The following is a 60,948-nucleotide window of genomic DNA, read 5'->3' as shown; positions in this document are numbered from 1 at the left end:
GGCTCAGTCAGTAGAGCATGGGACTCTTGATCTCAGGGTCATGAGTTTGAGCCCCACATCGAGCACGGACCCGATTTAAAATTAAAAAAAAATTTTTTTAATATAAAAATTTTTTTTTAATATTAAAAAAAAAAGATAGCATCAGCATTGCTGAGCTTCAGGGCTATTCATGGCATGGTCCCGTGTTGTTAGAAAGTAATGAAAATAACAACTGATATTTATTGCATTGTGCTAAAATGTTTATGTGCATAATCTCATTTCCTCCCCATGATAGCCCGATAAAGAAGGCACCATTATTTTCTTGCTTTTGCAGATGAGGAGATTGAAGTACAGAGAATCAGAATAACTTGTCCAAGGTCTGGAAAATACCTGTACTAGAAGTCAAACCCAGAGAATCTGGCTCCAAAACACACCTGTATATGGCCCATGCTACACTCTTTCTACAGAAACAGAGGCCAGCAGCTTTTAGGCACTAGCTTCAACAGCCCCAAAGCCCCGTCCGGGAGGAGGGACACGGCCATCCAGACAATTAAGACAGGAGCTTTGGAGTCAGGCAGTGCTGAATCCACATCTAGCTGGCGATCTCACCTTGGGGGTGCCCCTTAGCTCGGCTTCGAGACTCCACTTCTCCACCCCTCCCGATACCCTCGACTGTTATCTCCTTTCTGCCATTTCCCAAGATTGTGATGTGAACACGCAGTGAAACAAAAGTGCCGCGGCCCCAGCCGGGACTTTCCTACCTTTGTGTCCAACACCGTTATTGTTTACCACCCAAAACAGTCATCCCCCTCTCGGCCTTTTCCCCACACATTCCCCTTGCCCTCTGGGGTGGCAGATCGTAGCTCTGTCTTTTCTTCTCACTTTCCCCACTGACCCCCCGGACACACACACACACACACACACACACACACATTCTTCTTGGAGCCTTGTTTGGGTTGGCCACTATCTTTATTTATTATTTATTTGTTTGTTTGTTTGTTTGTTTTATTAAGCTCTGCACCCAGTGCGGGGCTCGAACTCAGGACCCCAAGATCAAAAGTCACATGCTCTACCAGACCGAGCCAGACAGGGGCCTCAACCACTATCTTTTCTCATACAGTACCTCCTTTGGGTCCTCCCTCCAGCCCCTGTGGTTTGTGAAAGTATTTGTTCCAAGTAAGTGTTGTTCTCTCCCTGCTTGGAATCCTGGTTAGTCCATGAGGTCCCCCTACAGCCCCCTGCCCTCGCTGAAGCACTTTAGAAAAAGAAGGACAAGGGCAGTCTAGCCTGAGCTGCTGTGCCTGTGTTGGGAGGGGGGGGAGGGGGGGCTCGTCCGCCTTTGCCTGCACTGGCCTCTTCCCCACTTCCTTCCTTTTGAAAGGTCACTGGTTTCAAAGGTCTCGGCAAGTTTGTCCTGAGCGCCTGTTTTTCCATCTGTGGGTTTCCAGCTCCCCCTAACAGCAAGAGGGATTTGTCTCTGGTGAAGGCTGCCAAAGGTGGTGGCAGGAATCTCTCAGAGAGCAATTACCTTGAAGAGCCTTCCCTGGAGAACAGGCCCTTTCTCTTTCAAATTGGAAAATTCTCACGTCGTGCCAATTAGTCCAGAGGGCACTTGGAACTTTACCAGCTGAAATGCTAACAACTCTTAAAGGGAAAGTGAGCAAGGAACAAAGGCAACCTTTCTGGTGCTGTGGCAACAGGCAGGTGGCTTTTAAAAAGCACAAGGTGGGAGGGGGGATGGGCTAAATGGGTAAGGGGCACTGAGGACTCTACTCCTGAAACCACTGTTGCACTATATGCTAACTAATTTGGATGTAAATTTAAAAAAATTAAAAATAAAACAAATTTTAAAAAAACACAAAACAACACTCTTGCCCTTCACCTCCAACTCTCCAAAACCACAATCTGTATCTGCAGAGACTGTAAGGGAAGATGTACTAAGGTTTAGTGAAAACAAGAATGTCAAGTTCCACTCAGAGATGAAGGTTGAGGATAGAGGGATTTTTGCTGGTGATAGTCTGTAAATTCCATCAGGGAGTAGAGGAAGATTCAGGCGGGCAGAGAGAGAGAACGGAATGGTTCAAGTTAAAGGCTGTACTGGTCCACTGAAATGGCTCGAGGTCTTCATAGACCCTAACCAAATGCAGCGGCTTCCTTCCAAGGCTCACACTCTCTTGGGTACTTCAGCCCCTAAAACTGATGGCATTGATTTCCTTACATCCTCTATGGCTGACTCTTTTCTTCTTTCACTCATTCCTCGAAATCCTAGGCCAGTTTTCCTTTTTGAAGCCCCAGTTTTTGTTCCATATTATCTCGCTCAAAACATAATACCACTTCTACAATGTCAAATGAAACCTCCAAGCCAATGACCCCCAAATTTACATATATCACTCAGTGGTCCCCAAAGTTTTTGGTCTCAGGATCCTTTACATTCTGAAAAGTTACTGATTAACCTGTAAAGCTTTTGTTTTGGAGGGGTTACATTTATAGCTATATATTATTTTAAAACAAAAACTAGTAACTATTTAAAAATTTTATTCAGTCCAGCTAAAAAATAACTACAACAAACTTATTACATTAGAATAGATGACTTGCTTTGTGAAAAACAACTATATTTTCCAAAACAAATAGTGTGAAGATTGGCATGATTTTACATTATTGTAAATTTTATTAATATCTGGCTTAATCAAAGGCAGCTAGACTTTCATACCTGTTTCTGGATTTAATTTATTACAATATGTTGTCTCAGTCAAGGCACACAGGAAAAAAAAAACCAATCCAGCCTTCCAAAGATATGCCGTTGGCAATAGAAGGTATATTTAAACATCTTTTCATATAATATTCTCCTTTGCTATTACACCAAAACTTGACAAGTAATTTTTCTTCATTGTCAGTTGCAAAGCCCCATTGGTTTATATTTCACTAGGAATGGTTCTATTACCCATACATGATTTTGTAACTCACATTAACATTTGAAAAATGTTGGTTCGCACATTATGCACATTTCCTCAATGCTGACACAGTTCGTCTTTTCTGTATGTATTAGGAACTTTTCAAGTTTATGGTGATCTCTGTAAGTTTCCTAAAATTCCAATTTTCTCTTGAAATCTAAAATGTTATCCCTGGCAACAAACACTGGAAGTTGTGTTTCTTGAGCAGCAGGCTCATTTTGGTTCACTTTAAGAAAATGTCTACCGAGTACCCAAGTCTGAATCATCATAATTTGTCAATCATTTTTTTTCCACTACAATAAAGCACGTTCAAGAAAAAGAGTGGCTAGTTGAGGTTGCAATTAAAATAATTACACAAGTGCCTTTTGTCAAGCGAGCCGTTATAATTTAGTATGCAGAAGATGTTCTTTATGTATTATGTCTTCACACAGTATGTGAAAAATATGTATAATTCAGGGCTGATGCTTAACAAAAATTAGTAATTTTTACTGCTTCATCAGGACATTTTTAAATGAAACTGGACCTTTTTTTCCCTTCAAGTTTGTAGATGTGAACAATAAAACGACTGAGTGCAAAAATAAATAAATAACTAAAAATAAATAATAAATAAAATAAAATAAAAAGCACAAGGTAACAATGAGCTGTTACCCTGGTGGAACACACTGGAATATAATGTTAAAACCCATCACTGATTAAATGTGGGTATTCCACACCCTCCCCCTCCCCCCAAGAGAGCATAGATTTCATTGCCAGGTTCTCCTTTATCCTAGAGGTGAAATATCTAGTCTGGAAAAGAGTTATAATATCGGAAACCTCCTAAAGTCCATACATAAATGGATAATTTGACCTGCTGAAGGCAGGGGTCTTATCATTACAAGAGAATGGCCGAGGGGGTTGCATGTTTCTTTTTAATCATATTGACTTTGAGATGTGCTGCATGATTTCTTTTGAGAGAGATTTGCTGCCTCTGTTAGGCTTTGCCTAAAATAACACTTAACTTTGTTTGCTCTCCCCAGATGAGCGGCAACAGATTGGAGTAGTCCAGAGGTGTGCAGACGGGCAGGGAGATGGCTGGTGAGGTTCACACGCTGCCATGTGCAAATCACAGACTGCATGGCCTCTCTTTGGCTCGAGAGATGACTGTGCACATACCTGAAGTTTCGGTCCATAGCGAGTTAGGGTGGGAAGAGGGAACCTTGCAGAAACCGGCCCGACCAATCGCACATGGCTTGGTATAGGGGGGACAGTGAGCAGGGAGACTGGAAAAGAGAATTCTGTATGCCAGAGGACATCAAATTAAGCTAACCCGATGTTACTACTTAATCCTGGAGAGAATCACCTGGATGCAGCTCTTTGCTGTTGAGTCTGACCCTGATTTTCACTGCCGACCAATTCTAACTTTGGCAGAAAAGAGCAATCATGAGGATTGCTCTAAACATCACAGAAAATATTGCACTCCCTTCACCATGCCCACAGATAACTTTTTAAAAAAGTAATCCCTACCCTCAACGTGGGGCTCGAATTCACGACCCCGAGATCAAGAGTCAGATGCTCTACTGACCGAGCCAGCCAGACACCCCAATAATCACCTTTTTTGAGGAACAAAACCCCTGATTCCTCAATCCTAACGTATTGTAGATTGGAGTCCCATAGTGTGTGTGTTTTCACCAGACTTGATTTACTGTAACCAAAGTACATTCTAACACAACCTTCTTTGGACTTGGCATCTTGCTTCTTTTTTAGATTGGTCTTTTTATTCTAAACTATTTTCTCAGTGGTTTCCTTTTCCCAGCCCAGATGAAAACACGGCTTGCCTTGAGGTTTTTAGCAAATTAAAACAGGTTATTCTTCTAGGAGCAGACTTAAATGTGTTCCCACAGAGATGCCAAATGCTCCTTTATTTTTGGTTGGGGCCTTTTAATAGTTCTTGGAGTTCGGATGGCAATCTCTGGAAACAAGATAAACTGGGAGATTACCCTGCCCCAAGTCCTTTCTTTTCCTTTACACTTGAGGCAACCATACATACGAGAAGTTGGATGTCATGAATCTTACAGTTTAACTTGGAATTACCTGCTGCTGACGCTAGATTTTCTTTCGTGGTAGGATCAGGAATACTTAAGAAGCTGAGCCTAATGATATGATCTCAAAATACATCTGAAATGCTTCCCATGGCAGTAATTCTCAACTTCTCTGGGTTTACGAAAAAGAGCGTGGCAATGCCATTCCTAGTTTCTAAAACTACACTGTCCTAGAATTAGGTTTGGCTACCCGAGGTAGAAAACCCAAACCACCAGGGGCTTAAGATAGAACTTTCTTTCCCACGAAGAGAGGGAAGTGTGGAAAAGTGGAATGGTGACTCTATTCAGAGTTCTCAGGAACCCTGGCTTCTTCCAGTTTTTCTCCCCACCATGCCTGTGCTTTGGTCCTTGTGCCTATTACCCCAAATGGTGGCATCCACTTTCTAGTAAATGAAAGAAAGGAAGGGAAAAACACGGGCAAAAGAAACATAATGAGGAAGGTTTCCAGCCACTATCAGGGGTGGGGAACGCTTCTGCTTATAGCCCATTGGCTAAAACTTAGTCACATGATCACACTGAGCTACAAGGAACAGTGGGAAATGTAGTCCTTTATTCTAGAAGGTCGTGTGCCCAGTTATAAATCCTATTTCTGTCATATACTCTAGGGCTTATATTCTTAAAATTCATCAGTTTCTATCAATTTATCTTGAAAAAATTGAAACACCTCTTGAGGTTACTGTATAACAATACAAGATGATGTAAAATCAGTATTAGAAATGCCTCACTCTTGGGGCGCCTGGGTGGCTCAGTTGGTTGGGCGTCCGACTTTGGCTCAGGTCACGATCTCGCGGTCCGTGAGTTCGAGCCCCGCGTCGGGCTCTGGGCTGATGGCTCAGAGCCTGGAGCCTGCCTCCGATTCTGTGACTCCCTCTCTCTCTGCCCCTCCCCCGTTCATGCTCTGTCTCTCTCTGTCTCAAAAATAAATAAAACGTTAAAATTAAAAAAATAAAAAAAAAAAAGAAATGCCTCACTCTTGGGGTGCCTTGGGTGGCTCGGCTGGTTAAGTGTCTGACTCTTGGCTTCAGCTCCGGTCACGAGCTTACGGGTTTGTGAGTTTGAGCTCTGCATCAGGTTCCACGCTAACAGCACAGAGTCTTTTTGGGATTCTCTCTCTCCCTCTTTTTCTGCCCCTCCCCCTTCTCTCAAAAATAAATAAACTTTAAAAAATTAAAAAATAAAGAAATGCCCCACTCTTCATAATAGTCACACTCCTTTTTAAGTTTATTTACTTTGAGAGAGAGAGAGCGAGCATGAGCAGGGGAGGGGCAGAGAGAGAGAGAGAGAGAGAATCTCAGGCAGGCTCTGTGCTTTAGGAACTCATGAACCTTGAGATCATCACCTGAGCTGAAACCAAGAGTCAGGTGCTTAACTGACTGAGCCACCCAGGCGCCCCAATAGTCATACTCTTTTACCAGTAATTTTGCTTTGGGTAGTCCATAGTAATAATTAAATAAATCTAAGTTTTAAGCAAGACAATATTCATCATATGGTTATTTATAATTACATACACAAAAAAATGGAATTAGAATGCCAAAGTGTGGGGGATTGATCATATAAACTATGGAATATGTTCTTAATGAACTCTTATGCATCTGTTAAAAATTATGTTTACAAAGAGTCCACAGTAACAAAGAAAACTGCTTATCCTGTTTAATAAAAATACAGGGATGTAGATTTGCAGCACAGTTACAACTAACCTATGGAGAGAGAGGAAAAAAGAAACAAAACCCACCAAAAACTGGAAACCAAGCCCAATGCCTTTTTTGGTTGAGACTTTGAATGACTACTTTTCCCACATTTCCTTATTTTCTAATTTTTCTTACTATTACACTTATTGTTTTATTAGGAATAAAATAAATCTAGTCTCTCTAGGTACCTATATTCTGGCCATCTTAGGGCTCAATTTACTCCTTCCTGTCCCAAAGCTTTCCCTCGTCCCTCCGTTTGTCTTCTGCATCACTGTTAAGACCACTTGTGATGGAAAGTCACCACCTTGACCCACCAGCATCAAGGGGAGTCCTCTGCTAAAGGACTTCTAAAGCCCCCCAAAGGGGCTAGGTCTCTGCTGTCTGCTCCTTGGCAGATATAATGCAGTCCTGTGACCTGAGCACACTGATCAGATAAAATGAAGCATGGGATATGCTTTAAAAATAATCCATTTTGGGGGGTGGAAGGTAGAATAGGTAAAATAAGTTTGCTCATGAGTTGATCATTGTCCGAACAGAGCGATGGGGACACGGTGGTTCATTATACGATTGTCTCTGCTTCTGTATTTATTTGAAATTTTCCATAACATAGTTTTGTAAAAAAACAAAAACAAAAACAAAAATGGTATGCAAGATTCGCCCCAGTTTCTGAACCCAGCTAGCTATGCAACGTCAACAGTTCGCTTAATTAAGCATTCACAACTGTGAATAAAGCAGTGAATTTTAAGGCAGGAGGCAAATATTAATTAGACATCACTTGCAGCGTTTAGAGCTGCTTCACTTGCAAGTGAAGGGAAAGCTAGCTCAAATGGTTTAAGCAGTTCATTGGATTCCATAAATGAAAAGTTGGAGAATACTTCTCCCTTCGGGTGTTATTTGATTCGGGGCTCCGACACGTCATTGCCTTGTGACTGCATTTCTCTCCATCTCTTGGCTCTGCCTTGTGCCAAGTTAGCTTCGCCTTCAGGTGTCCTGAGATGTCTCTTCAGGGTCACATCCGTCCTGGTTCAAGCCCAGCAGAAAAAAGGTAGCAGCTGCTGTTGGTGCCCCAGAGAGATCTCCCCACCCACGCACACGCGCACCCACCATACTGTATTCATCTTTGTATCCCACCCTCGTCCGACACAGTCCATGCACATGGAAGGGGTCCAACGAATGCTTCTAAATGCTTGTTTGAATGGAAAACTCTTGGTCAGTGCACTAACTACAGGATGAGCCAGCCAGACTCAGAGGAGGGACCCTTTGCAACACCCTAGAGGAAACTGTCTTTCATTAGGCCTGTCTGATGACTAATGTCTGATAATTCCACAGAGGATAACACCATTTGCAGGTTTCCCAAGGGTTTGGCCTTTACAAAAACAAAAAACAAAAAAAACAAAACAAAAAGCAAACAAAAACACCTTCCTGCTTCTGCAGAATGATTAACCTGATTATTGTTATTTTTAAAGATTTTATTTTTTTTAAGTAATCTCTGCACCAACCACGGGGCTCGAACTCACAACTCCAAGATCAAGAGTCGCATCCTCCACTGACTGAGGCGGCCAGGTGCCCCAATAACCTTATTATTATCCCCATTTTACAAATGAGGAGGTTGAGGCACAGGCCACCTGGATAGCAGTGACCTGAGCCCGGGCTGAATTCAGGTAATCTGGCTACGAGACGGTTCCTTTAACCTTTCTGCTTCCTGGTCTTGCCGACACTTAGGTTCTGAGCACTGCTTCCCAAACGCTGGTTTCAGGTTTCTACTTCTCCAACTCCTCCTGCAAGTCGGCCTCCTCTGCCTGGCTGTTGAGTGTTACAAGTTCCCGCGGGATTCTTCCCAGGACCCCTCTCGCCTCACAGTCTAGACTCTCCCCGGCAACCTCACGAAGGCTCTTGGGCTCAGCTGCCATCAACATCAGGGTGGCACTGGAGTCCGTGTAACAGAAGAAGGGACTATACTAGTTTAACCAAATGGGGGCTTCTTTTTCTAGTAAGACTGAAAGTACGTGATCTAGGACTGGCAGGCAGCTCTCCCGTGCCATCGTTGTTCCAGGGAGCCTCTTCTGCCCTTCACCATCCTCACAGGTAGCTTGCATGTGCATGCTCTCTTTGCCTTCTATAACAAGACGGATGCTCTGCCTCTGGCAAGTTTACATTACACGCAGATGGGGGAAGACCAACGTGCACCCGAATCTCATCTATCCCTTTGTATAGTTTCCCGGAAGTCTATCCACCCACTTCTGCTTACCTGTCATCGGGCAGGGCTGGCCAATCCTAGCAGCCAGAAAGTCAGGGAAGGTATCTTTAACTAGGCCCATTGCACTCTGAACCAATTTAAGACTCTGATAGAACGAAGAGAATTTATATATGTCTACAATGGAATATTATTCAGCCACGAGAAAGAAGGAAATCCAGCCCATTTGCAGCAACACGGATGGACTTTGAGGGCAATCACGGTAAGTGAGGTAAGGCAGACAGAGAAAGAGAAATACCGTATGATACCGCTTGTATGTGGAATTTTAAAAAGCTGAACTCATCAAAACGGAGAGTAGAATGGTAGTTACCAGGGACACCACTAGTAAATAAGTAAGTTCTGGAGATTCAACGCACCGCATAGTGATTACAGTCAGCAATACTGAATTACAAGCTTCAAAGTTGCTAAGCGACTAGATCTTAATTGCTCTAACCACAAGAAAGAAAGAATTATGGGACGTGATAGAGGTGTTAGCTAATGCTACTACAGTCATCATATTGCAAATGCATAAATGCAGCAAGCCAACATGTTGCATAAACTTAAACTTACACACTGTTACATCCATTGTGTCTCAATTAGACGACAAGAGAATCGATATTGGACAAATTGTATAAATTTATACAGGCCATTTATACACCACCGACCCCAGATTTATAATTCTATTTCAGACCTCTACACAAACCGAATTTGAATTCAGTTCCCTATTGCTATGACATTACTGTCCTCAGTTACCATTCTAGATCTATCCTCTAATTAGGGTTCAGCTTTTTTGCACGTTGACACCATCTGTTATTAAGGCATAAGTTCTCTGCCCTTTCCTTGCAGGATCTTTTTGATTCTCAAATACCCTTTCTTTTCTCTTGCAAATCAAAAGCTATTGCTTCTCAATGTTTCTTTTTTATCTTTTTCTTTTTTTTAAAGTAACCTCTCTAGCCAACATAGGGCTCAAGCTCAAGACCCTGAAATGAAGCCTTGCATGCTCTACCGATTGAGCCAGCCAGGTGCCCCATTTGCATTCTGTTTTAATGGCTCTGATCCTCCTCCAGGCATTGTATTTTTTTTTAAGTTTATTTATTTTGAGAGAGAGAGAGAGCAAGCAGGTGAGGGAGGGGCAGAGAGTGAGGGAGAGAGAATCCCAACGTGGGGCTCGATCCCACAAACCTTGACATCATGACCTGAGCCAAGATCAAGAGTCAGACGCTTAATGGATTGAGCCACTCAGGTGCTCCTCTCCAGGCATTTTAGATCTCCGTGGATGATTCGGTGAGGGATCGTACACTCAGTAAGACAGAGAAGAAAATCACAGGGATTAATATTTCAAAATATTAGCTTGCCGTAAAGAATGCTTGTGGCAGTTAAATGTAAAGAGAAGCTAACAATGGATGAATGACACAGACCATTATAAATCAATTACTAGGAGCCAAGAAAATGGGAACTATAAAAATCACACAAAAACTGGAAAATGGTTGTGGTTGTTCTATTTACTATTACTGGTTTATTGTGAAGGATATAACTCCACAGCCAAATGGAAGGGTATGGGGGGAGGGGAGGGTGTGGGGGGAGGGGCATGGAACTTTCATGTCTTCTCTGAGTCTGTCACCCTCCCAGCACCTGCGTCTGTTCACCAATCTGGAAGCCCCAGTACCTGGAAAGCCTTCTGTGCAATACTATTAAATGAAAAAAGGGTAGGGCATAAAATATAAACACATCATGTTTAAAAACATATCAAAATTAAATTTCCATAGGGATCAAAATTGGAAGAGCTCATACTTAATTTTTCTTTAAAAAAATTTTTTTTAACATTTATTCATTTTTGAGAGACAGGGGAGGGGCAGAGAGAGAAGGAGACACAGAATCCGAAGCAGGCTCCAGGCTCTGAGCTGTCAGCACAGAGCCCGATGCAGGGCTTGAACCCTTGAACCGTGAGATCATGACCTGAGCTGAAGTCAGATGCTTAACTTACTGAGCCACCCAGGCGCCCCTCATGCTTACTCTTTTTAAACTGATTTCCTCGTAAATAAAATGGGACGTGAAGGTGAAGTCAGAGAGGACCCATCCAGGTAGTTTAAGTGCTCTAAGATATAAGACAAACCCATTTTAAGATAGAAAAGGCTCTTAGTTCTGGCACACTCAACCTACAACAAGCTGGATTATCTACACCACTGCATAGATACAACGTCCATGAAGTCCAGCCTTGCAACAGTGAGCCCTAAGTTGACAGCACAGTGCCTTGTGAGAAATGCCCTCCTTCTTGCTGTCCTTGAAGATACTGTTCTCAAGGACTCTGCTGCAGTGAACTTCATCTGCCCACAGAGTTGGAAAGGCAGCGGCACAAATAAGGAGACTGACTTTGTGGAAGGAGGAAAGGTGGCAAATTTTCATGAACAGATGAGGCAAAAAGTGGGTGTCACCACTGAATGTTGAAATTCCAGCCAAAGCAAATGAGGCAGGTAGGAAGCTGTAATAGAGCAAGCTCCAGTCGGCCAAGAATGCAGCTCGGGACAACCCATAATCCAGAGGGGGTCCGTCGTACTCTTCCTCTGTTCCCCGCCTGGAAGGCCAGTCAGCCGGACATGCAGAGTGCTAAAGGCCTGCTCCATGCCAGGGACACAAGGACATAATCACAAGAGGACAAGCAGAGTGCTAGGAGAGCGAGGGAGGGGGCTCCTAACTTAGTTTGGGGGATCACAGAAGGTTCTGGGAGGGTGTCCTGTTTATGCTGAGACCTGAAAGGTAAGTAAGAAATTAGCCAGGTTGGGGGGTGGGGGGGAGGGGTGGCGGAGCTATTCTGGCAAGAAGGGCACAGGACCAGCCCAGTGTTGGATGTTGGGGTGGAGAGGAGAAATGTCTCTTCCCTGTTTTTGGTTTTCAGTCTTCCCTTAAGACTCTTGGCCTCTTGCCCTCCCTTCATCCCCCCAGTGAGGAAGGGTGAGTCATTTGATGGGTATCTGTTTTTGCATCGGTCTCAGCCTGCGATGCTACCAGCGAGGAAGGCCTTGGGATGCTCGCCTGGGCCCCTCCTACTGCCATGAGCCTCCTCTCCCCGCACTGGGGCCAACCTTGCTGCCGGACTGCAAGATTCCCCTCACAACAGCCATCAGGGAACTTTAACAAAACAAGGCTTCTTAGTCACAAGCCCTGGAGGGTTCACAGCAGCCTGAGAGCCACACCGAGGTCAAGGATAAAGACAGAGCTCTGCAGACCTGGGGTCCTGCCTTTTTTGGGTTGAGGGTGGGGGCCTAGCATTTCCTGGGTTCACTCTATTGGTGAAGTTAAAACATAAGAGTGGGGTAAACAGGTTTGGGGGATCTAATGCACTGCACGCTGATGATAATCAACCGTATTAAAAAGTTCAAAGTTGCTAAGAAACTAGATCTTAACTGTTTTCACCACACACACACAAATTATAATTATGTGACGCGGGTGTTAGCTAACATTGTGCCGATAGGCATAGCGCAATAGACAAATGTAGCAAAGCAGCATGCTGTGCACCTGAAACGTACACGATGTTAGGTTTCGATTACATCTCGATGAAGAAAAGAAAAGGAAAAACTTAAATAATAAAGCCCAAGAAGGGCACCTGGGTGGCTCCGTTGGTTGTGTCCAACTCTCGATTTTGGCTCAGGTCATGATCTCACGGTTCATGGGCTCGAACCCCGAGTCAGGCTCTGTGCTGTCAGTGTGGAGCCTGCTTGGAATTTCTCTCTCTCTCTCTCTCTCTGTCCCTCCCTGCTTGTGTGCACATGTCACACACATTCTCTCTCTTTCAAAATAAATACACTTAAAAAAGGCCTGTGGATTTGAACATAAGGCTGTGGGAAAGCCATCAGAGGATCATGTTTGAGTGATGAGCCCAAAGTGAGAAAAGGCATTAAATGGACAAAAGAGCCAAACAAGGAGAAAACGATTGCGGGAAGTACAAGGAGTTGGTTTCCTGACTCTGCCCCTCATGGGCTGTGTGACCTCTGGGTCTCAGTTTCTTCATCTGTAAACTGGACATAATTAAATCTTTATCTCAGGAGAACAGAAAGAGGAAAACTGCCTAGGATAGTGCTTGGCAGGAAAGGGGGGAATCTGAATCCAACATTGTAATCACTAATGAATCAAGTACGCAAAATGAATTTGGATGAACTTAAAGAACCCTCTCTGTGAAACCAAACCCCAAACAATGAGTTTGCTTGACAGTCTCTGAAACTTTATATGCTGGTTACACCCTTAACACCCCGGATTTGCCGCTCATAGCTGTGGGACCGTGGCCAAGTTATGCGATCTCGCCAAGCCTTCCACTTCTGTTCTTTAAAATGGCAACAATTACTGTACTCCAGAAGCCTGGGGGATTAAGATGTACAAATCCATACAAAGCATCTTGTATATAATAAACGCTCAACGACTATGATATGTGGTAAATGTGATATGTTGCAAATCTGGACCAAATTGCCAGAGGATGAGCAGGTTTGAGACAAGCTCGCCTTTTCTTTCTTTTTTTTAAATTTTTTTATTTTTTTAAATGTTTAGTTATTTTTGAGAGAGAGAGAGAGACAGAGTGGGATCAGAGGAGGGGCAGGAGAGAGGGACACACAGAATCTGAAGAGCAGGCTCCAGGCCCTGAGCTGTCAGCATAGAGCCCAACGCAGGGCTCGAACTCACGAGCTGTGAGATCATGACCTGAGCCGAAGTCAGACGCTTAACCGACTGAGCCACCCAGGCACCTAAGCTCCCCCTTTCAAGGCAGGAATGAAACATGGTGCAAAGTGGGTGGATGCAATTCTTCAGGGTCGCACTAACACTCCTCGCACTTGTAAGAAGGACTACAAGTCGGGCAGGTGCCGGGAGAGACGTGAAACACCCTGGTGAGCCTATTCTTCCCCTATGTGTGGGGAGTGAGGAGAGCCCAAAAGGCCACACGTCACCATGCCTTCTCCACAGACCCTGCCCCTGATGAGAAGAGATGTGAAGTGAGGAAAGACAGCTACCACCATGGTAGCTGGCTTCTAAATGGTTCCAATGATGGTCCACCTCCTGGCATTCACGCCCTTGCATAATCTCCTCTGCTTGAGCGTGGGCTGGGTTATTGACTTGCTCCTAAAGAACAGAATAGGTCAAGGAGATAAGACAGCACTTCTGAAATTAGTTATAAGACGGTGACCTTGATCTTGCCTGAACTCTGACTCTTCTCTTGCTTGCTCTGATGACGCAGGCTGCCACAAGGTGAGCTGCTCTGTGGAGAGGTTCACACGGCAAGTAGCTGCAGGACGCCCTCAGTCCTGTGAGGAACTGAATCTCACCGGCAACCTCATGAGTGAGCTTGGAAGCTGGTCCTTCCCCACTGGAGCCCCGAGACCACCCACTGAAGCCCTAGCCAACACCTTCATGGCAGTCTAGTGAGGGACCCTCACGTAGAGGACCCAGTAAGCCATGCCCAGGTTCTTGACCCCCACAAACTATCAGATAATAAATGTCCTAAGTCACAGAGTTTATGGGTAATTTATTATGTAGCAATAGATAACTAAAATGCCCATCAAATAAGTCCCTAACTCTCTCTTGACTTTACTTCTTAGCAAAATGGTTGGTCTGTCCTAAAGCAGGAAACGCAACAAAATCCGAGTGCTTTCTGCCATTAGTTGGCCACAGGGAAGATGTTCCCAATAATTACTGCCTAACATCCCAGCTCCACCTCCCTCAGGCAACTGGAAGACTAAATAGACCATGTGCATCCACAACACCAAATATTCTGGAACAAGAACTAAGTGAACAATCTAAAAAATAACCAGATGAACTGGATCAGGAATTGGAGGATTCCCATAACTATCCTCATTCAGAGATATGTACACATAAACAAAAAGCAAACACACAAACATGAAAAACCGAACGTCAACTAAAATGGAGGAAATTAACATGAGATACAAAAGACAGATGAGGAACCTTCTTTGGATACAGGACGTGTAAGATATTAAACTGATTAGAACAGATACTACACTTGATCTCAGCCAAAAGGCTGAGAAGCAATCAGGAACATTCTTTGGAAGGTTTGTACTAGAAGAGGTTTGTGCACTGCTCCCTCTCAAGGACATTAGAGCAGACACAAATCCACGAAACAGGAAATGAAGAAGCAGACGAGAAGACATCAGTAAGAAGGGGAAACAGCAGCTGGCATAATGGGGGAAATAAGGAGAAAGATAATTACAGAAAATAAAAGTGCTTCAGAAACGTCGAAAATTGACCAAATTTTACCGAAAACCGAAGTACTGATGTTGATGCAACCTTGATTTTCCCAGCTTTTTTTGAGCTATCACTGACAGATTGTGTGACTTTCAGGTGTACAATGTATTGATTTAATACATTTGTAAGTTGCGAAATGATTACTGCCATAGCGTTGGCTACCACCTGCTGATGGCAGTCTTGATTAAAAGCACCTATGGGGCGACTAGGTGGCTCTGTGCTGACAGCTCAGAGCCTGGAGCCTGCTCTGGATCCTGTGTCTCCCTCCCTCTCTGCCCCACCCCCATCTGCACTCTGTCTTTCTTTCAAAAATAAAACATAAAAAAAATTTTTTTAAAGAAAAAAACAAAGTCCCTGGAATAAAAACAAGCACAGAAAAGTGGGAAAAAGAGCTTGAAACAATATTCAAATATGCAGTGGAAAACATTGCTCAACTGGTGATCTAAACCTACAAACCAAAAAGCTCACTAAATATCAGGCAAAATTAATTCAAGACTATACACATCAATGTACCATCTGAAGTTACCATTTTGTAAGATTAAACAAGTGTCCAGCATCCAGGTATAAAATTACCTGTTTATAAAGGTAAAAAATACAAAGTCAAGGTGGCTTCAAATTTCTCAGCAGCAGCTGATACCAACAATGAAGGAAAGATGTGACCCAAGGGTTCTGCAGCTGATTAAGTTGTACAGAACAGAGAGCCTTTATCAAATATTCAGGTTCCAGTTGTGGGGCTACTTTGAATCCATTAAGAAATAATTGAATCTAATTTATGGTATCAGTCAGGTTCAATCAGAGAAGCGGAACTGTGCGCACGCACATGTGTGTGCATGCATGTGCACGTGTGTACATGTGTGTGCGTGTGTGTGCATGTGTGTGTGTGCGTGTGTGTGTGTGTGTGTGTGTGTGTGTAGGGATTTGACTACACACTGCAGCGTGGGAGCTGGGTAGGCAGTCTTCCTGAGGCTGGTGCCTTCAAAATGTGATGCTGGGGACTGAAGTCCACAGGGCAAGCGGTCAGGAAGGGACAATGGACATAAAGTTCTTTCTCTAACTAGAGAAAGAACAACAGCAACCTGGGGCGCCTGGGTGGCTCAGTCGGTTAAGCATCTGACTTCAGTTCGGGTCACGAGCTCGTGGTTCATGAGTTTGAGCCCCGTCGTCAGGCTCTCTGCTGTCGGTGCAGAGCCCACTTCGGATCCCCTTTCCTCCTCTCTCTGCCCCTCCCCTGCTCGCGCTCTCTCTCAAAAATAAGAAGAACGAGAGCTGGAGTCCATGAACACAGTCCATGGAACAAAACTCATGCCAGTTTGGTCTTCATCACAGACCTAAGCACACTCATCTCTGGCCCAAGAGGCAGAGAAGCTCCAGGAGGGTCCAAGGGAAGGCAGACTGTTGTAAGCCCAGCTGCTCATGAGCTGAGCCGGCAGATAAATGACAGCACATTTGAGCTAACATTGGCTGCTGCCTCATTTCTATCCTCTAAATCTCCACGAGAATCTCCAGTCTTGTGGGCCATTCTAATCAGAAACAAACAGGAGAGGTAATTCTGGGAAATATAATTTGGCCTGGGCAAGTAGAAACATTACAAAGACCCCACAGTCCATCCATTTTCGACTTGGCACCCGTACACAGTGCCTTAAACTATGCTTAATCTCCAAATAAAGACAGCAACAAAATCACGCTTCTGCGGAACACCACGCAATATCCCCCACACGGCCCAAGCCACGCTGACTTTCTCCCCCAGAACAACACCAGAGTCCCTTTTTTGTCTTTGGATAACGTACATTCTTTTCCTAGCTGATTCATTCATACTCCCTTTTTGACATCTTATAACTTAGATACTTACATATAAAGTTATCTATTATGAGCACATCTTAAATTAGACGATAAAGGGTTGAGAGAAGAGATTACAAGATTTTGGTTAATATTTATAATATATTCACATCAAAATAAGGAAGAAATACTTATAACTGTTATAGTCTTTGTTCTACAACAGGTCACGAGGTCACAGCAAGTATTAATAACTAGATCATTCACTATTTATTCCATATTTCTTCTGCCTTCGGCGAGCACCTTAGTTGGTCATAATTCCTTGACTGGTAGAATGACCCAAACCTTTGTGCGAGGTCTGGGCCACTACCAGTCTAAATTGGGTTATTATCATTTTCCATTGACTTTAACCAGAGGCTATGGGTGTACTACAAGGTACCCCAAAAGATCTCTTGCATTCTCCCTCCTTAATCCTGTGTAGTAGCAACCCAGTTCCCCCTTGATAGTCAGGATCAATCACCCCAGCCTGGACTTTGCCTGTTTATCCAGTGCCCAAAGACGCCAGATGGCAGCTTCAAGCTCCAGTTCAATGCAATCTTTGCTGTGTCTCCTGATGAAAGCGTGTCTGCCTTTGTAACTAAGACTTCTACACCAGCAGAGGCTAAAGTTGCAGGAATGGCAAGCAAAAATTTGACTACTGGGCCGATAGTGAGGAGTTCCTTTCATTTGTATCCCTTGATTCCTGGACTCCTGAATCCAGAGCATGGGAGAAGCGTGGGATGCCGATTTACAGCATACACCGCATACTGAAGGACATTGCCCCAGCCCTGCAAGGTGTCACCACCTAGCTGGTACTGTACCTGAATCTTCAAAAAGCCATTCAACCATGTGTTAAGGCAGTCCCTTTAAGATAATGGGGAACATGGTTAAGATCAGTGAATTCCAAGAGCATGAACCACTTCTGCGCTTCGTTTGTTGTGAATAGCATGATGGCGGACGACACATTCTGTAAGGCCACAGATGGTAGTTTTGGCAGAAACACTGCAGGCAGGGAAGGCAAATCCAAGTCCAGAGCAAGCGTCAATTCCAATAAGAACAACTTGCTGCCTCTTTCATAATGAAAGTGGTCCAATGTAATCAACTTAACACCAGGTAGCTGGCTGACGCCTTCAGGCAATGGTGCCGTATCAGGGACTCAGTGCAGTTCCTTCTGTTGGCAGATTAGGCACTCAGCAGCAGCTATAGCCAGATCAGTCTTGGTGAGCACAAGTCCATGTTCCAGTAGCAAATGTATAATCTCCATCGCTGTCACAGTGGCCACTTCAATTGGTATTGAGTTCACAGAGGTTGCTGGGGAAGGAGACTGTCTGATGTCTACGGAATGGGTCATCCTAACCACCTGATCGTTAAAATCTTCCTCTCTGCTTTGGTGAGCATTCACACGGAACACAAGCTATCCTCCTATTCTGCCACTCGGAGGTCCATGCTCATACCTCTTCCTCAGACCTTTTGATTTTTCAGTTGTGTTCCTTCCAAGTGCAACTACCCAGCCAAATGATGATTTGGGTGCAGACCCTTTCTTCTGACCACCTCTCTTTCCAGGCAAAGTGAACAAACAGGTACAGTGTCCCCAGTTCTGTCCACTAGGAGGATTTCCCCGACCATGTTTCAGGGCTGTTTCGGAGACAGCTGTTTCGTGCTACAGCTGTCCATTCTCAGGGGACGCATGCCCACCACGTGGAGCTATCTATAAACCAAGCCCGAGACTTCCTCCCCAGGGAGCTGATCATAGGGAATTTCCATGAAGCCATGGGTGTGGGTTGAGAGAGAATATAATGTTGCAAGAAGACGGCTTTGGGCATCTTGGGATTGGTTACCGGATCTCAGGGCAGGAGAACGTTAACTTCCTCAGGCAGGGATAGAAGGTTGCTTCAAGTGGCAAAAAAGGTTCGCTGGCCCTAGCTTCACTGGAATCTGTCTACATGGCCCTTCCTAATGGTCAAACTCACATTCCTTCCCAACTAATACCCTAGCTTCTATTTCATTTTTTTAAAGCAGGCCCCGTGCCCAACGGGGGGCTTGAACTCATGACCTTGAGATCAAGAGTCATGCACTCTACTGACTGAGCCAGCCAGGAGCCCCTAGTCCCCTAACGACTAATGAAACAGAGGTTTCCTGTGAGGTTGGGGATTCAATTTGTGTTGTAATTCAATGCCAGGACTCACAACACTCAGTGACTAGTTATACTCATAGCTAAATTTTTTTCCAGCAAAGGATATGCAGCAGAAGCCGCAGGAGAACATACACTGGTGGAGTCCAGAGGGATCAAAACTGACAGACAGACAAGCCTGTCTTCCTTGTCCACGGCACGCAGGAGCGCTTGCCCTCCAACAGCGAACCGTGGGTAAGTGTGGGATGTCCCTGTTTTAATCTCAGGTCCAAAAGGGCTGGTCATGCAGGCATAACCCGCTGATAACTCTCTCCTTATGTGCTTCAGGAAGACTTTGGGTTTGGTTTTCAATATCTCAGCCCTGCAACCACAGGCAATAGTGTTCTTTTCAGGATCAGCATAGAGGCTATCACATCCCTTCTGCAGATCGTGAGCCACACGCTAAAACTTAAAAGCCTGGATTTAAAAATTAAAGACCCTGAGGCACCTGGGTAGCTCAGTAGGTTAAGCGTCCAACTCTTGATTTCGGCTCAGGTCATGATCTCACGGTTGGTGAGTTCGAGCCCCACGTCAGGCTCCGTGCTGTCAGTGTGGAGCCTGCTTGGGATTTTCTCTCTCCTTCTCTCTCTGCTCCTCTCTCTCTCTCAAGATAAATAAACTTCAAAAAAAAATTTTAGAAAATTTTTAAGTTTTATTTATTTATTATGAGAGAGAGAGAGAGAGAGAGAGAGAGAGGGAGAAAGTGAGCATGCATAGGGGAGGGCAGAGACGAGACAGAATCCCAAGCAGACTCTGTGCTGTCAGCCCAGAGCCCGACGCGGGGCTCAAACTCACAAACGGTGAGATCATGACTCGGGCCAAAATTAAGAGTTGAATGCTCAACCAACTGAGCCACCCAGGTGCCCCTCATTTTGATTTTAAAGAAAAGCTCCAATTCTTTGACTTCACAGTTATGCTTTTAGGAATTTATTGCAAGAAAATAATGAGGATGTGTATAAAAATATAACTGTCAGGATGAATCACCAGAGCACTGTTTATAGCAGCGACAAAGGAGACATTGCTTACGTGAAACAGTTGTGCATTTGGTACATAAATGATGGTACATCCACAAAATGGAATGCTTCAGCAGCTATTAAAAGTGTTATAGAAAGGGGTGCCTGGATGGCTTAGTCAGTTGAGCATCTGGCTTCGACTCGGGTCATGATCTCATGGCTCATGAGTTTGAGCCCCGCATCAGGCTCTGTACTAACAGCTCAGAGCCCGGAGCCTGCTTCGGATTCTGTGTCTCCCTCTCTCTCTGCCCCTCCCCCACTCACGCTCTGTCTCTCTCTTCCTTCAAAAATAAATAAGCATTAAAAAAAATGCTACAGAAGAAACTTTACTGACATGAAGAGGTGTTTAGGACAAACGAATATGTGAACAAGGTAGTAAAACAACATACAGTAATGATTCCATTCTTGTAAAAAATATACACACATATATAGCAAAAAAAGACTTCCAAAGACAGACACTAAACTGACAGCCGAACTTATCCCGGGGAAGGGAGTAAAAGGGTGTTTATTTTGTTGTTTACCTGTCTTTCTCTTTTTTTCCCCCATAAACCACATAATTTACTTTCATAATACAAACATGTTAACTTATTTCAACCTTTCATTTTGATGAAAACAAATCCATTAGAGAAGAAAACAACTTAGGTTTGTTCGGAAGCAGAACTGATTTCCAAGTTGCCACGGAGGCAGCGATTCTGTTCTCTGGAGAAGCGGGCAGGAAACTTCACGCGCACAGGCAAGTGGGTTCAAGGGAGAGCAGTGCCTCCTACAGCTGCAGGGTGCTCGCTTCAGCCCCTATGCCCCAAGGCCAAGCAACTCACCTCCGGTCCATCCTATTCCTGCTGAGTCACCATCCTCATCATCTTCAGAGCCATGTCTCCTTGGTCAGAAGGAACCTAGAGCCGAACAGGATCCGAGTTAGCCCTCCTGGTTCTGTCCCTGGTTCTGGGGTCAGGGGCGACATCCTGAGACCCTGCTCCCACGGGAAGTACAGCTCTGGGACAGCAGCCTGAGAGGCCAGCTGCACCTGAGTGTGCCCTGTAAGGGAGGGTCCCGTCTGCGAAATGACCCCTGCACGGGACAAAAGCTTGTCAGATTACAGGGATCTAAAGAAGTCAGCATTTAGGAAAGAACCTTCCACTCCATTTGGGGCTGATCTGTTGATTTTTTTTCCTTTTTCCCCCGTTTTTTAATGTTTTTACTTATTTGAGAGAGAGAGAGAGAGAGAGAGAGGCAGGGAGGGAGGGAGGGAGGGAGAGAGAACAAGCGGGGGAGGGGGAGAGAGAGGGAGGCAGAGGATCCAAAGTGAACTCTGCGCTGACAGTAGAGAGCCCGATGTGGGGCTCAAACTCACAAACCGTGAGATCATGACCTGAGCCAAAGTCGGATGCTTAACCAACTGAGCCACCCAGGCGCCCTGGTTGGTTTCTTTATAAGACCCATGCTTACGTTACCAGCACCTAGCCTATTCAAGGAAGAGGGAAGGTGCTAGACATTTTAAAGGATGCTCTGTGCAGGAAGGATCTCAGACTGGAAATGGAGTACAAAATAGCCAAGAGGGAAGCTAGTAGGAAATCTGTCAACAGATAACAAACAAACAAGATGCTTTGTTTTGGGGTGGCACCCCATTTTTGTATTGTTACATTCAACTTTCTTTCTCCCTTAGATTTTTCGAGTAATTCCTTTATAAACCTCCTACCCACACACCATCAAAAAAGGGGAGGGGCGGAGGCCTCAGTTTCTCCTCCACAATGATCGAGGTCGAGTTGATGGCACCGAGTTCTGAAACTCCATGGCTCCCTGATTCTCTGTGGCACACTGCTGTCCCCGACCCTCTCTCCCAGCCCGGTCCCCAGGAAGCACAGGCACAGTGGGGTATAGCAGAATGACGTTTCATCAACTAAAGGGGAAGTGGTTGGGGAGAACTTAATAACAGTTTCCAAGAACTATTTTAAACCTGCCCCAAGTGATCTCTTGTTCCCTAGGTGACAAACCAGAGGAAACGGGCCTGAACTCCAACACACCACTGACAGCATGCAGCCCGTCCCTTCCTGCTTCCCCTCCCACCTGCCTATGCAGCCTACAGTCACAGCTCTGTGTCCTAAGACATCCTACCGGCTTTCTCCTAGTTGATATTGAGGGGACTCAGCATACTCAAAGCCCTAACAAAAATGCCGTCCTAACCCCAAGTCCTGCGGCCTTGTTCATGGTCCCTTCAGATCAAGTGTCTTCAAAGGGCAGGCTCTACTTCCTTCCGGTTTCTGGAGGAAAACTGCTCATCCACCTGCTCCGTCCTTTCCATTGCTCTGAGAGCGCCTGCCACGACCACTATGGATACCAGGGAGCCCGCACGTCACTCCTTTACCTGAGTTCGTGGCGGCTTGCGGCACCACTGGCCCCTCTACTTGGCGGATGCCCGAGTCCCCGGCCTCTCTCCTACTTTCCCGGCTGCCCCTTCTCAAGTCTCAATTTGTATGTCCTTCTTTCACCTCCTGCCTCTTACACCCTGGTGCTCCCAGGGCCCTGTCCCAGGCCTTTTTCATATTCCACTCCCAAATCTCTCTCTCCCACAACAAAAATTGGCCTCCAGGTCATAGAAACACAGCATATATATTCAGTTGTCTTATGGGCATCCCACTTGGCTGTTCTACAGGCAGTTACCATTCTCCTGTATCAAATTCCTCACTTTTCTCCCTTCTGGATCACTATGAAAACATCTTAATGTTTATAGATTTTTGAGAGAGCGAGAGACAGACAGACCGTGAGTGGGGGAGGGACAGAGAGAGAAGGAGACACAGAATCCGAAGCAGGCTCCAGGCTCAGAGCTGTCAGCACAGAGCCCGACATGGGATGCGAACTCACGGACCACGAGATCATGACCTGAGCCCAAGTCGGATGCTTAACCGAGAGCCACCCAGGCGCCCCTATAAAAGCATCTTTGATTGGCTCGGCTCTTTGCCCCAGTCTTGTCCCAGGCCCTTTGCTGCTAGAATGTTATTTCTTAGACAAATCTGGTACTTTCGCTCCTTTGCTTTAGGACCCTCAACAGCCCGACTGTTGCTTTCAGGACAGGGAGATACCTAACTCGGTATCTCTCCCCAGTGCCTGCGGCCTCGATGGTCTGGAGGTTCCTCTGGACCTGCACATCCTGTTCTCTTTGCTCCTACACCTCCTCTCTGCCTAGCTGATAGTCCTGAGGAGTGGTTTGTGGAGGGGGCACTTAGGTCCCTGCCAAAATCTCTCTCATCACCTCCCCAGCCATCCAAATAAACACACTGTGTATGTTTAATGTACAAACTATGTGCTTCATGTACAAACCGAGCTTAAAGACCAGTTTCCCGGGCCCGCTTTTTTTTTTTAAGTTTATTTATTTATTTTGACAGAGATAGAGAGAGTGGGGGAGGGACAGAGAGAGAAGGAGAGAGAGAATCCCAAGCAGGCTCCGAACTGTTAGCGCAGAGCCCGACGCAAGGCTCATCTCACGAACCGTGAGATCGTGACCTGAACCGAATCCACGAGTCAGACGCTTAACCAACTGAGCCACCCAGGCGCTCCCCTAGACCCACTTTCTAAGCAGACTACTGCCCCTCAGCTCATTCTCTATGGAGTGTGTCCTAAGCACAAGTGAGCCAAGTGGGCAGGGCAGGCCAGAGGGCACCTTACCATCCCTCCCAATGAATCTTCTCCAGGAAACCACCATCCTGGGAAGAAGAGAAACCCTGTATTTAAGTAGCCAAACCAAAGCATAACCCACAGGGCGCCTTCTCCTCTGGTACCTGCATAGGTGTCTGTTCGTGCACAGGCATGCACACGTGTGTGTATACAGTGGATTTATCCCTTTATAATCTCCCCCGGCCCACGGAAAGCCACTCAGTCAACATACAACCTAAGGGGAAATAGTGTCTTCGCTCAGAAATGCAGGAGCGAAGCGGCCTCGTCTTTGCACAGAAAGCCTCTTCCAAACTGAAATTCTGGAGCTACCGCTGCTCGAAAACACTGCCCCCTACCTTGTACCACGCACTGGGACTCCGCTTTCCAGAGCACTGAACTTTGGGTTTTGCTCCCTGAAAATGTCAGGGAAAGACAACTTCTCCCTTCTTCCCCCAGGACGAACGAAAAGGAAAGTCACACTAAATTCATTTAAACTAAGGAATAAAGGATAGAGAGCCTAGCTTAACGCTCTCAGAAGGATTTGCTTTTTTAAATGAGAATTTCAAGGGTCGCCCGCCTGGCTTCGTTGGTAGAGCGTACGACTCTTGACCTCAGGGTTGGGAGTTCGAGCCCCACATTGGATGTAGAGGTTACTTAAAAATTTTTTTAAATCTTAAAAATAATAATAAATAAATAAATGAGAATTTCTAGACTCAAAGGAATGAAGCACTAATAGCAAAAATTAATCAGAGACTTCAAAATACTCCCAAGCCCAAAGCACTTCTTCTAAGGCCGAAACAGGTAGTGCACCCACGCATAATCAACTGCCCGTGGCTTTGTTCTCAGAACAGCTGAGAGCCCACAACAAAGGCTGCCGGACTCTCTCTCACCATGTGCCCAGCTCTGAGAATCCAGTAGAAAGCCAGATTCTTGTAGGACTTGACAAAAGCAGACGTTTCAGAAGATTGAGGGTCGCTGTACAGGGCCTTCCACTTCAGCTGATTGAATTTGGGCAGTTCGGCCCACTTCAATTTCCGCATCCAGGCCTCCTGACCTGGTGGGAGGGACAAAGAAGGGTCTGGCATCAACAGTTGGGTGGGGTAGAAACAAAAATCCAGGGCCCATAATTTCACATTTCCCAAACTGTAATGTGCATAAGGCTCATCCCGAGATTCGTTACAATGCAGATTCTGAGTCAGTGGGGCTGGGTGAGGACTGAGACCGCATTTCTAGCAAACCCCCAATGATACCCAAGACAACGGGGAGGCACTTAGAAGCTCTGAGGTCCGGCTACGTTTGCCCCTGACTCTCCCATCACTGTATGCTCTGAAGGAAGGAAACTGGGGGCCTGTGCAGGTGGCAGGACTCTCCAGAGGACTGAGAAGTCTGAGGGTCAGTAGATGCTAACGTGGCTCACCCGAGCAGCTCATGGAAGAAACGCAGAACCTTTTCAAAGTGTCCTTAGCGCCCTTGGTGTACAAGTGGCAGAAATATTCAATCCTGCCGACCTTGTGAAGGCATCACACTTGTCAGACTGCGTGCCTCGGTTTGCCTGCCGGTTCTGAGAACTTCACCTGGTCTTACTGCAGCCAGAACCACACAGGACCCGTTTCCCCTGGGTTTACAGTCAGTAGGGTTTAGTTTCAATTCGGCTTGCAGGGCTTACCACCTACTGTGACGGGGCACGGAGACGGGGTTTTCCCTCGGTTCCACGGTGCATTTATCCCATGACCAGGAGAATATCTCCTTTTCTTTCATCATATGTAAGGGCCTCAAAAATCTGCCAGGCCCAGGCTTCTCTAAGGGTCCACAGCTCTGTCCTCTTTAAAGAAGTCAAGGTCAGGGCACATGGGCATAACAGGAAGTGGCCTTCCTCCTGGCATTTCTACATCGCCAGCCTCAAGACCGACACGTCCGAGGCTGGCTCCCTTCCAGCTCAACCCATGGAACTAACTGCCTCCACGTGCCCTACGGACTGTGTTCCTACCCATGGTGTCCACGATGAGATCGAGCTGTCCGTTATACACGGTCACATTGACCCCGGCTTCCAGCAACTCATCCACAATGCTGATGACCGGCTTCATGAAGTCCCCCTCCATGTTCTGGAAGACACTGGCAGACTGGCCTGCACATGAGGAAGCAGAAAGAGGGAACAGCTTGCAACCTGCCAGAACAAGAGGCACCTTTCAGTCCAGAGCATCCTGGGCTCCGGCACCCACAAGGCACCACTGCGTTCCACATAACAGAGGCTGAAAACACAAATGCTTCACCAGCCGGCCCAGAAACCCCTGCCGTGAGCCAGTCACCTAAAATGAAGCCTGTCAGGCAAATGTGCTCTGTTCACTCCAGTGCATGTGCTGACAGCTGACATCATTTTTCAGGAGGAACTGAAACCCAGAGAGGGCTTCATGCCCGAGCAAACAGGGAGCTTCAGAAAACGCTGTCCTCTCAAGGAACAAACTCTGCTTTTGGGCAAGTGATAGTTTTCCTCCTTTGCTGAGTAACACTGGGGCCAAGTTCTAAGTTCTGAACAAGTGGGGCCAAATCAGACCTAAACCGATGCCGAGCGAGCCCTCAGTAAGGCTGCAAGGAGGACCAGCCCCTGGCAAGAGAACAGGTGGTCGGTACCACAGTGCGACCAGATTCCTGACCGTTGTCACCATAACATCGAATGCAAAAGTAATGACGACAGCTGCTACTATTTTTTATTTGCTAGTCGCTGCTTTCAGCAAGCACTTTACAAACAACAACCCACTTCCTCTTCATCAGCCCTAGGAGATGAGGAGTCTTAACCTAGCACAGGAGTTAATGAACACGAGGCTCAGAGACATGCTCAGGGGGAAACAGCTAGTCAGTGGCAGGCTGGGCTCAGGCCTGGCTGACTCCAAAGCATGTGGGCTTCACTGCAAACCAGAGCTCAAGACCCTGGGTGTGGGTACTTCCAGAGAGTTTGTCCTTTCCAGACCATACACAGATACAGCTGGAGCCAAAAAGGAGTTTTTTCTATCAGTCAACGTCCGCAAAAATGTTGTCCCCTTGCCCGTCCAGCCGCATGGGCAGGGAGTGAGAGTCTCTGTCGCTAGAGAAGCTGGATGGAAAACGCTGTCATCACAAAGATAAACTGAAGGGACTGAGCTGGAAAGGTGCTCTTGCAGGCTCGACCTTTAAGCTGGCCTCCTGTGATGGCTCACACCTCTATTCTCAGTCCTCAACGGCTCCCCGTGCTTGTACTTCCCCATGCTCTGACACCAGATTCTTATTATTTGATCTAATTAACTCGCCCCTTGGTGCCTGGGTGGCTCAGTCGGTTACACATCTGACTTTGGCTCAGGTCACGATCTCACGGTTTGTGAGTTCAAGCCCCGCCTTGGGCTCTGTGCTGACAGCTCAGAGCCTGGAGCCTGCTTCCGATTCTGTGTCTCCCTGTCTCTCTGCCCCATGTCCCTACCCCACTCGTGCTGTCTCTCTCTCTCAAAAATGAATAAATGTTAAAAATAATGTACTCACCCCCTCATTTCTAGAAAACTCTAAGGGGTGAGGCAGAAATGAAAACACCAGGGCTACGATGAATCCTCTAACTTTAGGTTGGGAGGGTGGCCCACGTCCCCGGAGGAAGCAAGGGCCAGGGTCGAGTCTTAGCGGCTCAGTAGCCAAGAAGGGGCTGTTAGAAAGACATAGCCCTGGGGTAACTCAGACATAAAGGAAACCCTCTTCAGCTTGAGTGTTTCTCCTCCAGGAATCTGGGAGTCCCACTCGCTCACGGCCCCTCTATAGGACAGAGCGGGAACTTATCCAAGATTCCTACCTGGTCCTGGTCTATGAGAACCCCAAATATTTCCCCCAGAGATGGCCCCCAGAACTGAAGGTGGTAGACCCCAGACCACATCCAGCGTCAGGACCCAGGGAGGCCTGCCAGGGAGGTGGTCAAAACCTGCCCCAAAGACCTTGGTCTAGAAGTCATACCCACAACCGACTGTGGCTTTGGGCATGGCTTTTTTTTTTTTTTATCTCAATTTTGTTTATTACGGGAAACTTCAAACTGATACAAAAGTAAAACCAGCGGGAAGATTCTCAGGTGCCCACAATCTGGCTTATCAATCCACAATCTAGTTTATCAGTTATCAACACCTAACCCATCATTTCATTCCTTCCCCCATCTCCCCATTTCCCTACTAATCTCTTATTCTAAACCAATTTTGGCGCATTATTTACTGTCTCTCTATTTTTTTGCTCATCTATAAAACATGGATAGTAAAGCTGTTCTGCTTCAACATGTCAACCCATCAACAAAACCCATTCTTCAAATTAAGACATCTGAATTCACCTCTATTGCCCCCCAACCCTACCAACGGCACTTAATTAGGTCACGCAAGTACCTCCCCAGGAGCAATCCTCAGGAATAATTTTGAGCTTCTTCCTGATGGGACCGTTCATGAGCTGACTTAAGGTATCCTGTTGTAGGTGTCTCACGTGGCGTTGGTAAAGATGAACTAAAACAAACTGGTACACGGTGAGTTCAAAGGACTGGAAATAAGACCAAGATGATGTCTTCCCCAAGCTGCTGGGACACAGTGTCTAAGAGGGAGGCTTTCGGCTGGAAAATGAAAAGTGTCGCCTTAATTCATCCCAGATGGAGGAAGAAGGCCAGAAACATGTTGAAAGTGGAGATGCTTTATTAACTTTGATCGCTGCATTTTATGTACTTTGGGGCCATTGAGTTTCTCCAGCACGGCCAATGGAAATCGGCTAACAAGTGGAATCGAGGGGTTCCTGCAGCCATTATAGGCCTCTCCCGGAGGGAGGATGCCAGATATGGGCATCCAGTGAGCCTGGGTCAGCTGAAAGACAACTCGATCCGGCCTTCAGGGGGCCGGACGTTGTAATCTGATGGGCAGAAGTTGGGTTCCAAGACACTATGCTAAGTGAAAGAACCCAGGTGCAAGAGACCACCCACTGCACGGTTCCCTTTATATGAAGTGCCCCAGGAAGGCATATGTGGAGACGTAGATTAGTGGATGGTGGTAGAACCGGATGGTGGTTATGACAGTGCAGCCCGGTGGATGCACTAAAACCACTGAATCATACACTTAACATGGGTGCAATTTACGGTATGTAAATTATGTCAATAAAGCTAAAAAAAAAAAATAAATTGATTTCCTCTTGTACAGAGACAGACAGACAGGGTCTAGCAACTTCCAGGTCCACTTACCTAGGTGGCTCTGGGTGAACTCCAGGCTCGACTCCATCGCAGCCATGGGAGCGCTTTTAGTTAAGATGTTATAGAAGTTCACCCCATCCGTGTTCTGAAACAGAGAATTATATGCGGCTGTTTGTTTGATTTGTCCATGATCGAGGCTGCAAAACAGAAAGACAACTGGCTCTCCATCTTATCCAAGGACAGCTTTAACTTTGTAAATGTGCTTGGATCAGAGCAGCGGCTCCGAGGGCTGAGACCAGCTGTCAGCCGAGTCTCCTGGGGGTAGTGAGTGGCTCGTCCGAGGGGAGCTCAGTTGCTGGAGAAAACAAGGGCCCGTGTGTTAGCTTATAGGGAGTACAGAGCCGCGGAGGGCCCTACACACTCAAGTCCTCAGCCCGGCATCCTTCCCTTCTGGGATGCTGCGATGCTTGACAAGGATCCAAACGTTCATGTCGGCAAGACACATCGCTTCTTACACAGTCCATACGCTCAGCCGAGGACGAGCAGGTCTTACAGGCCTGGGTGGCTTTCTGACCTCCTCACTGCTCAGACTCATCAGCTTTATCTCTTAGCATGCGATCACTTTCAGATCCGTGGGGAGTCTCGGGATAAGACCCGAATCCCAACGACACCAACCAGGAGCCCTTCCTCCATGGGAACAAGGCAAGTGGGCTGCCTCCAAGGGTGTCCTGTTACCTGTTCAATGAGCATTTCTGCTTTCCCCCACAGCTGGGTGGCCTCTACATAGTGCTCCTTATTCACGGCATCCAGGACTTGCTCTGCAACCTGAGACACCTCTGCCAGACCTTGGTCATCAAGAAGAGACTAGAACGCAAACCGAGAACGAAAAGGCCCATGTTGCTCAGAGACACAAACCTGGCATCACGTACAGCTAGGGATGGCCGACAGACTGGGAGGGAGAAAGGGGACCACATATGAAAGTGAATTGTTGGGTCGCCTGGGTGGCTCAGTTGGTTAAGCATCCGACTTCAACTCAGGTCATGATCTCATGGTCCGTGAGTTTGAGCCCCGTGTCAGGCTCTCTGCTGTCAGCTCAGAGCCTGGCTCAGATTCTGCATCTCCCTCTGTCTCCGCCCCTCCCCTGCTCACACTCTGTCTCTCTCTCTCTAAAAAATAAATAAACATTAACAACAACAAAAAAAGTGTATTGTTTTAAGTCACGTAGTCATTGATGAAAAAAATACGGCAAAATGTTAAGAGTCTAGATGGTGGGTACTTGGGTGTTCACAGTGATCTTTCCACTTTTCTGCATATTTGAAAATGTTTGTAATAAAAAGATATATTTTATTACAAATGTATTACAAATTATAATAAAATATATATTAAAAATATATAAAATTTTTTATAATAAAAAATTAAAAGTTGGGGGATTTTTAAAAAATTGTGTTTCTGGTACCTGGAAAAATGGGTAACTATGCTGATGTTTCTTTAAAATTTGCCCCCAAGGAGCAGTGTCAACCTCACAGGCAAACTCAGCTAGCCTGTTCTTCCTGGAGACAGAGCCAGAAGAGGCCAGCTGGGCTGCTGACCAGGGTGGGTGCAGGGTTGGGGATGCATCTACTCACCACGCTGTACAGGTAAGGTCCCCAGGAGAGCACCGAATCTAAAGGAAACCACATATGTACAAAGTAAGTTTGTCGTGGTTCTGTCCTCCCAAAGAAAAACCGTACTAGCTTCCCTCCCAAAGCAGAGACAGATGCAAGAAACCTGGTGGCTTTGGGTCTCAAGGCTCCGTGCAGGGCTGATGTCTCAGGAGTTGGGAGGTGGGATGATGTGGAAGCCTTTCTGTTGACTCAGGACTAATGACATGTTAATTTGACCTGATACTGGCCCAGCAAGTGAGTGATAGCCAGCGATGGCATCCCTACAGGTAGGCTGTGTGTGTGTGTGTGTGTGTGTGTGTGTGTGTGTGCGCGTGTGTGCAGGTTCCTCTCCGCTAGACCTCTAGGCATGTTGACAGCTTAAAATATGTCACCCGCCCTCACATTTCTGCTCTGTATTTGCTCCTCCAGTTTGGGGACACTAGATTCTGCCAAGGAGCTAATTAAGGAAGAAGACTAAGGATTTTGTAATTCAATGTCTATGACTATACTGCCAACCAATTCTTTTCTATTCCACAAACATATTGAGAATTTACTAAGGGTCTAAAGCCAGCAAGGAGTTTTAAAAGATACCGAGCCTGGGTGGCTCAGTCGGTTGAGCATCTGACTCCTGATTTCAGCTCAGGTCATCATCCTAGGGTCATGGGATCCAGCCCCACATCAGGCGCTGTGCTGACCATGGAGCCTGCTTGGGATTCTCTCTCTCTCTCTCTCTCTCTCTCTCTCTCTTCCTTGCTCACACACACTCTCTCTCTAAAATAAAAAAAGCTGGCACAAAAAAGAGACACTCATATCAATGGAACAGAATAGAGAACCCAGAAATGGACCCACAAACATATGGCCAACTAATGTTTGACAAAGTAGGAAAGAATATCCAATGGAATAAAGATGGTCTCTTCAGCAAATGGTGCTGGGAAAACTGGACAGCAACATGCAGAAGAATGAACCTGGACCACTTTCTTACACCATTCACAAAAATAAACTCAAAGTGTATGAAAGACCTCAATATAAAACAGGAAGCCATCAAAATCCTCGAGGAGAAAGCAGGCAAAAACCTCTTTGACCTTGGCTGCAGCATCTCCTTACTCCACACGTCTACAGAGGCAAGGGAAACAAAAGCAAAAATGAACTATTGGGACCTCATCAAAATAAAAAGCTTCTGCACAGTGAAGGAAACGATCAGCAAAACTAAAAGGCAACCAATGGAATGGGAGAAGATATTTGCAAATGACATATCAGATAAAGTGTTAGTGTCTAAAATCTAGAGAACTTATTAAAGTCAACACCCAAAAAACAAATAATCCAGTGAAGAAATGGGCAAAAGACATGAATAGACACTTCTCCAAAGAAGACATCCAGATGGCCAATTGACACATGAAAAAATGCTCCACATCACTCATCGTCAGGGAAATACAAATCAAAACCACAATGAGATACCACCTCACACCTGTCAGAATGGCTAAAATTAACAACTCAGGCAACAACAGAGGTTGGCGAGGATGCGGAGAAAGAGGATCTCTTTTGTACTGCTGGTGGGAATGAAAACTGGTGCAGCCACTCTGGAAAACAGTATGGAGGTTCCTCAAAAAACTAAAAATAGAACTACCCTATGACCCAGCAATTGCACTACTAGGTATTTATCCAAGGGATACAGGTGTGCTGTTTCGAAGGGGCACATGCACCCCAATGCTTATAGCAGCGCTAGCGACAATAGCCAAAATATAGAAAGAGCCCAAATGTCCATCGACTGATAAATGGATAAAGAAGATGTGGTGTATGTATATGTGTGTGTATTATATGTGTGTCTATAGACACACATATAATACACACACACATATACATACACATATATGTATACGATGAAGTATTACTTGGCAAGCCAAAAGAATGAAATCTTGCCATTTGCAACTACGTGGAAGGAACTGGAGGGTATTATGCTAAGCGAAATATCACATGACTTCACTCATATGAGGAATTTAAGATGCAAAACAGATGAACGTAAGGGAAGGGAAGCAAAAATAATATAAAAACAGGGAGAGGGACAAAACATAAGAGACTCTTAAATATAGAAAACAAAAAGAGGGTTGCTGGAAGGGTTGCAGAAGGGGGATGGGCTAAATGGGTAAGGGGCTTAAGGAATCTACTCCTGAAATCATTGTTGCACCATATGCTAACTAACTTGGATGTAAACAATAAATTTAAAATAAAATAAAATAAAATAAAACAAAAGGGTGCCTGGATGGCTCAGTCATTAAGCATCTGACTTCGGCTCAGGTCATGATCTTACAGTTGGTGAGTTTGAGCCCCACGTCGGATGTGCACAAGCCCCACTCTGGGAGAGCTCCAGACCCGATTTGGGTAAAAACATGAGCCCCATGTGAGCCCCACTTCTCTCTCTCTCTGCCCCTCACTCATTTGTCCCCCGCAAAAGAAAAGTAAATAAATAAATAAAATAAAATAAAATAATTAAAAAACAACAACAAATGAGTAAAACAACGCCTGCCCTCAAAGAGAACAGTTGGGCTTAGTTTGGATGATTCCCAGTTCCCAGAACTATAGGTAACGCTTGTACCACTGACATGTGCCAACAAAGTACCAAGGACCACAACTTGCACATTTGAATGTGTCATTCCTTTGCTTAAGAACCTTCAATAGTTCCTAAGGCTAAGCATCTCAAAGTATGCTTCAAGTAACCTCAGTTCTGCAGGATTTTACTCTAGGTATTAGAGAAGAAAAAGTGGTTCTTCAGTTAAGTATCTTTAAGGCTATGCAAAACAGAAAAAAATATTTTTTTTCCCTGCGGGACTTCTCAGAGTCTCTAACATGCCTATGAAACCTTGAAGAGGTGGAGTCAGTATTTAGCACCTCCAAAACTTATTTGACTCTGGAGCCCTCCGTGTTGGCACCTCACGGTGATACCTCATAGGACTCGTATCCTTCAGAGCACACCCTGGGAAACGCAGGCACACCAGGCCCTCCGGGACCTAGCCGTCATCCACCTCCCCTGCTTAACTATCAAGCGTGTGCCTTAAGTTTCCTCACATACAGAATCGCCTGCAATTCTCCAACGTGTCCCATTCCCTGCTTGATCTAGTCCAGGACTGACAAAATTTTTCTGTAAAGGAACAACCAGTAAACATTTTTTTTGCTCTGCAGGCCAGCTGACCTCTGTTGCAACCACTCCACTCTGTTGTGGCATCCTCCGAGCAGCCACAGACAACATGTCAATCAACGGGCGTGACCGTGTCCCAATAAAAAACTTATGGGTGGCAGGACAGACTCAACTTGTAGGCTGTAGTTTGCCAACCTCTGATGTCCAACAGGACTTTCTGCAATGATGGAAATATTCCGTATCTATGTGGTCCCAAACAAGTCAATAGCCACATGTGGCGACTGGAACACTTGAAATGTGGATGGTGCAACTGAAAGATTAAAATTTTTATTGTACTTTAATTAATTTAAATTTAGTTGCACACGGCTATGGCTACCATCTTGAACTGTGTAGGTCTTGAAGACACAGAACACGTCTGTGCATCTTTCCTAAAACTTTGCACCTACTACCTAGCAAAGAGTTCATAACTGTGCATGCAAATTAACAGTATTTTTCTCTCAAAAAAGGAGTAACGTCTGGGGCACCTGGATGGCTCACTCAGGTAAATGTCTGACTCTTAATTTCGGCTCAGGTCATAATCTCAGGGTTCGTGAGATTGAGCCCCTGTGTCCAGCTCTGCGCTGACAGTGCAGAACTTGCTTGGGATTCTGTTTTCCTCTCTCTCTCTCTCCAAATAAATAAATAAACATCGTTTAAAAAAAAAAGGAGTACTTCTGGGATGGAAGGGTGGAACTTAAGTGGATCTGAAAGTCTGAAAGGAGGGATCTGGGCAGGAAGGTTTCTTCCTTCCTTCCTTCCCTCCCTCCCTCCTTTCTTTCTTTCTTTACTTTTTTTTTTTTTTTTCTTTCTTATTTTGAGAGAGAGAGAAAGAACCAGTGGGGAAGGGGTAGAGAGAGAGGGAGACAGAGGATCCAAAGCGGGCTCTGTGCTGAGCACAGAGAGCTCGATGCTAGGCTCGAGCTCACAAATTGTGAGATCATGACCTGAGCCTAAGTCAGACACTTAACCGACTAAGCTACCCAGGAGTCCCTGGCAAGATTTCTAAGGGGAAGCTGGTCACAGCAAGGTGAAAAAAGGTAGATTGTGGATAGGATGAATAGCACTTGCGAAGCCATGAGACTAAACTTCCCTTCCAGCTGTGTGACTTTACAAAAATTGCTTAACCTCTCTGAATCTCAGTTTCATCATCTCCAAAACTGTGATAATAACAGCATCCATCCATGGAGCTGTCGTATGTGTTTGCATAACACATTCAAGTGTTGAGCGCTGTTAGGAAAATGATGAGACCGCAGAAAGCAGCGTGTGATTCTAAGTGAGATGGTGAGCTTCATGTCTCTGATCAAGGCTTCTGCAGTTTCATGATGTCCTACAAGGTCCACCCAGGAAGGAAAAACAAATAGCAGCCCTTCTCCTGATGCTAACTCAAGAGCTCCATTTCAGTCCTAGGTAATGCCAAGAATAAAGGCAAAAAATACCATTCCAAGTAGTATCAGAATATCTCGAATCCATTAGGGACACAGCTCTGTGACAAACCACATCCCTACCTTTCAGGGAAAAAAATGTTACTTTTTATAAATTACTATTTTTTTTTTAACGTTTATTTATTTATTTGGAGAGACAGAGCACGAGCAGAGGATGGACAGAGAGTGAGGGAGACACAGAATCTGAAGCAGGCTCCAGGCTCTGAGCTGTCAGCACAGAGCCCAACGCAGGGCTCGAACTCAGGAACCATGAGATCATGAACCAAGCCGAAGGTTGGACACTTAGCTGACTAAGCCACCCAGGTCCCCATACAAATTACTATTTTTAAAAACTGAGGCATAATCACACATCAGAAATCATAAGTGTAAATTTAGAAGTTTTGATAAACACGGGACACCTGGGTGACTCATTTGGGTAAGCGTCAGACTCTTGATCTCAGCTCAGTTCTTGAGCTCAGGGTCGTGGGTTCAAGCTCCACACTGGGTTCCATGCTGAGTGTGGAGCCTACTTAAAACAAAACCCAGAAATTTTGGTAAATGCAAACACCCATGTAACAACCACCGCCTGAAGACACAGAACACAGGCAGCCTAGAAAGTTCCTTAGTGTCCCTTTCCAGCTTATTCCCTTCCCTCCTCCAGAGGGTAACTTCTCTTCTAATTTCTAACTTTGTGGTTTGGTCTTGCCTGTGAAGTTACCTTTTGTTAGGTTAGAGTAGTTCTCAACCAGGGACATCTGGAGGTGTTTTTGTGCATCACACTGGGGTGGGTAGACTGGCATCTAACAGGTAGAGATGCTAACATCCAACAATGCACAGGACAGCCCCCACAACAAAGAAATACGTGGCTTAAAATGTCAGTAGCCCTGAGATTTAGAAATCCTGTGTTAGAGTGAACCCCACCAAGGTGACTATTTCAGATGTCAGAAGCCACACCCCAGATGTCTGCATCATAAACAACTCTTATCTGTACTCCCGAAGAGGACACTCAGGTTATGAAACTACATACCTGAGCTACAGGACCTAGGGGCGCCTGGGTGGCGCAGTCGGTTAAGCGTCCGACTTCAGCCAGGTCACGATCTCGCGGTCCGTGAGTTCGAGCCCCGCGTCAGGCTCTGGGCTGATGGCTCGGAGCCTGGAGCCTGTTTCCGATTCTGTGTCTCCCTCTCTCTCTGCCCCTCCCCCGTTCATGCTCTGTCTCTCTCTGTCCCAAAAATAAATAAAAAACGTTGAAAAAAAAAAAAAAATACTTTCTGGGTTGACATCTCTAATGACCCAGAAAATTCTGTTGCCTTGTTCCCTGATCTGCACAACACAGCCCAAAGTCCCAGGGAAGAATAGAGAATGGGAAAGAAGAAATGAAAATTCCGTACTTACTTATAGGGGAGATCCATGAGTCACCCAAAGCAACGCCAGCAAAGTTGCACTGGATGGTCCCTTGCTGAACAGCCTAAAAGAAGAGAAGTCAACATCCTTGCCAAGGGAACCCAATGACCTCCATCCCTTCCTCAGTAGGAGGGGGCCAAGCCTTTATGCACCACCTTTGCCAAGCACAGAAAACTTTTGCCCATCCTTTCCAAGATCCCTTGGGTATCCAAAGACCTCAGATACCCACTAGAGAGCGAGGGTGACTCTTTCCTGCTGCCATATGCAAAGTGAGGAAGAACTGTTTGGGCATCTCTCTACTGGTTGTTGTTTTTTTTTTAAGATTTTTTTCTTAATATGTATTTATTTATTTTTGAGAGAGCACAAGCAGGCCCCACACTGTCAGTGCAGAGCCCGATGTGAGGCTCGAACCCACGAACCGTGAGATCATGACCTGAGCCGAAATCTAGAGTTGGATGTTCCACCGACTGAGCCACCCAGGCGCCCCCCTCTACTGTTGTTTAAAGAGTGTTGGCAGGATGTGCGTGGGGTCTGGTACAGCCCTTTTCTTTCAGATGGTCACTAGCACTCTTTCTCCCAAGGTCTGTGATTCCTCACAAGGTGTTGGGGGTGGGGGGGGTGGGAGGCTTGGGGACAACAATCACTGACCACAGGGCAGTCACTGCAGGGGTGGCAGGCCTCCTCAGGAGATCCTTGAGGGTGGGATGGATGCCTCAGGACTATACTATCATTTGTATAAAAATGAGAAAAAAGAATATACAGTGGACCCTTGATAATAGGTTTGAACTGCACCGGTCCACTCATATGCAGGTTTTTCCCAACAACTACAATAAAGTACTATAAATGTATTTTCTCTTCCTTACGATTTCTTAGTAGCAGTTTCTTTCCTAGCTTACTTTATTGTAAGAATATAGTATAGAATACACGTAATATATGAACGATGTGAATCAACTGTTGAGGTTCTCAGTCAGGCTTGTGGTCAATAGTAGGCTGTGGGTAGTTAAGTTTTGAGACAGCCAAAAGTTATATGTGGGTTTTCCATTGCATGACTTACTTCTATAGAGAAACTGAATCACTATGTTGCACATCTGAAACTAATATAACATTGTCTCAAACAAAAAAACTTTTTTTGCTTAAAAAAGTTGTATGTGGGGGCGCCTGGTTAGCTCAACCGGTTAAGCATCTTACTTTGACACAGGTCATGATCTCACAGTTCGTGGGTTCAAGCCCCACATCGGGCTCTGTGCTGACAACTCAGAGCCTGGAGCCTGCTTCAGACTGTGTCTCCCTCTCTCTCTGCCTGCCCCCCCCAAAATAAATAAAGATTAAAACATTTTTTAATTAAAAATAAAAAGGTATATGTGAAAAACAAACAAGCAAACAAAGTTGTATGTGGATTTTTGAATGAGCAGGTGATGGCTCCTGACCCCCATGTTGTTCAGGGTTAACTGTATGTGAATTAGCTTACATAGGCACAGAATACCTCTGGAAAGCTACAGAAGCTACTAATAACAGAGGCTGCTTTAGGGGAAAGGGGGAGGCAAGGGTGAGATTTTTTCCAGTATCTTTTACATGTTTTGAATTTTGAATCAGTGCATGCACAAACTATTCAGAGATCTAAAATAAGAGCACAGTGACCATCCTGACTTTGAATGTTAGTAATTACAGGGAAAGAATTATGCATTTATCTGGTTTTCCATAAGGAATTTACTTCATAAGTCACCTAAATAGCCCAGGTGATGGGGGAAAGTTCCAGTTTATAGAATACCAGCTAATGGATGTGAACAAAAAGACAGGAGGAGAAAACCATCATTTTGTAACTCCTAACGATATTACTGACTCACATGAGAATCAAAAATTGATGTAAAACTATTAGGTAAAAGATGGATGAAGAATTAGACATCCATATAGTGTGAAGATAACACCACTCAGGTAACTTTCTATGCAGGCGGAAGGTGAAAGAGTCCAGTGGAAAAATCAGACTAGATCTAGATATTATGTCCTTTCTGATTTGAAGCAAAATGAAGTGCACAGGGGTGCTTGGGTGGCTCAGTTGGTAAAGCATCCGACTTTTTTCTTTTTTACTTAAAAATAAAAATTTTTTTAATGTTTATTTATTTTTGACAGAGAGAGAGAGACAGAACATGAGCAGGGGAGAGGCAGAGAGAGAGGGAGAAGCATCCGACTCTTAATTTCGACTCAGGTCACGATCCCAGGGTCATGGGATTGAGCCCTGCAGGGGGCTCTGTGCTGAGCATGGAGCCTGCTTAAGATTTTCTCTCTCCCTCTCCCTCTGTCCTTCACCCACTCACGCTATGTCTCTCAAATAAATAAATAAGTAAATAAATAAAATATTTTTTAAAAGTGAAGTACACATCACGTATATCAGAGAGTGGCAATTTTTTCTAGAAAGGGCCAGAATTTAAAATATTATAGGGTTTGTAGACTAAACAGCCTGTGTTGCAATTACTCAGTTCTACCACTGTATCACTAGAGCAGCTACAGGTAATATGTAAACAAATGAACAATTCTAATAAAACTTTATTTGTGGGCATTGAAATTTGAGTTTTATGTAATTTCACGCATCATGAAATATTACTTTGCTTTTAAACCCTGCCGTTGCACCACCACCACTTGAAAATGTAAAAGCCCTTCTTAGCTCACAGGTCATATAAAATCAGGTGGTGGCAGGGCCTGGGTGGCTCAGTCGGTTGAGCGCCCGACTTTGGCTCAGGTCATGATCTCTTGGTTCGTGAGTTCGAGCCCTGCATTGGGCTCTCTGCTGTGAGTGCAGAGCCTGCTTCAAATCTTATGTCCCCGTCTCTCTGCTCCTTCCCAACTTGTGCATGCATGCGTGTGCTCTCTTTCTCAAAAAATAAATAAACGTTAAAAAAATAAAAAAAAGAAGCTCATACAAGCTCACTGTAAACAAACTTAAACACCACAGGAGACAGGAGAAAATGTGGAAAAACTTTCCCCTCTGTCCCACATGCACCCCCTCCGCTCACCAGTTCACCACAGTTAAGATGTTACATATGCTTCTCAGCCCTTTCTTTGCTTTCACGAGCTTTTACACACACACACACACACACACACACACACACACACACACACACGTATATAGAGATGCATGCATTCTTTATGATGGTTGCCCCATCACGGAAGGATACATCTATTTTGTTTAAGTAATCCTCTACAGATAGCCACTGACTTTGTTTTCAGTTGACAGACATTGTAAGCAATAGTGTATTAAACATTCTCAACACACAAACATGTGTTAAGAATTCCCACAGGACAGATTCCCGGAACTGAAATTACTGGTCAAAGGGCATATAGACTTTAAAAGTTGACAGATACTGCCAATGATTTACCACTGGGGAGTCTGGGTGCCTCAGTCAGATGGGCATCCAACTTCGGTTCAGGTCATAATCTCACGGCTCATGGGTTCGAGCCCCGCATCAGAATCTGTGCTGACAGCTTAGAGCTCAGAGCCTCGAGCCTGCTTCGGATTCTGTCTCCCTCTCTCTGCCCCTCCCCTGCTCACACTCTGTCTCTTTCTCTCAAAAATAAAAAAAAACATTAAAAAATTTTTTTCTTAATAAAAAATAAATAAATAAATAAAATGATTTACCATTTTAAAATGTTTTATTCATTTCCCTGACTTCTTAACCAAAACTGGGTATCACCAATCTTTTAAATATTTGTAAATCCCACAGATTCAGCTACTAATAAAAGTTGAGCATTTTCCATATGTTCACAGGCTGTTTGCATTTCTTCTATAAATTGCTTGTTTGTATTCTTTGCCAATTCGCAAAGAATATTGTCTTTCTTAGAATATTCTCTTTTTTTATGGAGTATCAATAAGAATACCTTTCCTATTATATACATAGATTTTTTTTTTGAGACAGAAAGAGAGTGTGCACAGGGGAGAGGGGCAGAAGGAGAGAGAGGGAGGGAGGGGAAGAGAGAGGGAGAGGGAGAGAGGGAGAGAGGGAGTGAGGGAGGGAGAGAGGGAGAAAGGGAGAGAGGGAGAGAGACAGAGAGGGAGAGGGAGGGGGAGAGAGAGAGAGAGAGAGAGAGAGAGAGAGAGAGAGAGAGAATCCCAAGCAGGCTCCACAGTTAGCGCAGAGCCTGATGTGGGGCTTGATACTGTGAACCACAAGATCACAGACCTGAGCCCACTAAGCGTCAGATGCTTAACCAAGTGAGCCATCCAGGTGCCCCTAGATTTCTTTATGTTTTGATTTTTAATCTATCTACAACTGACGTTTTATGGAAGAAGAAATTCAATGTTACTGGTTTTCAAAGTGAGAGCCATTCGTTTCTGTGCCATTCATTGAATATTGTCTGTTGCCCAATGATTTGAAATGCCATGTTATCATTTGGTATGATTCTGCCACATGATCATATCCATGACACATACATGTCACTTACATACACACAGAAGTATATGTAAAATCTGTTTCCAGGTTCTTCACCCTGCTGCTTTGAAGTCTGCTGCTAAGCTAGTACCACACCGTTTTACTGTTTTACCCACTATAGCTTTCTTATAACTCATTTCATATCTGTTAGGGCAACCTTCACTGTGTTCTTTGAAACTTTTCATGGTTATTATTAGAGATTTAACCTTACTCTGCATGTACAAGGTACCACAAGGTCCTATTCATAGTATATTCAATATCAGCTGATATAAAAAGGAACAGAATCAGTTTATCTGAAACGAAAACAAGAAAGACATCTTTCCTGTTACCTTATAAAGTTCTAGACCAATGCCAGCGGCCATTTTGCCTCCATAGGACTCCGAGAAAATGTAGAACGGAATCGTCTAGCAAGAAAAGGAATTTACACAGAATTAAATATCCCGAGTGCATTTTTTTTTTACATAAATTAATTTCAGATTTCTATTGCATGTAACGGCCAGACAAAAATCTGCTTTTATTGGTCTTTCCCCCCCTTATCTGGTTAGAGTACCAGGCTCCAAGGTCATTCTTTCAAGCTTAAAACCACCTTGAGAGATGACAGAAACAGAAGGCCACAACCTGATCTCGGGTGCAGAAGGGTTGTCTCTGATAACAGCTGGACATTGAACTCTTGGGGGAATTTAAGTTTATTAGGATGGATGTAACAGTGGGACTGTGAGCGCTTTGCTTAGCTGACCCCGAGTTACAGCTTACCTGGAATTCTTTGTGGCTATCGAAGAAGGTCTTTAGGAGAATCATCATGTCTGACACCACCATGGCGAGGTCTTTGGCATACGCGTCACTCTTGTTCACGTAACTGAACCCAGTGCCCACAGGGTTATCCACAAATAGGAGACTGGCCGACTGGAGCTACACGTCACACGGGAAAGTCAAGTGGCACCATCGGTCAGTCACCAACTGTCTTTCCACTCTCTTCTATGAGCTCAACAAAACCCACACGCGAGGATATCAGTGTGCTTACAAGCCTACCGCTAAAAGGGATTTCAAAAAATTATAAACATAGGCTACTAAGGCGAAGAAAAGGAGAGGCAAGAAGGAAAGGTTAGCATACACGGGGATCAAAACACATAAGCGGTCAGTTTTCACACAATACGGGGTCCTAAATGTAATACGTTAGCTCTGGTAGAACCACGCGGTCCAAGCAACAGCTGGAAGCAGGGAGGGTACGTCCAAGGTCTGAATACCACATATCAGTTTTCTTTAAGGTGAATCCAATTTCCACACCGGCCTGGCCTCTCGGTGCACTACAAGTACGGAATCTATCCTAATACCTCTTCCAAAGAGGCTCAGAGTTACAGAATCTCGATGTGAGTATGGTAGGCTAGGTGTGAATGAGTGGCCAAAGGAATGAAGTCCAAATCGAGAAACTGCCCGGGCCGGGGCCTGACGGTAAAGTGTACTTGCTCGGATGTTGGAAATGTGGCAGGAGGTGGGCAGAGACCAGGTCATGCCCAGGAATCTGGATCTGGTCTTCTGGGAACTGAAAGACATTAAACTAAGGAGTGATTTGCATTGGAGAGGCACTCTGAAAGCAGCCCCTAGAGAGGATGGAAAAGGGATGAAGGATATTAACAGCACTCGGGTATTCAACACAGAGTCACCACGTGACCCAGCAATTCCACTCGGAAACTGAAAACAGGAACTCAAAACAAATGTTTGTACACCAGTGTTCCCTGCACTGTTCACGAGCGCTAACAGGTAGAAACAACCCAAGTGTCCGTCACCAGATGAACAAACAGAATGTGGTATATCCATACGGTGGACTAGTATTCAGCCTTCAAAAAGGGAAGTAGTGGTATATCCTACATGGATGAACCTTGTAAATGTTATGCTAAGTGAAAGAAGCCACACGCCCAAGGCCACATTCTGTATGACGCCATTGTTACAAAACGGCTAATGCAGGTGAGTCTACAGAGACAAAGTTGATTTGTGGCAAGTTGCCTAAGGAGAGATGGGTGGTTAACAGCTAAGGGGTATGAGGTTTTCTGGGATGGGAGGCTAGTGAAAATGGTCTGAAATTGAGTGTGGTAATGGTTGTAAAACTCTGAATATACGAAAAGCCATTGAATTGTATACTTTAAATGGGTGAATTATATCGTATGTGAGTTGTATTTCAATAAAGCTATACTTTAAAAAATTCATTTTTAGGTAAAACTGATTGGATGAGGGGGAGGGTGGGAGAGGGAGGGGCAGGGGAAGATGAGATGGCTCTCTGGTTTCTGCCTCAGGCATGATTGGATGGTGGTACCATTTACCACAAGGGACACATGAGAGTTGGCTGGTTTTGTGGATGGATAGAGGGTCTTGTGTAATAATGAATATGGCCTGGGGTATGTCGAACCGGGCACGTACGAGAGACATCCACAAGGAGGCATCTCAGAGGCAAATGGAGAAATAGTTCTTGGGCAAAAAGTTCTGAGCCAGAGATGCTGACTTGGGGGGCATCACCTTCTATGTGTCATTAAAGCAGTTTGAGAGGACAAGGCGGCCCAAAGAACACATAGAAGAGAATGTTACCTAGGACAGGGTACAGGAAACAACAATATCTAAGACATGGGAATGGCCAACAGTGTGGCAAAGAAATCCAATGAAAAGAATCCCATGAAGGATCTAACGGGACTCTGGAACTGGGAAGCCAGCACACCCTTGGGGACAACAGCTCCAGCAGAGCTCTGGGGAGAGGCTACAGCGGGTCAGGCCGGTGCTTCCCAACCTTGTCACAGCCACAGAGATAAGTGTACTGCATCCTAGAGCTAATGTGCACTGGGTTCCCTAGTAAGTACTCTCTCCTGCCCCAGCACCCAGCCCCCAGGTGAGAAAGCTCTGGGCTAGGGCATAAATAGGAGGTAAAGACCAGGGGCCACTGGGTGACTCAGTCGGCTAAACATTCGACTTCAGCTCAGATCATGATCTCGCGGTCTGTGGGTTCGAGGCCCACACAGGGCTCTGTGCTGACAGCTTAGAGCCTGGAGCTTGCTTTGGATTCTGTGTCTCTGTCGCTCTCTGCCCCTCCCCTGCTTGTGCTCTGTCTCTCTCTCTCTCTCTCTCTCTCTCTCTCTCTCTCTCTCTCTCAAAAATAAATAAACATTAAAATTAAAAAAAAAAAATAGGAGGTAAAGACTAGACAGCAGTAAATACAGGCACACCTTGTTTTACTGCATTTTATCTTTAACAAATTAAAGGTCTGTAGGCAGCCCTGTGTTGAGCAAGTCTATAGACACCATTTTCCCAACAGCATCTGCTTGCTTCGTGTCTCTGTGTCACATTTTGGTAATTCTTGCAATGTTTCAAACTGTTTCGTTATTACTGTGCTTGTTACAGTGCTCTGTAACCAGTGATTAGGACTCACTGAAAGTTCAGATGATGGTTAGCTGTTTTTAGCAATAAAGTTATTTTTAATTTAACGTACATAGTGTTACATGTAACAGACCATGGTATAGTGTAAGCGTTACTTTTCTATGCCCTGGGAAATGGAAAAATTCATTTGACCCGCTTTACTGTAGGTCTGGAAACCAAACCCGCAACATCTCCAAGGTATGCCTGTATAAAGAATTCTTTCAAGAAAAGGTGGTAGCCGGAGGCACTTGGTAGTAGGTTGGGAAAAACCTGTGCATGTCTGTAGCCCAGGGAACAGAGAGCCTACAGACAGCATAAGGATGTAGAAAGGTACTAACTGTCCAAGTGGAATCTTTGAGAAAGGGACCCCAGCAGAGAGGGGCCTCGTGTTATTTTGAGATGGGCAGGAGGATAGTAAGGGGCAGGAAGGGGTAGAGAGGACAGGGGAAAGCCGGTCACAGGCAATGACTCTGTCCTCTCGGTGAGGCAGGGAGACAGGGCAGACAGGAAGGGAGCAGAGCAGCAGCACACAGCAGAGGGAGGCCACGAGCTCAGGCAAAGCCCACAACCAGGTTGTGGTTTTGCCCGCCAGTGTCTGGCACCCAGAAGCAGGGGCCGAGCAGGTGCACAGTGCGACTGATCCAAGGTTGGGGGTGGCTTGGCTCTTCGGGGAGAAGGATGAAGGAGCCAGGGGTTGAGCAGAGAGGGGTTAGGGCAAGACGTGAAACCAAGAACGAGGGAGGGGGTGGAGACAGAACAAGAGAGACACCAAAAAGGTAGAGGACAAAGGCTCTGAAGTCTTGATGAAGTCAAGAAGCAGGGTAGGAGAGTGGAGAGGGGACAGGATTGGACATCATGGCCAGAGGGTGGGATCCTGCGGTCAGATTGCAGAGATGGCCAAATAGGAAATGACAAGGTCCAGGGTGTCTGCTGGAATAGGCTTTGGCCGTCAAGTGGATGGAAAGGTCACCGACGTGGGAAGGGAAGAGAGCCAGGGGACGGACAAGCTGCCCCCAGAAATGGAAGAAGCTGGCTAGAGCGGAAGCCTAGGGACAAGTGCACAAGGCCCAGGACCCCTGGGGAAGAGGATGGAGCGGGATTGCTTAATCTGTGACCCCACCCAGAATGGGGTAGGGCCAGGTGGGGCTCAGCCTTGGAGAGGCCACAGGGCAGTTTCAGTTAGGCTGTGCTCACTGTACCCAGGTAGTTCTTCGTGGTTTGAGATCACTGTCAAGGGGCCCAATTTCCTCAAAGTTTCCAAATCCAGTGCTGGAACCGCCCGGACCACCCTGTGGAAGAGAAAATAAACAACAAAATAAGCCCAGAGAAAACATTAGTCAAATCTTGGTCATTATAACAATGACCACATTCACTCTAAATGATTTATGATTTAGTGCTGGCTCAGTCAACATTCTACGAAAGACACAACTGACCTGGTGAACCAGGGGGTCTGTACCGACAGAGCCCCTGGTAACTGCTGAAGTCTTTCTAAAGGGAAAAGACTCAGGGACACCTGTCTGGCTCAGTCAATAGAGCATACGACTCTTGACCTTGGGGTTGTGAGTTCAAGCCCCATGTTGGGTGTAAAGATTGCTTATAAATAAATAAATAAATAAACAAATAAATAAATAAATGAAAACACCTGGCTTACGAGCCCCAAAAGGAATTTTCCTACCTCTGATCCTCTGAGATTGACTCCTGACCCGCCATGGGGCACGCTGGGCACTGACCTTCAAAACACCTTAGCCAACCCCTCTCATCTCCAAGATGAACAGTAAGGCCCAGGTAAGGGACATGGCAATTAGGGGTCCATTTTGCCAGGACTGGACCTGGGGCCCTGTGACTCCTCACCCCACCACCTCTCCTCTGTCCCTGCAGACCAACAAGGGACGCAGACTGAAGGGCAGTTTGATCATGTGGATCCTGGGATATAATTTAGTAAATGTAGAAGTCCCAGGGCAGGAAGGACTCAATACTGTGTGCATCCAGGGCCAATGGCAGGGCAGGACTGTGAGCAGAGCTCAGTGCCGGGGCATTGTCAGTTGAGCATCCGACTTCAGCTCAGGTCATGATCTCACAGCTTATGAGTTCTAGCCCCGTCTTGGGGTCTGCGTTGACAGCTCGGAACCTGGAGCCTGCTTCGGATTCTGTGTCTCCCTCTCTCTTTGCCCCTCCCCTGCTCTCTCTCTCTCTCTCTCAAAAATAAATAAACATCGGGGTGCCTGGATGACTCAGTCAGTTAAGTGGCTGACTTCAGCTGAGGTCATGATCTCACGGTTCGTGAGTTTGAGCCCCGCATCGGGCTCTGTGCTGACAGCTCAGAGCCTGGAGCCTGCTTCAGATTCTGTGTCTCCCCCTCTCTCTGTCCCTCCCTGTTTGCACTCTCTCTCCCAAAAATAAATAAACACTTAAAAATAAATAAATAAACAAACATACATTAAAAAAATAATAAAATAAAATAAAATGTTGGCAACTAATCCAGATAAAACAATAGGAAGGTTTTGCAACTTCTGAAATTCAATGGTTTTTAAATTCCTGAGAGCCCAGAAGGTGCTTGAGGGGCGAGCATGTGACAAAGGGAAGGCGGCCAGGGTAGGACCCGGCCTACACTCCAGCCCTTCTGCTTTCCACTTGGGCTCCGTATAGAAGCTTTCACTTGACGGTGGTAAGAGTCCTGCTGATGAAGAAAAAGTTGAAAAACCTTAAAAATCCCTCAGATTAAAAAACAAAGCCCAGGGGCGCCTGGATGGCTCTAATGGTGGGGCACCTGACTTAGGCTCAGGTCATGATCTCGCAGTTCATGGGTTCGAGCCCAGTGTCAGGCTGTGTGCTGACAGCTTGGGGTCTGGAGCTTCTGGTTCTAAGTCTCCCTCTCTCTCTGCCCCTCACCCGCTCACACTCTGTCTGCCTGTCTCTCTCTCTCTCAAAAATAAATAATTTTTTTTTAATTAAAAAAAATAATAAACAAACAAACAAACAAAAACCAAAGCCCAGAAAACGGAACCCTGCAGCATCTCTACCTACCGCAGCCCTGGGTGGACAGAAGGGCCCTGGGATACACCCGTGGCATCTTCTTCTCAGACACTTTTACATCTGCACCCTCGGGCCAGGCCTCACCTCCAGCACTCAAAGGAGACAGTTGTGATAATGCCCCCTTCCCGCACAGGGCTCACCTGCACTCTGTCTCATCAGGAGAGCCCGCCAGGGCTAGTTGAGAAGGCCAAGCCCAGGGCACCAGCAGGGTGCTCGTGAATACTGACATTTTGGGAGGAAGTGACACGTGCATCCCATGGAGAGGAGTATCCTGACACCCTATTTACTGGTGCGCAACCTGGAGCCCAATCTGGGCCATACTGCCAGTTTCCAGAAGCTGAAGCAAAACTGTGTTCGTCAACCCCTCCCTAAAGGCTGGTCTTCCAGGTGGGTGTGGGCCACCTCTAGGCAAATATTTTAGGAATGCAAGAGAGGATCCTCTGCCTGCCCCCCAAAGCTGCCTCCAACCGGTTCCCAGCCTTCCATCCTACAATCAGAGCTCAAGATTAAAACCCAAACACACTCAGGGAGGATAGGACCCAACACTGAATTCTAAGATACAAAAGGCTGAGTCCTTTCAAAAGGGGGCTTTTCTGGGGGCAAGGAGTTAGGGTCTAGGAAGGACTGGGAGAAGAGACAGAGAGAAAGGGCTGCTCGGGAACCTTTCCGAACACTTGTCAGCATTTAGTCACAGGGGTCTACAGGAGCTTCTGCTAAGGCATCCTACCACTGACTGGACTCAATATAATGTTTATTTATTTTTGAGAGAGAGAGGGAGAGACAGAATATGAGTGGGGGAGGGGCAGAGAGAGAGGGAGACAGAATTCAGGCTCCAGGCTCCGAGCTGTCAGCACAGAGCCCAACATGGGGCACGAACTCACGGACCGTGAGATCATGACCTGAGCTGAAGTCGGACACTTAACTGACTGAGCCACCCAGGCGTCCCTTGACTGGGCTCACTATAAAAAGACCTCTGCAAAGGCTAGCACCCCTCACTCTCTGATTTGGCCTCTTAGCATACCATTGTCTTTGCCTGCCTCAGGAGGACACCAAATCCCCCCCCCCCCCCCCGGCCCCCCCCCCCCCCCACCCCAGATCAGTCCTTCCCCCCTGAGCTTTTACGAGCCGGCAAAGTGGTAAGAGGGGAAAACCGGGCCAGGCAGCCAGGCCACTTTTACCTGAAGCCACATGACCAGAGGGAGTTCTGAGAAGTTCTTGCAGGGGTTAGTTGCATAATAGAGCCACCAGAACATGTGGGCATCCTTGCGGACAGTCACATAATCCCACACTTCCTTTCCTTCCTCTGCGGGCCAGTCAATGACTGCTCCTAAAACAGAAGCACAACGTGATTTTCCTGAAGAAGGTCAACCATCCAGGTAAATTCCAAGGCTGTAGAGATGGCCATGCTAAGCTAGAGATGATGTGGTTTATATTTTTGGCAAGGTACTCACTCTAATATAGTGGGGAGATAAGGAAAAGACACTTCAGTTGTGAAAAAAAGAAACCAAACTTAATAGTGGCAGAGGAGATTGGGGGCTTTCACTTTTTCCTCTGCACTGTCTGTAATATTTGAATTTTTTTTTTTTTAATTTTTTTCAACGTTTTTTATTTATTTTTGGGACAGAGAGAGACATAGCATGAACGGGGGAGGGGCAGAGAGAGAGGGAGACACAGAATCGGAAACAGGCTCCAGGCTCCGAGCCATCAGCCCAGAGCCTGACGCGGGGCTCGAACTCACAGACCGAGAGATCGTGACCTGGCTGAAGTCGGACGCTTAACCGACTGCGCCACCCAGGCGCCCCTGTAATATTTGAATTTTTAACAGTAGGCATGAACACTTTTACAATTCTGTTTTTTCTTATTTTTTTTTTAACTTTATTTTATTTATTTTAAGATAGAGACAGAGAGAACACAAGTGGGGTAGGGGAAAAGAGAGAGAAAATCCCAAGCAGGCTCTGCACTGATAGCGAAGAGCCCGATGCGGGGCTTGAACTCATGAACCTCGAGATCATGACCTGAGCCGAAGTCACTTCACCAACTGAGCCACCCAGGCACCCCCACAATTCTGTTTTAAAAAGAGAGAGAGATTTACATTTTGGGGAAAAAAGGAAAAAATCTCAAAATGCAAGATGCTAGCTTTTGTATCTCATTTAATGTATTATTAAAGAGGTATCCCAAATTAGAGAGACCAAGAGTCACTATATTATATTGGGGCAACTGTTAGCTTTTGTGAAGGAAAAAAAAAAAAAATCTAAGTCCTTTTTAAAAAAAAAATTTATGTTTATTTACTTTTTGAGAGAGAGACAGACAGAGAGAGCAAGCTGGGGAGGGGCAGAGAAAGAGAGAGGGAGAGAGAAAATCCCAAGCAGGCCCAGTGCTGTCCATGCAGAGCCAGTCAAGGCACTGGAATTCAAGAACTGTGAGATCATGACCCGAAGTGAAACCAAGAGTCGGACGTTTAACTGACTGAGCCACCCAGGTGCCCCCACAAATGTAGGTCCTTACTTAACACTCTAAACCAAAATAAATTTCAAGTGGATAAAGTATTTCAATTCTAAAATTTTGATATTAAAAATAATATGAAAATATAATTGAATGTTTTTCTGATCTCTGGATGGGGAAATGATGTAGGCATACCCCACAGATATAAAGAAAACTATCAACAGAGTTGAGGACAGAAACTTGTTACATTTTCTGTACAATAAAATTTACGTACATCAAAAATAAAATCGGGGCGCCTGGGTGGCTCAGTCGGTTGGGTGTCCGACTTCGGCCCAGGTCACGATCCTGTGCTTGGTGGGTTCGAGCCCCATGTGGGGCTGTGTGCTGACAGCTCAGAGCCTGGAGCCTGCTTCAGATTCTGTATCTGTCTCTCTCTCTACCCCTCCCTTGCTTGCACTCTGTCTGTCTCCCAAAAAGAAAATAAATATTAAAAAAAATAATAATAAAATTAAATTAAATTAAAAGGCAAACAAAGACAGATCTGTGACAAATATGCACAACAGCAATTTTCTTTACTTGTGTAGATCAATTTTTTTTTTTACTTTTTTTAACATTTTTATTTTTTGAGAAGCAGAGACAGACAAACGCTTAACTGACTGAGCCACCCAGGCGCCCCATTGCGTAGATAAATTGAAAACAGGAAGATCCTGGGGCGCCTGGGTAGTTCAGCTGGTTAAGCCTCTGACTCTTGATTTCAGCTCCACCTCATGGTTAGCGGGTTTGGGCCCAGAGTCAGGCTCTACACTGACAGCTTGGAGCTTGCTTGGGATCCTCTCTCTCTCCCTCTCTCTCTACCCTACCCCTTCCCTGCACCCACCCCACCTCTCTCTCAAAATAAATAAACTTAAAAAGGGTTAACATCACTAATATTCATACATGAAAAGTAAAGCAATATGAGGTCACTAAAAAAATCTTCGCTTATTTGATAGACAACAAAATAATGGCGGGTGCTCAATGTCCACAAGGAGGCTGGAGACGGGCCCTCAGCACTGTTGGCCAGAGTGCACACAGCATCACTTTTCGGAAAGGCAGTCTGGCTTTCCAAATAGCAAAAGAAAGATATTCCATAGATTAAAAGCCATATATATACATGTACATCCTTCAATCCCGCAGCTCCAATTTTCCTTAGTTATCTTTGTAGCATCTGCAAAATAGGTATCAGAAAAGAGTAAGTTATGCACATTTTCTATGTCACCTTTGCTAAAGTAACAACTCTCAAGTTACAGTTGTTTTTCTCAAATACCCTCTGAGGGTGGAGAAAAAAAAAAAAGGCCAATAATGTGCAAAGATGATGAGAGGCGACCCTCGATGATGGGCGTTTCCTGCCTTCCACTTCCTCTTTTCTTAAATTCCAAGCCCCTGTGACAAGGAAAACAACAAAAACTGGTCTCAAAAAGAAAAGAAGGGAGTAGATGAGGAGACAAAGGGGTTTTGTAACTGATTAAGAAAACCAGAAAGTGGCTTGAGGGGCAGAACAGAATGGCTAGATCATAGATGTGGCTGTAAGATTTGAGGTACGGGTGACAGAAGATCACACTACCTCCTGGAAAGTAACAGATACGGCCTGGGTCCCTTTTGACTTAATGGCTGGCACTCCTCCCTTCCTTGGCAGTGAGCACTGTTAAAATTTGGGGGGGGGGGGGAGGAGGGGAGGGGATGGACAACCTATTTGACAACATTTTCCAGACCCAAGCTGAAGGGCCAGAGTATCCCCAGTTACACAAGGGAAGAGGAGGAATGTGGAGCAACCCGCCTCGAGTCACAAGGCAAGTTTGCGGCCAGTTCCAGTTCCCAGATCTGGATTCAGACCACAAGACATTTTGCTGAAAGACTGAAAATCAATTTCCAAGTCATCCTGTTAAACACGAATTTGTTTTTGTCAAAAAGAATCGCAGTGAAGGGAGATCTTATCCTGTCTGTACGGATCAAGTAGAAAGAAAAAGCCCTTACCTCAATGAAACGTCCCATTCGAGGTAGGACTTTTCAGAGTCCTTTGGACCGCATGTTTCAGCTCAAAAGAAAAAGTCCCCATAATCCCACTTAGCAGCCAATCACGGCAGGAAAAGGGAGGTGGATTTAGGATCGTGGTAACCTCACCCACCAGCAGTTTCCCCAACTCAAGTAATTTGCACAATTGCTCCTACCTAGGCGTAGGGAAGAGAGGAGCACCAGACTATTCAGAGCCAGGAAGGGGTATTAAAAGCACTTAGTATTTTATCTTAAAGAAAAAAAGAGCTAGGTCCTAAAGCAGTTTGATCACGGAAGGTAGAAACGGGGAAAGGCATTTGCTCTAAAAAGCACAAACCCACTAACAGACTCTCATCCCTGGAGAAGGATGCACCGGCCTCTGGTGCACTTTCTTCCCGAACCTACCGGTACTCAGGCCCAGCAGCAAGAGCAGCAGCAGCACCACGGGAGAGGTCCTCGGCACCAGCTCCATGGCGAATACGGCGCGGCGACACCAGCCCGAGGCTGAACCCTGAGCCCCACCACGTGACGGCAGTGGGTGGGACCTGGCTCCGACCGGGGCCTGGGCGGGCCCTGAGGCGTGGGCGGGGCCTGAGGCGTGGGCGGGACGTGGGCGGGGCCTGAGCGGCTCGCGGCTGCTAGTGTCCCGCCGGCACTCTGCTGGGCCTCCCGACCGCGAGCCAGGCAGTGGCGGTCTAGGTGCTCTGTCTGTCTGCCCCACCGCGACCTCCTTTGCCGTTTTGGGGACGGATCAGAGGGGTTGAGGCGTTTAATACATTTGTTTGACTTGGGTCGTGGGACAGGACTGAGACGCTGCGAAGAAATGGCGAGAACCGTCCTTTCTGCCCCGCTCATCTCTTCCCTCCCCAGCAACAGGGCTGACATTTCAAAAGCTAGTGCATCTACCTCCGAACACATGATGCTTGAACCCGCTGGTCGTTGAAAACTGCGATTCCATTTTCATAGACTTATCTTTAAAGTTATTTTGACTATAAAGTTACATATATTATGAACATTTTGGAAATTAAAAAAAAAATTAGATCCTACGAAACAAACCATTGTTGGCATTGGGATATATTTTTCTCTAGTCTTCGTTTTAAGTGCAATAATAAAAAAAAATTATTGTTTTTTCCTGTGTTGCTAATTTGTCAATAGTATCATTCTGTGTTAACATTGTCTTCACAAGTCATTTTATTTTTCTAATTTTTAAGCCAACTTTATTTTTTTAAGTTTATTTATTTATAATGTTTATTTATTTTTGAGAGAGAGAGTGTGAGAGTGGAGGAGGGGCAGAGAGAGAGGGATAATCTCAAGCAGGCTCCCTGCGGTCAGTGCAAAGCCAGATGTGGGGCTCGAACTCACAAACTGTGACATCATGACCTGAGTGGAAATCAAAAGTTGGTTGCTTCGTGGACTGAAACCCTGGGCACCCCACAACAGTCATTTAAGAGAGGGAATTACAGGTTTGGGAAGGGGAAAGGAGGAAAAGAATGGTAGGATTGTTTCGTGTGTGTGTGTGTGTGTGTGTGTGTGAAAAGGTTTTTTTTGTTTTTTTGTTTTTTTCTCTGAGTATACTGAATAACTCACCTCGTAGAGCTAGGAAACAGGGTAATACAAGGACAGTATGAGAGTAAGGCTGCTGCCATATATTCTATTTCAAACGTTCACTTGACAGAAAACAAAACAAAAACAAAGTCCAGGTGACAACTCCTTTTCCTGCTCCCCTCTGCATCCCTCTCCCCCTGCCTGTCTTAAGTGGACAGATGTTTTTATCTGCAGCGTTGTGGAATGACAGTCCTGCCAGTGAAGGGCAAGCCCACTGAGATTTGGGCCAGAGAAAAGAATTAGGCAACTGGGTTCTCAGGGGTGCTCCGGGAATGTGTAAAATGCCATTATGAGGGTATTGGGGATAAGCCCGTAGAGGAACGTTAGAAAGATACACATCCAAGTTACACCCTTAGTCAAACAGAAATAACTGTGTTACAAACATTATTTTAAGCTTTTCCTTATCTAAAGCTTCCAAATTGGGGACGCTTGGGTGGCTCAGTCAGTTGAGCATCCAACTCTTGATTTTGGCTCAGGTCATGATCTCGAGGTTCATGAGACTGAACCCCATATCAGGCTCCTCACTGAGCATGGGGTCTGCTTAAGGTTCTCTCTCTCTCTCTCTCTCTCTCTCTCTCTCTCCCCCTCTCCCCTGCTCATGGGTGCTTTCTCTCTCTCTAAAGAAAAAAAATTTTTTAAAGCATTAAAAAAAATAATAAAGCTTCCAAGTCGGTCTCTGTCACCAGAGCTTTAAATACTCTTAACCATTACAGGGTTTCATGTTTTCATTGTAAAAATAAAGCTATAGTAAATATATTTTTCCATATGGTATTTTTCATATTTGGGATTATTTCTCTAAAATAAAATAGAAGTGATAACTATTGCATAAAAGTCGACAAACATTATTATATAACTTTTAAGCACAGGATGGGCTTATATGGTATGGAGATACAGGTAAGGGCCAGGCAACTGCCTGATAAAACAATGGTGTAAAATCAACTAGAAACTATGGTTGCCCCCTGGGGGATAAAACCTCAGACATTGACAGGGAAGGAACATAAGGTAATTTCCTGAAGTAATGGTAATGTATATAGGTGTGTTGAACCAGTAAAATTCAACTGAGTAAGTTTTTTTTTTTTTTATGTTTTATTTATTTAAGTAACCTCTACACCCCATACGGAGCTCAAACTCATGACCCCAAGTTCAAGGGTCCCACATTCCTCCAACTGAGCCATCCAGGCATCCTTCAACTGAAAGAAATTTTAAAGATCTTGTTGGCTGTATTCAATGATACATGAATCTGGTAGCATACCGTCTAGCAGAAAGAAAGGGGATCCAAGGAGCTATACAAAATGGAAGGCTTTTGTAGGCAGAAACCTCTGGACAAGGAAGCTACGAACAAAAGAAAAGAAAGGATTGTTTCAGGCAAGGCTTTTCTTGGGGTGGGGGAAGCAAGTTATCACATAGATTACTTAACTAGAGCTTACCAGGAAATTCTAATTTGGCTATTAAAGATCACATTCCTGGGGTACCTGGCTGGCTCAGTCAGTAGAGCTTGTGACCCTCCATCTCAGGGTTGTGGGTTTGAGTCCCACCTAGGGTGTAGAGAATACTTAAAAATAAAACCTTAGGGGGCACCTGGGTGGTTCAGTTGGTTAAAGGTCCAACTGTTGATTTTGGCTTAGGTCACAGTCTCATGGGTTTGTGGGTTTAAGCCCCACATGAGGCTCTGCGCTGCCCCCCAGCTGATTTTTGACAAAGGTTTTTTGGGGGAGTGAGAATTCTTGCCCCTTCAAAGGTCCTTCGAGCTGATATACAGCTAGATATACATGCAGATTAACAGGAGAAAATCAAATGTAACCGCACACATACGGGGAATCCACACAGACATGGAAATTCCAGAGACAAGCAAAATGAGGTACATATGTCATCCTGAACTGAGGAGAAAAGGGTAAGGGTCTGGCACTTCAGAGGAAAGAATAAGAGCCATAAGAAGAAGAACAGATAGAAGGTAATTAGGTGGGGTAATTAGGTGGGGCAGCGCCCCACCATACAGATGGGTCCCTCAGATAAAGTTGGTCCCTGCTAATAACCCTTATTCTGGAAAACACCCCCAACTTAGATTCTTCTATGTAGTTAAGGGAGGGGCAAATTTTCTCTTGAGCCCATAGGGTCTCATTTGCCTTTGACTCAAAATAATCTTCATGTCAAAGTGGCCCATCTTGGGGTGACCTGTGTCCTCAGCGTCAACAGTTCAAAAACAATTCAATGGAGGAAATGTAGCCTTTTCAACAAATGGTGTTAGAGCAATTGGCTATCCAGAGGCAAAGAAAAGGGACCTCAATATAAGTCTCACATCTTATACAAAAAAATAACGCAAAATGGACCACAGACTTCAATGCACAATATAAGAGTTTGTGGGGCGGGGGAGAAGAGAAAATTTGGGACATGGTGCCAGGCAAAGAGTTACTAGGTTATCAAAGGATACCAAGAACATGACTCACAAAAGGAAAAACTGAGAAACTGGACCTCATTAAATTGGAAAACTATTGCTTTATGGAAAGCCCTGTTAAGAGAATGATGAGACAAACTACAGAGTGGGAGAAAATATTTGCAAACACCACATCTAACAGAATAGTAGTAGAAGTATTTAGAATATATGAAGATCTCTCAAAATTCAACAGTAGAAAAAGCAAGCAATCCACACAGAACATGGGTAAGAGACTTGAAGGGATATTTCACAGAAGAAGATAGCAAATAAGTAGAGGGAAATGTGTCTAACACGATTAGCCATTAGGGAAATGCAAATTAAAACCATGAGAAACCACTACATATCTATCAGAAAGGTAGAAATGAAAAACACAACAATGCCAAAGGGTGGCCAGGGTATGGAGACACTGAATCACTTCATACATGGCAAGTGGGAATACAAAATAGTTCAGCTACTCTGAAAAACAGTTGGGCAATTTCTTAAAAAACTAACCATGCAACTATCATATGACCCAGCAATTGTAGTCCTGGGCATTTATCCCAGAGAAATAAAGACTTATGCTCCCATTAAAAAAAAAAAAAATCTGTAAATAAATGTTTATAGGAGCTTTATTTGTAATAACCCCAAACTAGAAACGACCCAAATGACCTTGAACAGAGCCAACAGGCCTTCAACCCAAATGGTTAAACCAACTGGTTCGTCCATGCCATGGAATGCTATTCAACCATAATAGGGAACAAACTGTGGACACACACAACAACCTGGATGAATCTCCAGAGAGTTCTGCTGAGGGGGAATGGAAGCCAACACCAAAAGGTTACATACTTTATGATTTCACTCATATAACATACTTCTTCAAAAAATGTGTATTATTTATTTTTGAGAGAGAGAGAGAGAAAGTACATGCCATGTGCTAGTGTGGGAAGGGCAGAGAGAGAGGGAGACTCAGGAGCCAAGCCCTGAGATGGTGACCTGAGCCAAAGTCAGACACTTAACCTACTGAGCCACCCAGGCGCCCCTCTCCTATAACATTCTTTAATTTCTTTTTCAATGTTTATTTATTTTTGAGAGAGAGAGACAGAATGCGAGCAGGGGAGGTGCAGAGAGAGGGAGACACAGAATCTGAAGCAGGCTCCAGGCTCCAAGGTGTCAACACAGAGCCTGACTCGGGGCTGGAACTCACGAACCATGAGATCTGAAGTCAGATGCTTAACCGACTGAGCCACCCAGGCGCCCCTAGCATTCTTGAAATGACAAAATCATAGAAATGGAAAGCCTTGCAGTGGCTGTAACAGAGCAACAGGAAAGATCATTGTGATGATGGAATTGCTCTGTACTTTGATTGTATCAATGTCAATGTCCTGGTTATCACTGGGGCAAAGGTCACATGGATCTCCCCGTACTATTTTCTACAACAGCATGTGACTCTATAATTATCTCATACTAAAAAAACTTAATTTGAAAAGGGAAAGCAAATAGAAACATAAAATATATACTTCTCTGCTCCTTGCCCTTTCATTATATCCTAGGCACATTTCCATGGCAATGTATTTGGAACTACCTCAATAGGGGTTTAACTGAATACATTTTGATACAGCGGAATTCTATACAACCATTGGACGTACACTAATTTTATTCAATTAAATCCCCGTCGATGACTATTTGTTTCTTGTTGTTTGTTTTTACAACGTTTCAGCAAACATGACGCAGGAGCCTTTGCACATAGTATTAGTCTATCTGTAGGATAAATGCCTAGGTGTGGAATTGCCAGGTCAAAGGGTATCTGAATTTATAATTTAGACAACTGTTTAGAAACTTCTAAAGGGTAATTTGAAAAAAGAATAGGTCCTTTCTATAAATTTTTGTAGTCACGAACATGGCAAAATACGGATAAGCACACAGAATTGGGTACCTACCACCCAGCCTTATTAAAATAATTTAATACTTTGTTTCAGACTCTTAGATTACATTAGATTCAATTGGATTATAGCTAAGGTTAGATCTGACTCTTAGAATTACAGTGTAGTGTCGACCCTTTGTCATCATGCCTGGTTCCCATAGTAGAGAGAATGGTGACATTTGACTATCTCCAGGAAGGAAACAAGAATAGTCATGCAAGGACTTAAAAGCCACCTGCTGCTTAAGTACCTTTTCACTTTTGGAGTAGCAGTCTTCAAACTGGGGGCAAGTAAGTGCTGAAGAGTACCCAAACACTTTCTTTTCTTTTTTTAAACTGGCTTCTGGATTTATATCTGATTTTTTTTCTTTTTTCTTTTTTTTTTTACCCAAACACTTTCTAAGGTGAAACAGGACTGCGTGGTTTTAAGAGAATCAGATTATACATCTCTTTTTTTCACTTGAACTTCTTCCTTTTTTTTTCTTTTTAAGTTTATTTCTTTTGAGAGAGAGAGAGAGAGAATGAGACAGGGGGAGGGTCAGAGAGAAAGGGAAAGAGAGAATCCCAAGCAGACTCTGGGCTGTCAGTGCAGAGCCTAATGCAGGGCTAGATTCCAGTGACTTGTGAGATCATGGCCTGAGCCAAAATCAAGAGTCAGACGATTAACCAACTGAGCCACCCAGGCGCCCCGAGATTCTGCATTTTTTAAAATATTTATTTATTTATTTATTTATGACAGAGAAAGAGAGAGAGAGAGAGAGGGAGCACAAGCCAGAGAGGGGCAGAGAAAGAGGGAGCCAGAGGATCCCAAGTGGGCTCTGTGCTGGGGTACCTGGGTGGCTCAGCTGGTTAAGTGTCCGACTTTGGCTCAGGTCATGATCTCGCGGTTTGTGAGTTTGAGCCCCATGTCGGGCTCTGTGCTGACAGCTCAGAGCCTGGAGCCCGTTTCAGATTCTGTGTCTCCCTCTCTCTCTGTCCCACCACCTCTTGCACTTTCTCTCTCTCTGTCTCTCTCAAAAATAAATAAACATTAAAAATTTTTTTTAAAAAAAGCAACCAAAGTGGGCTCTGTGGTGCCAGCAGACAGCTTGATGTGGGGCTCAAACTCCTGAACCATGAGATCCTGACCTGAGCTGAAGTCAGACGCTTAACTCACTGAACCACCCAGACACCACTCACTTTCATTTTTTAAAGACAATTTCACGGGGCAAAGAGTTTCAAGGTCACAGTATTTTTCTTTCAGCATTAAAAAAAAAAAAAAGTTGTTGATGCTTATTTATTTTTGAGAGAGAGACAGAGTGAAAGCGGGGGAGAGGCAAAGCAGGCTCCAGGTTACAAGCTCTGAACTTGGGGCTGTCAGCACAGAGCCTGACACGGGGATGGAACCCACAAGCTGTGAGATCATGACCTGATGCTTAACTGACTGAGCCACAAGTGCCCCTCTGTGTCTCACTTAAGATAGCTCCTATTACTGTGTCTTCAAGTTCACTAATCTTTTCTTTCTCATCTGTGAATCTTTTTTTTTTTAATGTTTACTTATTTATTTATTTTGTAGGAGACAGAAAGAGGGAGGGACAGAGAGAGAGGATCCCAAGTTGGCTGTGCACTGTCACCACAGAGCCTGACACGGGGCTCAAACCCAAGAACTGTGAGGTCATGACCCGAGCTGAAATCAAGAGTTGGACACTCAACAGACTGAGCCACCCAGGCGCCCCCACTTGAACTTCTTCCTAAAGCTGATTGCCTGAGAATGTGATGGCACTGTTTCTGTTCTCCAAAGTAAAAGTATCTTTTTCTCTCTCCTGCCTCCATCTATGTAGCCTTACTGGCACCTACTATACTTGGTTATTTATTTGTACCAGGTTTATTAAATTTAGATTAACTTTAGGGAGAACTGTAGTGCATTCTACAGTAAATAATGGACAAGGCAGCAATCATTGATACATAAAATCTAGTAATGCCCTGACCTTGAGAAAACGGCTTCTTTCTATTGGGATCAACTCCTTTCCCTTAGATATTGATACTCTCTTTCAATTCAGTCAAATGAGTGCTTATAAACATAATTGATTTCGACTATCAAATTAAATTGCTAGTAAATCTGTAACAGTTCAAACGTCCACTATCTCTCTACCCATGAATATTCAAGTCTTTGATTACAATTCTCATTTTTTGCCCATTTCATCTCATTTAGCTCCATAAACCAAGCACCTCTAAATGTAAGATTAAGTGGTGTAGTCATCCCTTAAGTCTCAATGGAGCTTCCCAAATATTGAGAAAGTGAATGACTCTAGCGACTGGGCAAACGCTCCTTTTGGATGTCAGGTGATTCCCAATTCTTTGTTTTTAACATTATGCAACATAATTGAATTGTTGGCTGATGGAGTACTGAAAATAAATTTTTTAAGTGTTTTTCTTTATTTTTCAGGAAGAGAGAGAGAGAGAGAGAGATTTTGAGTGGGAGAAGGACAAAGAGAGAGGGAGACAACAGAATCTGGAGCAGGCTCCAGGCTCTGAGAAGCTGTCAGCACAGAGCCTGATGCGGGGCTCAAACTCACAAACGCGAAATCATGACCTGAGCCAAAGGTGGATGCTTAATTTAATGGCTTGAGCCACCCAGGTACCCCTGAAAAAAAATTTTAAAGGAAGATCTCTAGGAAACTTTAGCATGTAACGTGGAAGGAGTTTAAACAACTGGCTGACATTGCCAACGACATAAGGCCTTCTATTCTTTTTTTTTTTTTTTTTAATGTTTATTTATTATTTCTGAGAGGGGGGAAAGAGAGTGCATGCATGTGTGAACCGGGGAGGGGCAGAGAGAGGATCCAAAGCAGGCTCTGTGCTGACAGCAGAGAGCCCTATGCAGGGCTCGACCTCAAGAACAGTGAGATCATGACCTGAGCCCAAGTCAGATGTTCAGCCAACTGAGCCACCCAGGCACCAAGCCCTTCTAGTCTTACCCACTTATATAAATGAACAAGTTTTCTCAGGATTTTACATCTATAAAAACAAAAAAATTGATCTAGAATCAATGTGGAGCCCTGTCTCATTTAGCAATATTCATCCAGAAAGACTTGACCTAACAAATAAA

At 45.1% G+C, this 60,948-nt stretch overlaps 1 protein-coding gene and 1 pseudogene across 1 annotated transcript; both read right to left on the bottom strand.

Annotated features, from left to right (window-relative positions):
* Nucleotides 1-7,015: 7,015 nt before the first annotated feature.
* Nucleotides 7,016-52,446, bottom strand: SCPEP1 (serine carboxypeptidase 1). Its single transcript, XM_049636480.1, has 13 exons — nt 52,333-52,446; nt 48,636-48,784; nt 45,624-45,713; nt 41,782-41,937; nt 41,358-41,432; nt 36,599-36,671; nt 30,596-30,633; nt 29,706-29,834; nt 29,022-29,115; nt 28,189-28,302; nt 25,800-25,937; nt 24,703-24,866; nt 7,016-21,057 (listed from the first exon to the last, which is right to left on the bottom strand). The coding sequence occupies exons 1-13, from the start codon at nt 52,397-52,399 to the stop codon at nt 20,995-20,997; spliced, it is 1,350 nt and encodes a 449-aa protein (XP_049492437.1). The 5' UTR covers nt 52,400-52,446; the 3' UTR covers nt 7,016-20,994.
* Nucleotides 14,846-14,957, bottom strand: LOC125927748 (uncharacterized; annotated as a pseudogene).
* Nucleotides 52,447-60,948: the final 8,502 nt, after the last annotated feature.

Source organism: Panthera uncia, chromosome E1 (assembly GCF_023721935.1).
Source record: "Panthera uncia isolate 11264 chromosome E1, Puncia_PCG_1.0, whole genome shotgun sequence".
In the NCBI taxonomy this organism is placed as follows: domain Eukaryota; kingdom Metazoa; phylum Chordata; class Mammalia; order Carnivora; family Felidae; genus Panthera; species Panthera uncia.
This window is presented reverse-complemented; position numbering and strand designations above follow the sequence as displayed.

Coding starts and splice junctions, on each gene's coding strand:
- SCPEP1 (XM_049636480.1), bottom strand. CDS start 52,399: ATGGAGCTGGTGCCGAGGACCTCTCCCGTGGTGCTGCTGCTGCTCTTG. Junction 41,938..45,623: donor AACCACGAAGAACTACCTGG/GTACAGTGAGCA, acceptor TGTGACGTGTAG/CTCCAGTCGGCCAGTCTCCT. Junction 29,116..29,705: donor CAGAAATGCTCATTGAACAG/GTAACAGGACAC, acceptor TCTCTGTTTCAG/AACACGGATGGGGTGAACTT.